The sequence below is a fragment of the Parasteatoda tepidariorum genome, chromosome 4 (genome assembly GCF_043381705.1).
Source record: "Parasteatoda tepidariorum isolate YZ-2023 chromosome 4, CAS_Ptep_4.0, whole genome shotgun sequence".
Taxonomy (NCBI): Eukaryota; Metazoa; Arthropoda; class Arachnida; order Araneae; family Theridiidae; genus Parasteatoda; species Parasteatoda tepidariorum.
The window spans coordinates 58933374-59005462 of record NC_092207.1 but is presented as its reverse complement, the minus strand read 5'-3'; the positions used below and the strand labels follow the sequence as shown (position 1 = coordinate 59005462).

Genomic DNA, 72089 nt, shown 5'->3' with positions numbered 1-72089 from the left:
TACGTAAATAGTTATAAGTACAAAATTATTACTTTTAACACTAAAACCTTAAGAACTACTAAATTATTAACCCAATCAGCTTGGGAATAGTTTTATTAGGGTCAACATTTGGCAGAGCATTTATTGGAAACAGTACTTCATTTGTCTAAATAGCAATGTTTAAGCAATATAAATAGTCTAAATAGCAAGGCTCACTTCAATAAGTGATGGCTCAGGGGATAGAGAGGTCGCCTTCCAATGAGATGAACTGGGTTCGAATCCCAGCGATAGCTGGTCGATGCGAATTTGCATCCGGCTTGCCCTGACTACAGTGCTTACGCGAAATTGTTTATTTATACCTCGTCCCGCCCTATTCAGGGCACACGAGAGTAGAACAAACATTCTACAGACAAAACATACATAAAACATAAGTAAAACACATAAAATTACAACATGAATAAATGGCTTATACAGAGAATAGAAAATGAAGCTGAAAACAACGTCGAAATTTTTAAGGTAAGAATAAAAAATTATGAAAGTAGAAAGCATTCAAACACTTAAGAAAATCAAAAGGGAAATTTGGAAAAGAAAAGAAAAATTCTAGACTATAATGGAGAATTATTATTCTCTTTTTTTCTTCTTTTTTTTCTTCTTTTTTTTTTAAAAAATAATAATAAAAAAAAATAAAATTAAAAAAAAAAAAGTTTTTTTTTCTTTTTTTTTTCTCTTTTTTTTCTTCTTTTTTTTTTAAATATAATTTTTCGAATATGAAGTTCATCAAAAGCCTAAAATTGAATACAAAACAAGAAAGTCCATTAGTTTAAAAAAAGATGGAGAGAAATATTTTACTAAGATAGAGAAATTATAATAATTATCATTTATTTATTTTTCTTTTTAATGAAGGAGTAAGAGCAAATAAGTTTTTTTTTCTTTTCAAAAAGAAGGAAGTGTCAAAAGAAAATAAAAAAATAAAAAATATAAAAAGAAAATTAAAGAAAAAGAAAGAGAAAAAGGAAATTAAATTTAAAATTATTATTATTAGTTATAGTGCTTACGCGAAATGTATTCAGTGGTAGAAGGATCATGGGTTAGAGTCTCCCAGCCGTCAAGCTAATCGTGGGAGATTTTCGTTGTTTTCCTCTTCATGTAACGTAAATGCGGGCTAGTTCCATTAAAAAGTTCTCAGCGAAAGCAAATTTCTCCCAATACTGGATTCACGAGTTCCCTTGTCTTCTGGATTGGGTTCAAAATTACAAGGCTACGGAGATGAACATTGGTAGTCGTAAACCCAAAACATTGCGTCGGATATTCAACGATGGTTATAAAATAAAGATAAACCTAACAAATTATTGAAAAGAGACGGATTTTCTTATTAGCTCACAGCTTATGTCAGATGAAGCAAACATAGAATTTGGAGTTAGATATTTAATTAAAGAATCTTGATTTCATTAAAGGTTTGTAAGACTTACAATTTAAATTATTTAAAAACACTTTATTGAAACCTTCAGGTGAGCCGAAGTTGCCTCGTGGGCTATAATCTGCCCAGCTCTGGTTTAAACTCATAGTGTTCGAAAAATCTTTAAGTTCATATTAATTGATTATGAACTGAAAAGTTTGCATGATTAGAGTTCCGAAACATACGAAATTTACTATCAAAACCAATGGTTTCTTCATTTTGAAAGAACCAGACCTGAAACTCAGCAAGTTGATAAATTTAAGCATATTTTGAGGATTATGAATAATCATTCATAGCTTTCATAAATTATTTGAATAGTAAAATAACGTTGTCTGAAATAGTTTATATTAATTTAATAACCCATATTTTACATTGGAAAGCGAAGTTCTTATCTACATGCTTGTTTAATTAAAGTATTTAATAGTATATATTTTTGATGCGATTTACATAATAACCTGTTATTTAATAGACTCTACAAATGCCTAGTAATAAAGGTAAGGAAACATGTTATTGTTATTTTTTTAAAAGTATAAATACACATTTTTATGAACCAAAAATAATTTAATCGCTTGATACAACTATAATCTGCTGCAGACAATATTAAGCTGTCATTTCTAATATAAAACTCTAATTTATATTCTAATTGTATGTATTACAGGGTCTATTCATATCATAAAAGTATGTCATCATCACCACTATACATCAATTTGAATCGATAAAATCAAATTTTCCCTCTCAAATTGATCATTCTCATTCAATGGCTAAAAATACACTCTGTAATTAACTTGCTGATATTGACGATATTCATCTTCAATGTCAGCCAGCTTTTATTGCCTGATTAAGTTTTCCATGAATTAAAAAAACGCCCTTCATTCTCTGGCAAGCTCAAAAGACAAGTTGAGTTGTTGTACACCTGCTTTTGTATTAGGCAAATCAGGTCGCTCATCTAAAGAAAATGAAATATCTCCACCTTCAAAATGCGCCTCAGAGCCAAGAAGTTCTAAATCTTTTGAAATAGATTTCCCAGCGAATCTCTTGCATAAAAATATTTAAAAAGAATTTAATCTTGATTTAAATTATAGCGTTTAGTCATTCATCTGTTACATAATAAAAACTGTTTATTTACTAACATACAGTTACAGTTATCTACAAAGGAAGCTGAACTACATTCTAAGTACAGCAAGATACAATTTATTTGGTAGATCTATATTTAAAAATTATAAGAACACGCACTAAAATTTAATCTAGAAAAAATGATACAATGTTCTCTTTTTAGTGAGTTTGCTTAAATTAATTTAATCTCGTGTTTAAGATAATTACCATAAGTTTTGTGCTAAACAAAGTATAGATGAAAATATAACCACTCAACCAAAACGCGGCCAAACGTATATGAGTTCGCCTTTTGGCAAAATATTAAACACTTTGCTTGGCGATACCATTTTAGAAATGATACGTAATTTTACATGAATACTGAATTTTTTTTAGAAAGGTAGTGCCATGTAAACTTTAAATAGGTTACAATTTTACAATGCTGTAGCTTTTGGAAACAAAAATAGATAGTTTTTTCTAACAAAGTCACCTATTTAATGAAATATTAAATAAATGATATCCCACTTTTACAGAATGACCGGAAATAAGTGTAATGAAAGCTTTAACAATTTTCAAAAGGAATTCCGGAAATGCCAGAATTTTGTAGTTGATCAAATCTCGCGTAAATAAACAAACACTCTGTATAAGCAGTAAAAGACATTGTTATTTTCTGCTCAAGTTGCACGTCATGTGATAGATGCCGTTTTAACTATGTGTTAAGTATTTTCGTTCACAGTAACAAATATCTAAAACTAGTTTTTAACATTTAAAAAAACAAATAAAAAAATCGTACAAACTGAAAATATTTCTATTTGTTATTGTCTTAAAACTGGGGAAAAACTAAATACTTATAAGCATCTCTCATCCAGTGGAATTACTCTTTTTTTTAGTTAATTGTAAAAAAAAATTATAAAACAATTTCTAAAAACTCGTATTTGTGTGCAAATTGTAACCCTTACAGCGGAAAATTATTGCATGAATTTTTATTGAGTATTATCCTTAAGTATTATCTTTCAAATATTTAAAATAAAGAAATATCTAAAACTAGTTTTTAACATTTCAAAAAAATAAATAAAATAAAAAATAAAAATTTCTTAAATTGACAAACTGAAAATATTTTTATTGGTCTTTTTCTTAAAATTGGGAAATAAACAAAAAACTAAAAGCATCTCTCATATATTGGAATTACTCTTTTTTTTCTTATAAAATAATTACAAAAAAAATTATAAAACAATTTTCGCGAAACTGTAATTTGTAAGCATATTGTCGCCTTTACAGTGGAAAATTATTACATTAGTTTTTACTTCATTTTGAATGCACATTATCGAAACTGCTGAATGCTTCGATTTCAGAAATAAATGATGATAGCACTTCCGCTTCAAGAAACGAGGAATGAATATAAAAATAACTAAATAGTTCATGGTTGACTAATACTTATGCTTTTAGTGTTATTAACCGTTTGTACTCAGATCAGAAAACAACATGTAGTGCTTTACTTATACTTCCGGATCCTGGTGTTCCACTCCCATTAGGCAAATTACGAAGACCACAAAAGATTATATTTCTGTTCTCTATCTTGAAACATAATTGTGTGAGGAACACTTAAACTAAATGATAAAACAGCGGTCCCTCAGAGTCGAGTTGAGTTGAATGTTCTTTGAAGCAGACGATTTCATAAAAAGAGATAGGGGGGAAAATAACTAGGGAAAAAAAAGAATCATGGCTAGGATTTCGAACATCTAAAAAGTAAATTGCACCTGCGTTGGACGATGTATTTTTGTGGAGGTGGAAAAGTTGCTGTGGAACATCTTTCTTTCATTTCATTATTCGTTCAAGGTGTCTGATTTTCCCCCATCTGGTCGAAAGTTCACTGACCAGGTTTTTGATGCAAATAACGACCACTTCCAGACTTTAATCGAGATGTGGGTAGTATAACTTTAAAACGATTGAACATAATGTAATAATTTTAAAATAATTATTTTTAAATTTAATTAAAAGTGCACAGGTAAAATAGTTTGATAAGAATTTAATCTTTAAATCATGATCGTGTAACAACTTAAATACAAAATATATTTTAATATTGTTTGCATATTCTAGTTGGTTGTGGTAAAATAAATTAGTAAAAATGTTATTTTGGATAAAAATGACACCAACTGAGCAATAACGAATGTGGTTGAAAAAATGAATTTAATAAAATATTAAAAAAAATTTAATTTAAAATGATTTCTTGTAATAATTCTAATATAGAAAATATAACGCTTTCACTTTGAAATTTGTTATTCAGAAGAATAGAATTTAAATGCAAAATTTTAAATTTAATTATTTAGTTTTAGATTTCTCAATAATTAAAGCTTTTGATAAAGAAGAAAAGAGTTTTAATGTAAGTAATTCTATGCAGTCAACAGTGCTCATCGTCTTCGAGACGAATAGAGCTTCGCGACGTGTTCAATTTAAATACTGGATGCTGAAATGGTCTGACCAAGAATTTCATCTATGAAATGCATGGCTTTAGCGACTAAACACGCAATAATCGCAAAAGAATTGCGTCCAGATCAGAAAACAGCATGTAGTCTACTTTATGCAGGGTCTAATTATGACATGGGCAGATGCAGCACTTTCCTATGCCTCAGTACTTAATATGTGCCCTAAATATTAACGCTTCAAATATTTCAAATTACTATTTTAATTTTACTCTATATTAGACTGTGCAATGTCAATTATACTCAAACAATTGTCTAATATTTCACCAAAAATACTATTTAAATTTGTTTTCATATGTGCCAATGCCTATTTTCATTATTATGAAAAAGTATCTAGCTAAAACGTATTTTGTTCATCAAAAAACAAACAAATTTAGGCTGCATTCCCACTAGTGTGTCAAGTGCGTTTTGCATCATATGTGTAGATGCGATGCACCAGATTCTCAATCGTTGAGAGGTTTATCTGACAAATTTAAAACTTGATGGGTGCATCATCATGTGCGTCCTGGCGATGATTTCTTTTTAATTATATAACTGGCGTTGAACAGCCGACCCGATGCTTACGATTATCAATATTTACTCCGTATGATAAAATTACGTAGCCTTGTAATTTTGACCCCAATTCTGAAGGGAAGGGAACTCTTGGATCAAGCATTGGGACAAAGAAACGTAGAAGACTTTATTTGATGGAACTAAACCACGAAAACCTCCAGCGGTTAGTCCGACGACAATTGGATTCTAACCCATGATCCGTCTACCACTGAGGGCATTTTACGTCAATACTGTGGTCGGTGTGAACCGGGAGCAGAATTTGTTTCAATTAGCTATCGCTGGGATTCAAACCTTGGTAACCTTATTAGGAGGCGAACGCTCTATCCCCTACACTACCGTGACTCACTGGTGGAGAATTTGGAAATTTTTATTAAAATTAATGAATTTTTTACTCAGGGGAAATGTTGGCTCCCTTTAAACAGTATTTTGAGTAGGGTCTCAGCTTTTCCTAATCAGGTGCAGCATTTATATAAAAATAATTGTAATAAATAATGTTGTATTAAATAATTTGTCAAGAGTTATGTATTATTTAAAGATTAATTTACAACTCTTGAATTGTGATACGATTATTACTCTCTTCCGTATAATACTTTTTTAAAAAAGAAACAATATAAAATAGTTGTTTTACGCTGTAGTTTTATTTAATTTTTCAAAACAATTTTATTTTAATTGCAAAATTTACAGGTTCACGTGATATGCTCGTTTTATACTAAAAAATAGTGTTCTCATCATTTTTTAAAAATCTAAAAAGCGGTGGGAAGAGAATTTCTACGAAGTTGTGAAGCTTATCTCACACAACTTTCTCATTTCAGTTAAAATATTCACGATTAAATCTAGATATATTTCTTTGAAATGTTAAAACATTTTAAAGTTTAAACGTATCAAAGTATGTTTTTAATGATTTCCTACCAGCTTCTTTTTTTTTCTCCTCAAAAACCGTTTGTTGAGCTTTGAAAGCTCTTAACTTCTAAAATTTTATTTCTAAAGCGAAAAAGCAGATTTTCTCTGTGTTCGAAAGAGGGCGCTATGTGTCAGAATCAAATCAAAGTAATATTGTTAACTGAATCTTCGCTTGTTTCAGTTTTTTTTTTTTCATACTCAGTGTTCTGATTTCTGAATTGTTTAGTTGAGAACCTATCGTGATTGTGGATTGCTGGAAAAGAGATACAGAACAGAAAATATGTTATCAAAATCGCAAATATTGAATTGTAGACAAATGCTGGTGGCTTTTAGTCTTGTTAAAAGTAACATGGTTCACTCTCTTTAAAGTTTCCAATTTACTATAGTATTTTTCTACTATATAATTTTTATCATTAAAAATAAGAAAAAACTATTATGATACTAATAATAAGAAATATTAAATGTTCCGAAAATAACGGGAGACGAAGTGAATAAAACATAAAAAGAAAAGCATAAACTTTATTTCTTTATTTATATTACCAAGCTTTATTTTTATATTATAGCGCTATAGCAGTCTCTTTTTCATTTCCATAAAGGTTGTTCTGATTTTTTGCTTATTTATTGTAAAAGTTTACTTTTAAGTCTGTAAAAAAATCAATTCTCATTTTATCCCTTATATCTCTAAAAAATAAAAACATAATTTGAATGAAATGGTTACGATTTACGAATTCTAAAAGATATTACTGGCTAATTTTATTCTTCTTAAATTGTTCTAATAAAAGTTTAACTAGTCTGCAGAAGAAATAAGTAATTTTTATTAATTTACTTACTGTAATGCTATTTTATTTTTATTATATTAACTTTTGTCTAAGAAAGAAAACTTTTTTTTTCTTCGGAAAGACATTAATTTTCCAAAGTAGTTATGACCGGACCTAGTTTTCAAAATGAAAGTATTAGGCTTTTATTACTACTACTAATTATTTTACAATTACTTTTATTTTACTAGTTGTTTCGCTAACTATATTATTTTATTAGTGATATTATCTTTTTCGGCAAGTTTTTTAATACTATATTTTTATTTTTAAATTAAATGAAAGCGCATAAATGATCCGTTTGGTGTAATTAAATTTGCCAAAATGATATCTGATTGGATAATATAGGAACAGAAGTCAGTTTTTATAAATCTGTCAAAACTTCTACTTACCTATACTTAATTTTCATAAATAAACTAATTATTGTTATTTTCTTTATTTGAGATGATTATTTTTGATCAATCAGCTTATGCTTAGTATTTATGAAGTAATTAGATATAATGGAAAAAAACTGTATTTGACTTACTTTTTTTTTCTTCCTATTTCCATTCGCCTAATTATATATGAAGATAATTTCTGAAGATAAAACGAAACAAAAAATTTCAATCGTAAAAAGAAAGAAAGCAAACCTTAAATCATAATGTTATTCCTAATTTGCTATCATATTAAAGAAAAAGGAAACTTTTTCAAATTATTACACGTTGAAAAAAAATTCTGGTAAAATTACCAGACAGTATGGTAATAACACTTCCGTTAATAAAAAATAAAAAAAAACAATTTTGCTTAATAAAACCAAATTATCTGGTATTTTAACCAGTCCTTTGGTAGTTTTTCAGCACATATGACAAAGGTTTATCTGGAATTCTGATTTTCAAAATTATAGTACTTATAACCACGCATTTAGTAAAACATGTAGAGCTGAAAAGTAAATTTAACTGAACAAAGGGTTTTTATGCCACACTCTAATAACCAAACTTAAATAATTAAAATTTTATCAAATTTAAAAAATTTTAAAACAGATTATAAGCCGATATTTTATCATTAGTTTTTCCAAAAATCATTATCAAAGCATTTTGATAAAAATTGCTCAGTTTTTTGATGTCCCCATAGACCCAGCAGAAGCTCGACAAATGTTACCATTTTCTGGTAGTTTTGATCACAATTTTTTTTTCTCAATGTACTTTTATGATTTTGAATAGTAAAAGTGTTTCTATTTTCTGCCTTAAAAACTTAAAACTTTTAAAAACCTAACAGAGCTCGATTCATAAATCTTTAATTTGCAGAAAGTTTCGAAGTGCATCCTATAAAATATGCACACCCGCTGTATAAGATTCAGACGAGTTGACGGTTAAGGAATCTTGTTTTGAACCTAATTATAAAAATGAACTCATTAATCTCATTATCAAAGTGTCATGTAACAGATTATAAGAAAGTAGTGCAACTTGTTCGCCAAGTTGAGTAAGAGTAAATATTCGAAAGGATGTATTCTTGTCGATGAGTTTTGAGGCATGCTTGCGAATTCAAAAACGGGTATTCTGAGCTACATTTAACTATAGTTTTAATTTCGGAACCACAGAAAATGGAATCGTATGAATACCTCATTTTCCCATTTACATAAATAAAAACAAAGATAAATAATAATCTGAGCAAATAAATGAATGATTCTGAAAGAAATTTTAATTTTTGCTTTGTAATTTTGAACCCAACACAGAAGACAAAGGAACTCTTGGATCAAGTAGTGGGACAATATAGGCTTCATGGTGAACTTTGTGATGGAACTAACGCGCATTTGTGTTAAATGGAGAGAAAAACCACGAAAATCTTCCCCGGTTAGCACCACAAGTTAGCCCGGTTAGCCAATTTTAACCCATTATCCGTCTACCACTAATGATATTTTACGTCAGCACTGTGTTTGGTGCGAGCCCGGAGTTGAATTTCTATTAACCAGTCACCGCTTTGAATCGAACCTGGGGCACCTTATTGGGAGGTGAACGCCCCTGCCCTCACCGGTCTTTTATTTATTATTTTGCATTTTATAACCATCTTTGAACAGCTGACCCAATTTTTTGGGTTTACGACTTCTAATGTTCAACTCCGCAACCTTGTAATTTTGAATTCAATCCAGAAGACAAGGGTACTCCTGAATCAAGTATTAAGAGTAATTTCCCTTCGTGATGGAGTTCTTGATGGAACTAACCCTCATTTGCGTTACATGGAGAGGAAATCCACGAAAATCTCTCACGTTTAACCTGATAACAAAGGAACTCTAACACATGATCCGTCTACCACTGAGTATATTTCACGTCAGCACTTTGATCGGTGCAAGCCGGATGCAGATTCGTATCGACGAGATATCGCTGGGATTCGAACCCGGTTCACCTCATTGGAATGCGAACGCTCTCTTTCCTGAGCCACCACGGCTCTTATATTTATTATAAGCGAAACGTGTTTTTAATATACAGGACAAAAAGTATATGTATTTGATCGAAGAAAAATAAAAACACCATGGAAATTTGTCGAATTACAAGAGAGTTCAACAGTGTAAGAACATCTGTAGGGAAAAGAGTTGTTATCGACAAAGTCAACCTTCATCTATGAAAAGGCACTCCACCATAGAATCGAGTAAACATGTCTTATATGTAAGTGAATTGGAATTATATGTTTGTAGTGGTAGATACACTACAGTACTCCCCCACCAGAATTATATCTGTGATAGAATTCGATGAAGGGTTAACACTAGTTGATTCATTGCTGTTTTGGGAGAAGCCGGGAGAGCTGTATTCAGATCACCGTACTTTTTGAGTGCTGATCAAGAGAGCTGTATTAAGTTCTCGATCATGGTTGCTCCCGTGTTGCCTTTAGCAGTCGAGTGTATACTTGCCGATTTCATGTGTGACCGAGACTGAGTAGAAACAGCTCGAGGAGGTGGATAATGTCGCCGTCACAAGTAGCAAGTCAACTATTCAATGTGGATAATCCATCGAAGAAGGGGTGTTCAAGTCGAAGTGGGAGTTTTTACCAAGGTAGGTGGGTTCATATCACGTCCAAAGGTCACCAATGTGGGGAATGAGTAATTATCGACAATGTCAACCTTCATCTATGAAAAGGTACCCCAACATAGAATCGAGTTAACATGTCATATATACTAGTGAATTGGAATTACATTTTTGTAGTGGTAGATACTCTACACATTTTGATTTCCTGCCAGTTTGATTTCCTGGTTAATTTTGGAGGTTTTTTGAGCAATCACCTTTGAATTACTCTCTTTTTTTCCAAAAAATCAACCAAGTTATAATGTTTGCAAACCCTCCCGAATTTCTGATTAGTACCTAACGTTGCACAATTCGCTTAATTATTCTTTTGTAACTCATATGCTTTTTTAGCTTCATTTTTCACAAAAAAAATGATTATTACGGAAAAATGTGTATGAATTGGGATACATTAATTGTTTTTTTTTCTTTTTTTAAATATTAAAACGTGGAAAAATTCTTCTTTCATATTTACTACGATAAATACATCAAATGTGTTTCATCCATTGCGGTAGAATTATTCAAAACAATATCTCAATGCGTCTTTTATTATTCAATATCAGGAGTTTTAAGTAAGAAAACAAATTAAAAAAGACATCGTTCGTTAAAATGTTTTTATCACAGATTAATTTTGAACACAAAGCGCATAATCGTAGTTTTGATTGCAAAAGTTTTTGAAGTCTTTTAAGCAATAATGGAAGCTCTAGAGGAAGGAGGCGTATTCCTTCTTATCGGGAAAAACAAATACTTGTTCTTCGAATTATAGTTCAGTCTCCTTAAAAAATTAATAAAACGTGAAGGGCTTGGGGTTATATAGAGGCAAGCCCCATTTATACTAAAGTGATTTTTTTTACATCAAGATGTTCTTTAGAACTTTTCAGATGCGTATTTTCCCAGCTTCTTCAGTTTCTAACATCACAATACAAAGAAATGTCTAATTATCTACAACTCTATAATTTTTTATACCATAAAAGCTCCTCTGGACAGTTTTAAAATGTGGCTTATCATTATATTGCCTTATGCCCTTCATCCAAATAAAATTTCTCTAATCCTTTTTTTGGGGGGGAACTCTTTGCTTATTACTGGAGAAAATTTGTTGATCAAATTTGTTTAAAATCAATAACGTAACACGTCATATAATTCAGAAACTTGATGCAACTCAGAAAGATTGATTGTAATTGCCATAACTTTCGTGAAAAGAAAAAGAAGTACACTCTGAAGTTTTTTTTAAAGTTTGTTCCAATTGAAAAACAGTTTTGATTTCGATAATAAAAATAATGTTTTTTGCTTTAAAGTAAAATTAAAATTGCTTATAATCTCCATTCAAAAATTATAAAATAGTATTTATTAGTTATTTTTTATTTTTAAAAATATTTTTTTAAAAAGTATTTGTTTCACATGGTTTGTCATCAACACCTGAGATATCTGTAGTGATATGTCAATATTATTTTTTTTCTCTGACAATAATTGATGAGATTTCTAGTCATATTTAATAGTCAGCATCTAAACTACTATTATATAAAATATAGAGGAATCATAAAATATAGAGATAGAATATATATAGAGAGATAGATGGAATTACAATTAAAATATAGAGAATGCATGGCACTTATTTGAAGCCCCACTTATGAAACTCTATCAAAAGATTTTAGGATCAAAGTTTGATAGTATATGTTTAAACATATATATCTGCTAAAACATATCCTGTCATGATGAAATAGTTTTGACAAATTTGTCATGAAATTTTATAAATCCGTTAAAAAAAATTGAAAGATTTTTATAGATCATTGATTTATGAGTGTTTGGTCTTCCAATTAGTATCGCTCACACACATCTCACGATAAATTTATTCCTCTTTCAATACTCTTTAAATTTTAATAAAACTTACAGTCCTTCACTCAAATAAATCATAATAATTTGTACAGATAATTGCATTTTGCAAACAATAATATCTGTGTGAAACTGGCTAAGTCAGGTTAATTCAATTTATTACAAACAATTGAACTACATTTTCTACATTCGTTTTTAATGAGTCTTATTACACCTGACCTTGGACCTTCTTCTTAAAATCTTATTCCTTTTGTTTAAAAAAAAAAAAAATCTTTCTACCAGATTTTTAAAAAGTGATTGTGACTACTCATACTTATTTGAAAGATTCTGATCTTCACCTTCTTAATTTTTTAAATAATAGCTTTTTTAAAAATATACAAGCGTTGTTGAACAGTCGACCCAATTTTGGGTTTACGACTACTAATGCTCAAGTCTGTAGCCTTGTAATTTTAAATCCAATCTAGAAGGCAAGGGAACTGCTGGATCAAGTTTCTGGGAGAAATTTGCCTTTGTGGAGGACTTTTTGATGGAATTAACTCGCATTTGCGTTGCATGGAGAGGAAAACCACGAAAACTTCCTACGGTTAGCCTGATGGTAAAGGGACTCCAACCCATGATCCGCCTACCAATGAGAATATTTAACATCAGAACTGTGGTTGGTGCGAGCCGGGTGCGGAATTCGTATCGACCAGCCATCGCTGGGATTCAAATCCTGTTCACCTTATTGGAAGGCGGATGCTCTATCCCCTGAGGCACAACGCCTCTGATTAATAGTTTGTAATGTTTAAAAAATATTTCAAAAACTAAATAAATAGAAATACTAAAAAAACTTTTACAAATGCTTTTAGTAAATTTTTTCTATTGCAAATCTTGAAAAGAAATATAGTTTGTAGAAATACAGCTTAAGCTTACACGCCCACAAATCGGAATTTTGTTGAGTTTTCCACTAAATATAACAAAATTTAATCGCTTACGCGTTAGAAACATCTAAATCAAAAATATTTTTCTGCTGTGTAAAAACTAAATTTATTTTGACGGTGAAAGCATTTAAGAAAGAACTATTAATTTCAGTTCTTTAAAAGAATCACCAAGTTTATCAGAATCGAAATGCTTTCATTAAAGATGTTGAAATTCTACACAATTTTTTTTTTTTTTTGTAAAAAAAACATTGTTTTGTACCAAAAGCCTAACATAAGCTGTTTCTCCGATTTTAACATTTTGAAGTTACACTTACATAACAGCAGTATTTAAGATGCTTAGTAACAAATTTGCACTTAAAACATACAATTGCTGTGATTTAAGGAAAATGATTATTTAAAAAAATATTTACTTAAAATGTGTGTTTTAAAAAACAAAAGTTTTTGAATATGATAAATTTCATTTGTTTTTTCCTTTCTTAATTAACACTCTATAATCCCTTTCTTAACCTATATTACGTATTTCCTTTGAAGAGAAAGTGTTCCTCCCAGCATGTTCTCAAGAAAAAAGTAATTAATCATTTTATTACCTTAATTCTTCAACAGTTCACATTTCTTTCTTAAAAGGGAAAGTCAAGAAAGAGAGAGAGACGACCGCCCGGTTTAGTAGGATGACAAGGACGTCTTATGGATGTGATATCCATAATAGGGCAATGAGGTCGCAATAACAGTGTGTATTTTGCTTGCCAATAATGAGCACTCCTACTGAATTCGTTGCACAATTCTCTACACTGGGAAACATTAAACGTTGTATCAAGCAGTTTGCACAATTTATGACTATGTAGAGAGAGAGAAAAAACTTTTTTTTTTATGCTGTCGATTTAAGAGCTTTTTCTTAAGTCTGCAAAAAGCGTGGGTTTATCATGGGTTCTAGAAACTACTAGTATTTCTCTGTAGTAAACCGTGGAAATTTATATCTTAAGCAGATTTGATTGCTTTTATATTCTCTTTATTTTTGAAAGCCCAAGACCTTTATAGTATCAAACAACTCATCAAAGCCTATTTTTAACATGCTGTTTATCTTTGATTTATCAACACCAATTTTGCTTAACACTAGAAAGACTGAAACTTAGTATATTCTTATATTGCCCAAAAGCAATCAAAATGACTGGATTGTAAAAGAATAAATAATGCGCAAAGAAATTTGTTTAAAATTAATTTTAAATATTTTTTATATTATTTACTGTTATATAGCAAATTATTAGTAAAGATCAACAATAAAAAAATTATGTGTTGTACAAAATTCTAGGAAATTGTATCATTATATACATCATTGTTCTTCTAATTAAAATTAAAAGCAGTCAAAATGACTTCCTTAGGCAATCTAGTGTTAAATCATATTTTCCTGCTTACAGTTTTTGCCAAAGTTTTTCTATTTCAAGTATAAATGCAATTCAATGTTTCAATATTAAAAACAGCAACAACAAAAAAACGAATAGAAAGAAAATTCAAGAATAAATGCAATTAATTCACTGCTTCAATACTAAAAATAAGAAAATAAATAAAAAGAAAAAAAATCGCTCCCACTGTATTGAAATCTACAAACATATGCACGGGGAAACATTAAACGTTGTATCAAGCAGTTTTCACAATTTATGGTGGTGGAGAGATATAAAAGAACGTTTTTGCTGCCAATGTAAGAGCTCTTTATTTATCTGCAAGAAGCGTGGGTTTATTATGGGTTCCATGAGCATAAAAAATCAATCTTTCCTTGTGCTTAATGTTAACTTTTGAAGATAATATTATGTGTGTTTTAGGCTGTTTTTATTATCACTTCTTTTGAAAATCTTTTTCAAGTATCTCCTATAGTATCAAACAATTTACGAAAACCTTTTTCACTTTGTGCACCGTTGTCATCTTAATTAACACTCATTTGCCTTATTACTTTTTATAAAGAAATTATCATAATTTATGGCGATGAGCACGGAAAAAAAATTTCGCTGCCAATTTAATTGTTTTTTCTTCATGTATACGAAACAATGATTTATCATGTATTCCATAAACATAAATTATCATATTTCTTGATGGTTAACAATCAATGCTTATTTATTATCAGCGTAAAGTAAAATTGAAGAAAAAATAGATATTTAAACGATAAAAATGTAATAGTTATTAATTTTTTACATTTATATTACATTTTAAATTTATGTGATTATCAACTAGTAATTAAAAATTGCACCAAAGATGCATATGGTTGATAGAATTTAAGACACTATTCATATCCTAAGTTAAAGGACACAGAAAAAAAAACTTCACAGAATTTAAAAGTGATATAGTTATTACTTTTAAATGTGGAATAAAACAATATTTTACTGTACGTAGTGTCCTCCAAGGAAAAAAAACTCAATGAACATTTAATTCAAAATTATGCGTCCTTGAATAATAGATTCCAAAGAGTTAATATTTTTAAAAGGTGCTACTTCTGCATTATCATGTTGCGATCATTTAGTCAACCACACCAATTAGTCAAAATTGAATTATATCTTCAAGCTACAAAAAAATAACAAAAAAGCAGCACATGATAAATTGAGTGCAATCTATTTTAATATGATTTATTGTTGATCATGCAAATTCAAGACGCAATCTTCAAATAAAAAAATAAGAAGATTGCCTACAACAACCAAGGTTAAAAGATTAAACACAGTTTCTTATTATGGTATCAGTATCTATGTGTTTAATCATTGTTAATACCAATAGCCGCAATAGATTCTATATCCATTATTGCGGAATGGAACAAAAGCATAACATTTACATGTTTCTCGCATGGAAATCACCAACGTTACCATCCCGCACGATGTGCAAACAGCCCCGCACGGCAATACAATCTTGTCAAGATGTTATCACGATGTACTCTCTTTCATAAGGTTAATTTTAAGATGTTTTTTTTTTTCGTTATAAACTGGTCCGGGTGGTGGCTAGAATGCGAAGAGTGTTTCCCGGGACTTGGTGGGCCATCTGCGGTGGTGCCCTACCCTCGTTCATCAAATAAATCGCACGATTTGAAAGCCACGATCGTTTTCTTTTGGAAAAGATCCAAGATTCTTTATTCTTTTCCTGGATCAGTGAATGAAGTTCTAACGCGTCTGAGATACTTTTGCTGAAGGTTAACTGTACGTTATAGTGGCTGATACATAGATTATTTTAAATCAACTATACAAAAAGTAATCATTAAACCAGATATGTTTGAAATCGAAAAAAAATATGATAATGGGTCGAAGAATTTAGATTATTTAACCTTACTTAATAGACTGTGTCTGAGATACTTAAGAATAATGTGTCTGAGATACTTTTATTAACTATAACTCACTATGAGATCTGAGTACCACTATGAGTCTGAGATACTTTTATTAACTATAACTCACTATAAGATCTGAATACCACTATGAGTCTGAGATACTTTTATTAACTATAACTCACTATGAGATCTGAATACCACTATGAGTCTTAGATACTTTTATTAACTATAACTTAACTATACGTTATAGTAGTTGATATATATGTATATAATTTTAAATCAGTAATACAAAAAAATAGTCATTAAATTGAATATTTAAAATCGAATAAAAAATGTTCCAGAGAGTCTCAATTTCTCTAATAATAAATCTAATAATCTTCTTTAATTGTCTAATAACTTTTCTCTAATGCTTTGACTAATATTGAAAAGATTAGATAAAAATTTTGTTTTCACGTGCACTTGTTGGTCCAAACTTTTTGCCTCAGCTGTATGGATTGTTTTCTTACGACTTACTTATCATTGGAAGAAAGGTATACAAATTTTATTACATATTTGAAACATACAAACCTTCACGAGCATGTCAAATTTTTTTAAAAATTTTCTGAGAAGTGTATCATAATTGTGAAGCATTCAAAACATTATGAGATTTTAAAAGCATTAATTGCACCATAGCGTTAATGTAATGGTTTACTTATAATTAAAAAATAGAATGAAATGGGGTTGAATAAAAATGCTTAAACCAATACATACCTTCATCGATGTCCAAGATCCTCGAAATTTTTCAAACGTAAGAAAAACATCCCAACAATACTGCATTGCAAACAAAAAATTGAACAAGGTCACGTTTCAAAAACATTTCTCGGTCTAAATTGTTTTTTTTTTTCTTCTTAAATCTTGTAAAATGGTGTTGCGAGATTTTGTGCGAACGCGCTAGATGTTTATAAAAATTAAATTAAAATACTTCATTGACATCTTTCAAATGCAGAAACGTTAAAATGAATGCATGTAACTTTTAAACACTTGTATTAACTGAGAAAAGCAATTTTTCTTTTTAAAATTATTCTTTGCATATCTTAATTTTGAAAAATCTATTATTTCTGAAAAAAGTTAATAGTTTATACATTCATATGCATAAGTGGTTCACAAATTGTGACATTACATGTTTTTTTGAATTTATTATTCTCAAAACGAATAATAAGTTAATAAATTACATTTAGTTATTAAGAAATATTTAAAAAATAAAGTTGAAAACGGTTGATATTATAAACAAATTAAATCAAACACTTTTTACATTATAACATGTTATTCAATTCTGTTTATCTTTATTGCATTACTTTTAAACATGATTTTTTTTATAAATTTCTTTTATGTATGATTTTTATATAAATTTTATGTTTGATATATGAAAATGCACTTACATTTTATATTGGAAAAGATTGAACAATATATATGTGTAGGTTATGTACATAAAAAAATTAATTGCGTAAAAATAATGCTTTTTTTCCTTTTTAATCTGGGTCTAACTAATTGGGTTGTAAAGTAGAACTTTCTCGATTACGTATTCATAATAAATTGAACATACATTTTAAAGAAGTGTTGTGAACTTTCTAGCTTTCCATATGCCTGAATTAGTATGTTAGAAACAATAAAATATTATATTTTCTCATGTTACATATTTTTATGCAAATATTAGGATTTAAATTACAAATATTAATGCAAATTTTAGGATCTTCTCTAAATTTTTATTTTAAAATTAAGCCAAATTATTCATGAAATTTACTAAATAAATTTTTTATAAGTTTAAAGAAATAAATATTGACTTTTTTCACTTTACAGGTCAAATATCCCTTTAAAGCATTAAAATATACACTTGAAAAAAACATGAATTTTTTGAAAAATTTATGTCGGTACTAAATTTTATGAAATCCAAGATTCCAAGAAATTTTTTAATAAGTACTGATTTTTTATTTATTTACTTTTATACTTTAGACTGACAATGTTTTTTTCGTAATTGTCAATAAGTTTAATTTAGAAAAGGTTAAACAAACGAGTCACGAATAAAGTTCAGAAATAAAAATGTAGTACGTTTAAATGATAAAAATTTGTATTTAATTAGATGTAAGGAACAGGAATTAAAACAACTAAATAATCTGGATTAATGAAGTATTTTGTAAAATTGTTTTTTATTGTTATTGATGATTTTTTCATAAACTTTACATTCTGGTTAAAAACGTAGTTAAAAATATATTCCTTAATATCTGCTTAAAATTATCTGTTAAGAATTTGAATAACTGTATCAACTAAACCAAGCATGACTTAAAGGAGACAATGTTAATTATTCAAATCAATTTTAGCGTGTTAAGTTTGCCTTAAAAAGATATAAGTGAGATTTTTATTTAATGTTATCTCTGTTTTCTGAAAAGTGAAAAAGCTTACGAACATCAATTACTTTGAAATCTGAAATAAATATATCTTTTCAAAAGAATAATAATTTCAAAGTACTAAATTAATTCATCTAAATAAAGTTAAATGTTTAAATTGCAATATTATGAGTAGTTACATTTTAAACCCTAATTTAGTAATAAAAGTGACTTTTAAAGAAATCCAATCACTTAAGAAATTCAGTCTGTTTCCTATTTTTGAAGTACAGAAAAGCGCTCCATTGTTTAATAAGAATTGTGTTGAAATAAGATTAATAGTTCCTCATATTTAAACCTAATGATGTAAGAATCGCGTCTGAATGTGTCGTTTTTCATTCAACAACAAAAATTTTAAATATATTTTTATGTATATATTTATAAAAATTTTTATTTTGTAAATTCAAGTTTTGTAAAAAAAAATATTACCATAAACTTTATAATTGAAATATATCATTTAAATGTCTTTTATTAATGCTTAGTTAAACAAATTTCATGCACCATGCTTTTGTTGCAGTAATATTTTAATCTTTTGCTCACAAATAAAAATTAGAACAAATGTTTATAAACTACATTTGAAAATAGATATTTTCGAAGGTGAAAAGAAAAGTATTCTTTAATTTTTGCCAACTTATAAGATAAAAATAACACAAACTGTTTTTTGTTTGACAAAATTTGAAATTCTAGCAATTTGGAAAAATTTTTATGTGACATATGTGTTTAAACTTATTTGTGACCAAAATTTAAAACTACTTTAACTAAATTGTAACAAACGAGATTTTTAATTTCATTTTATTATTATATCATTTATATGTAACTATTACCTACTCTTTCATAATTTTTTGTGATATTTGATACATAAGGTATCTTGTATATATACAAAGGAAAGAAGAAAAAAAATTTTTTTTTAAATAAAAGTTTAAGATGGTTAAAATCCTCTAAATTTCGAAACCGCATGTAGAAAATGCAAAACATTTATTATTTAGATTTAAATAATTTTCTTAAGGAAAACAATTGAGAAAAATTAAATACTTAACATATAATTAAAGAAGAACCATAAATTAACTACTAAATTTCAAAGATATAACAATGTTTCAAACATTTTATTAATTCTAATATGAAACATTTCGCATAAGTATACAAAAATATTTCCAAATAGGGCATCAACAGTTTCAGACGCGAGTTGATTTAGTGAACAGCTTCCAAAAGTGAAATTGGTAAACTAAGCGAATATTAATTATTGGCACAAAAATATTACATTCAAGTATCTATACATTTATATACAAAACAATTGAAACCACAGAAAATACAAACGAATCAGCTTCAATTTTTTTTAAATATTACTGTTTAAAGTTATTTTTAAAAACAAACACTCAAACAAATTTTCAGTTGCTTAAACTACAAAGCTAAGAGGAACTAAGTTATGAAATAAATGAAGCTATTGTTGAGGTTACAGAACATTAAAGGCATGAAAGTATTAAAATTGAAGATTAAAATGATTTACATTAAATTTTTATGAAATAAAATGTCAGCCGAAACTTTGGAGTAAAGATCACAGGATAGTTCAGGCAAAAATTCTTCAAGCATTTGGAGTAAAGATAGCTCTTTAAAAGAATTATTATTTAAATGGTTTAAGCTTTAGAACCCTTTAAAATGCATAAAAAATAAGTATTTTTGCATTTTTTAGAGAACTTGCTTTAAACAAAAAATCAACAAAAGAAACTGGAATTAATATTCAATATAAGATATAATTCATGCCAATATCAAGAGAAAAATGAAAAAAAGAAATAATAATAAAAGATAACACTTAAAAAACTGCATAATTCTTAAAAATTAACAAAAACAACCCATAAGCTCGTAAATGAAGATGTATTTTTAAGCAATTTTAGACAATGCTAAGAAACCATGATTTTTGTATTCTTAAGAATTCTATGTTATACCCGTACACTAGTTTTGAATTAAAAGAATGAATACATTATTTAGTTCTCTCACATGGATCACAAATATTAAAAATGGGAATTGTTAGTTTTTTTTGTTCTTTCTTTCAAAAATGTTCAAAACAAGAATAAAACTATAAACATACCTTATCACAAACAGATGCACATTCAATCATAACACTGTAAATTCGCTTTAAAGCTATCCAGTATTATCACAAGCACTTAGGGGTCAATAAACACAATTTAAAATATGAAGAAAGTGAGTTAACAAAAACTGTACAAAAGTGAACAAAATTAAGGCTCTCTGGAAGGTTTTCCTCTAATTTTCCATTTTAGCCAAGAGAATTTGGTATCTTTTGGCATAGAATGACTCCTTTTAATGTCATTATGTTTCTTGGAGTTGGATGGCACTTTTGGCGGCTTCTTTCTGCTCGTTTCTGAAGCCAATGGCATGATTTCATCTTCTTCGTAAATATCTCCATTTCGGTATAACTCAGAACGAGATCCCTTGTGGTTCTTTAAATTAACCCTTTTAATCATGCGAGGAGGACGGGTTGGGGTCATCATTGACTGACTTCTGGCAATGGAACTACTCACCCTGTCCTCCTTATCTGGTGACTTTTCGGGGTGACTCACCCCAGGAATGTACATGACCAAAGGACGCCGGTGTCTGGTGGAATCACTTTCAGAACTGGCTGCTGACATTTCAGAGGAAGCAACAATGCGTCGGACGTTAGGAGTACTGCCACTAAACCTATTACTCAGTCCTGAAACAGAACTGTTGCTACGTTTTACTGCTGCTCTTTGCCTTGCTTGGTAAGCAGCAGCTAAACCACCCCTAACAATTAATGGGTCACTTTGAACCGATGAAGGTTCTTCTCTCTTTTTTGATTTTTTGGTTGCAGATTTTTCTTTAACTTCTTTCCCATTTACAAGAATTTTCACACCAGTGGTATTTGGCACAGTCTTTTGCTTTTCTTTACTTTTTAAGTGCCTACGATCTAAAGTGTAAGCTCTAGGACTAGGAGGTGGAAGTTTTTTGTTTGTTTTCTGCTTACGATCCACCGTATAAAATCTGTCACTACCCACAGACTCACCAGCTGGATATGATACTTCACTTTGAGCCATTTCTCTGCGATAATCTTCGTCAGCATCACGATACCAAAGACCACTACTGACGTTGTTATGAGAATTGTTCTCTCCATCTGAGCGTGGAACATTTTCGTAAGAAATCTCTCTCTTCTTGTAATCCACTTCCCTCATCACGGAACCAGCACCCCCACCGTTTCTTTTGTGCTCACCATTGCTAAGACTGCTGATGTCTGATATTTCTTCTTCGGCAATCTCCTGACGGACTTCAGCTATATCTCGATGATTTTTGCCTCTTCTCTTTTGACGCTCCACAGCTTCAACATCTCCATCAACATTGTACCAGTCTTCTTCATAGTATGGACTTCTGTTTCTCCTATCATTTTCTTTTCCAACACCACCTAGCTTAAAACCAAAGCTTTTTTTGGACGTTTTAATGGTGCGTTCACCAGCGTCTTCATAATAACTACCTTCGAAATCATCTTCCCCTCGTTGAGCATTTTTAGGAGGAGGACCGATATAAAGTGGTTCAGAGCGCGACTTAAAGAGGCTTCCAATTTTACCATCTTCGGAGAATATATTTTTCTTCTTCTCCTTATCACCACTTTTCTTCTTTTTAGTTTTATCCACTTGACTGTAAATGACGCTAGGACTATCTTTGGAGTTGTAACCATTGGTTTGATGAACTGCTGTATGGTTAGATTTTGTTTTGTCTAATTTTGGCACGTTGCTGAATGTTGACACTACACCATTTCTTGGACGAATAATCTTATACTTTCCAAATCCATATAACTCTTCGGGCTCATCAGATGGAATCTTATTGCACTGAATTCCCTTATCTTTTGTCGCTGATCGAAAATGGCGAAGCCATGAATCCTTTTGCTTTTTGGACAAAGTATCCTTATTGTCTTTAGTAAAAAGTTCGTCAGTTGAAACTCCTTTGTCTAATTTATCCTCATGGTGGAATGTATCATCTGAATTTAACAAGTCACTCTGAGATTTTGCTTTCCTTCTTATGATTGTAGGAGATTTTTCTTCGTAAACAATTATACGTTTATTGTTTTGCCACAGTTGGTGTTTCTCACCAACAGTCGATTTGAATTCTCCCTTATCAGTATGAGCAGTTGCAGTATTTACATCTTCTGTATCGAAAAGTAGTCGATTACCACTGTCAAAAGTTTCAACGTGATATTTACTTTTTCTATTTCTATAATCATCGTCATCATCAAAATAATATCCATATCCATCATCCCCGTTTGCTCTACCATTTGCAATATCTAAACGACCATCCCGTTTCACGATTTGGTTGTTATATCCTAAGTCTCCAAAATGAAATTTATCCTGAGTAGGATATGGAGTTTTGACTTCTGTTTCATCGTCTTCGGGAATCGTAATTTCCGACTTATATGATCTTCTGCCATTCATGCCATGTTCCGGAGACATTCTCTTGTATCCGTTAGTGTCATTGAAATGGGATGAATGGTGTTCGTCACTCTTAGTCTCCCCATCCACATCAAATATGACTTTAACCCCATTCACAATGGGATTCTTCTTTGTTCTAGATGTTGAAAATATACCTTCTGGTGGAGGTGGAAGATTGATGGAACTGTACATTGTAGGTGGAATAGGAGGAGGAGGTGGTGGTGCTACCGGTATATGTTTAGGGGTGGAGTGAAGTCTTGGGGATCCCGGAGGTGATGTGGGAGGAGATCTAGTCCCTTCCTCGTTCGATCTCTGTCTTTGAAGCACGGCTTCCTCGTTGAATCGATTGACAATCTTTTTTACATAGTTCCGTCTTACTTCTGGTGGATCAGAGGGCATCTGACTGGAGTGGAGGGGAATGAACTCGTTTCCCAGAAGTGCAGTGCGTGACGACGGTGTATCAGTCTTCCGATTGGGTGTCTGAGTGCCACACTCTGAAGTGAAAACCGGATAATTTAGAGCAGAAGGATTGGGATGGTAGCTAATGGAGTCATCCTCATACCCACTAGCATCTCCGTCATTTCCATAATATATGACCTCATTTCTCCTTCTGTATTCGTTAGGATCCGGCAATTGGCGATGTTTGTTTTTGTAAACTTTGAACCAGAAACGCTTTCCGGAATTGCTGTCACCGTTTGTCTCATCCGCACCACCAAATTCCGGATCGCCCTTCTTTGAGCGAGGATACTTTTTAACTCTGACTGCCTTATTAAAGCTCACTTTCTTGTTGACAGTGGCAGAACTTTGAGAGGTGTTCGAAGCAGCGGAGGAGTCGGAGCGCAGTGATTCGTTGCGAGTTACCCCACGCAGAGTCGGAGTCGAAGTTAAAAGGAGGCTCGCGGGCATATTTTCTTTTCTTTTATCGTCGAAAATTATCGAAGTCTTTCTTTTTTTTGTTGTTGCTCGGAGGAATGTAAGTACGTCGTCCGCCCACTGGTATTGCCTATCTGTCGGTGGTCATTTCCGAGGCCTCACCCACCGTCTCAGCCACGTTCGGGCGTGGGACGACCTCAGGCGTCGGCTGGATCTAAGCTAACGCTACACTGTCATCGTTTTTCTGGAGACGATACCTGTAAAAAAAAAAGTAAAATTAAAAATATTTTCAATTCAGTGAGAAAGACATCCTAGATAAACATAGTTTTCTTTAATTCAATTCTGAAGACTTTTAATATTTCCATATCTTTGACGTTTTATTTTCTTTACGCAGAAAAGTAGGGTAAAAAATAATAATTTTTTATTAAAACTGTTTGCGATCGAGATTTTTTTTTTAGAAATTCTGCGCTGGTTTGAAATGACAAATAACCTGTTAAAAATAGTACCAAAATCAAAAAAAATTCTGTTATTGAACGAAAATTTGTTACTTAAAACCCATGCAAACCTATGTTGTCATGTCTCGCGAATTACGAGAATTCTCCTTATTTAAAAAAGGACTGGTTTCACATCAAGCAAATGTTTTTTATTCTTTTCAAAAATCAAATAGTAGTTAAAAGGAAGAACATATTCATTTAGTTTAGTCGGTAATTAGTGTTTGAATTTAATTTGTTTTAATTAAAGAATTAAAATAAAGCTCAAACGTGCGATTAGAAATCCGAAACAAACTAATATTTTAGAAGCTTCAAACAGATTTTTTTGATTAATTCCCTTTAAATTATCAACAGTTTCAAATTAATTCTCAAAAACGTAACAAAAGATAGTTTAGATTTATTTTAACGGGAAGTTCTAAGCTATACTGTGAAATCCATTTTTACCGGATCATGTTAAGGAACAAAAAATCTGGTGTATTGTAATTTTTATAGTAATAATTACCATTGGGGAATTACTGTAATTAAATAAATAATTACATACTCTGTACTTTATATAGTAATATATAAAGTGCATATAGTTATTAGAAACAAATACTGTGTTCTAATTAAATACCGAAAAAACTACTGTATAATATTTTACTGATGATGCACCCTTAGTACCTCTTTGCTACTTTATATAATAATTTGATCCGGCATTTTTTACAGTGTATGTTTAAGGTAAACACTTCGATTAAACTTGAAATATTTTTAACGATTAATAACGAAAAAATATGCATGACGTGCGTTTTTTTTTTATAAAAAATAACTAAAAAATAATGTTTGAAAAATTTAACCTCAGAATGAAATATTACACAAAGATAAATGATTTTGATGAAATCATTTGTCTTTGCGTAATATTTCATTCCGGACAAAGAAAAAGTTCTTAATCTAACTTCTAACGTAATGTTGAAATTTTCAAGAGATAATGATCTCAAAATGTTAATCTAAACCTCGAGTTCAATTAATTTGAAGCAGGTGTAATTTAAAGTTTTCACACTTTAGTTTTCTAGAAAGGGGAAAAAACTAACAGGAAGTAAAACCAGAGAGAATGTAATTAAATTTATTTAATAGTTATATTCCTGCATTTTAAGTGCTTATTATATACTTTTATTCTCTTATTCAAGTTCGACAGCAGAATAAAATTATTACTACTTTTTTTCAGACCACACAATNAGGGAAAAAAACTAACAGGAAGTAAAACCAGAGAGAATGTAATTAAATTTATTTAATAGTTATATTCCTGCATTTTAAGTGCTTATTATATACTTTTATTCTCTTACTCAAGTTCGACAGCAAAATAAAATTATTACTGCTTTTTTCAGACCACACAATACAATAATTGAAATGTAGCATGACAGCGTAAGTCCTCGTTCAATTACAATTTATTTTTCACTTATTCAAAGTAGAGTATTACCTATTCTATTATTTTTAGCCTATTACATTCCAATATTCCATATTTGGAAGATAAAACACAAAAAGCTAAATTAAATAGAAAAGGAAATAGCATACTAGTAAGTAAAGTTTAAGTAACACACTATAAAATATTCCTATTCTTTTTACAGACATTCTTTGTATATTTGAAGGTTTAAAGCTGTTTTATAGATAAAACGGTTTTTGCCACTTTTTATCCCAAGCATAAACAGATTAAAATCGACAGTTCAAATTCTAGTTTTTGCCATGCAGTTTTGCTTAACGTACCATAACTCCACCTTTTTTTTCAAACATATTTACGATTATTTTCCATACTTGCTCTTATTTATCAGAAATTATTTTATGATTTTGAACATCTTATAAATAAAACTGCTGTTCGATTTTATAGCCAAATTGTTACTCCACCTGATCATTATACTTCTTTAGATATAATTTTTTAGTAAGTTAAGTTACCAAACATTTTTATATGGGTGTGTTGTTATAGTTTTAAAAGTTTTTGCACTAAAATATTATTTCAATAAAAAGTTTAAAACAAAATAAGTTAAACATTTTTCTTTATACTGAGAAACTAGAGCTGCAGCAGCTCAGGGGACCGAGCACTTGCTCTCCCAGTGAGAGGACACAGGATCGAATCCCTGCCTCGACTGGTAGTACGAGTGCTGAGCTCGGCTCCCTCCGACCACAATGCAGACATAATTATTTTATAATTTTTTTTGTTAAAATAATGGAGTCAGTTTAACAAAATAATAATATCTGCTTAAAAAGCAACCGTCTGTTTTGAAATAACGCATTTTTTTGAGAAATAAGGGTTTTATACTGGCACACCAGCTGACAGTTATTTTGAATAAATTTAACAGATTGCTTTTTACAGTGCACATTCCTTTAATTATAAAACAAAGAATGCTTTATAGACAACATAATTGTAATAGTTCTTTAGTTTATACTTCAATTGTATAAAAAGGGAAAAAAATAACTTGACTTGGATTATAAAGTTGCAATCATTTAGTCATTTAGACAAAATGTTAAAGCATGATATAAATTGTTAAAATTAATTTATGTAACCAAAAAAGGTTATTAAAGTTGGTAACAGTAAAAAAAAATAATTATCATTTATTTTTTAACTGGCATATTTATAATGAATTTAACATCCTTTAGAGTAGGGAACGCGAAAATGAATGCAAAATGTTTCTAAGATTTTATTTAAAAAGTTATTTCTTTAATGAATTTCCGGAAATCAGGCATATTTATGTATATATTTCGGTTAAAGTTATAAATGTGACTATTATTATTAATAGCTATAGCGATTATTAATATTAATCGATTAATCACAGTGACCTTAACGTATATACAATGATTTCGATGAAAAGCTTATCCCCACAAGTAGATTTGAAGCAATTATCTCAGTAACTTTTAAATTTTGAACATGGCCCAAAAAGCAAGGAAACTCCTAAATCAAATAACTGGACAACCTCCATTTCGTGATGGACTTCAGATAGATGGACTTTCGTGATGGACACGGTGAATTATCATCTACAAAATCAAAAATTTTAGAGAGTGTCGAACCAGTTTTGTTCAAATTTGCTTACATTTTATTTATTTACTTTAATCACATTATCGTGCCTAACTTGATTTTGTAATATTATAGATCAGTATGAATGCAGTCATGGTTCAAGTTAGCAGCTTACCAAGAGTGCAACTATTTACATCATATCATGGTTCAACTTTTAGCCAATTTTTCTGAGAGGGTGTATTTGCGTTACATGCGAATAAAAACCACGAACGCATAACGTAGATAGCTACACGGTAATTGGACTCTATGCTTATAATCGTTCAGTCTAACTTCCTCAATAAAAATTAAGGATCAAATTACAATATTAAGTATATTTTATTACACCATTAGTAGGTGAAATTTATGATTACGTGCAAGATTTCAGCGCCAAAAATGAGTTCACATACACTGTAAAAAATTCCGGATCAAATTACTACATAAATGCCGGGCTCTGCATCATCCATAAAAACCCTTTTACGGTAAAATTCATCTTTACTGTAAATTATTATGGTGTAATTTTCGGAATATTTATTTAATTAGAGGAATTCAGTGATTTTGAGGTAACTATTACTGTGAAAATTACAGTATATCAGATTTTTTATTCCGTAACATGTTCCTGTAAAAATGGATTTCACAGTAAAAAGTACCGACAGCTTGAGTGCCGGCACCTTTTAATGTAGTTTGATCCGGAATTTTCTTCAATGTTGAGGATATTTTATACCAAGTATAAGGTTAGTAAACATCAAGGTAGCATTATAAATTTAAGTCAATTGAGTAGTGAGTGTTTAGTCCTCTAAATCAGCCTGACGATGAATAGTTGTGTTTATTTAATTTTATTTCTTCTTTGTATAAATTAAACATATTTTATAAAGTTTCATTAATCGCATCGTAGCGATAATTAATTTCGTTTCATGTCCATGCTCATCGGGCAGTTTCAAAATGGTAGTGACGACGTCAGCTGAGTATAAACAGCTCTTCTGAGAACTGTATTAAAAGCACTGTGTTATTAAGATTCAGTAAATCAGTCACTTAAAACAAATCTTTGGTTTTAAGGAAAAACGACACTGTAAAAATTCCCGATCAAATTACGATAAAAAGTACCGATACTTTTCACCGTAAAATAAGTTTGGGCCGGAACTTGTTAAGGAACGAAAAATCTGAAGTACCGTAATTTTAATACTAATAATTACCGTAAAATTACACGAACAATCTAATTAAATAAATCTTACTGTAAAAATTGCGGTATAAGTGGATTTTACGGTAAAGTGGAATTTACGGATGATGCACTCAAAGAGCTTTTATTTTATTCCGTAATTTGATTTGGAATTTTTTACAGTGTAGATAAAAAAAAGCTGGAGCAATCAAGGAAAAAGGTAAGACATGAGCTACCATTTATGACTGTTCTATGACCATATAAAAATTATTAACGCCATTTATGTGTTTTCCACAAACTGCTGTTCATAAGGCAAGTTAGGGAATTATGAAGTGTTTAAAAAAATTTCTGATCTATATAGGGTGTCACGTAACCACTAACACATATAAAAAATATGTATTGTAAATGAAGTGAACATAAAAACAGACCTTAGAAGGCTAAAATTTATATCTAAGCAAGAAAGAGACAGAAATACTATCAAAACAGGAGGGTTTAAAGCAGGATGAAAAATATAGAAAACAGTTTGATTACCTGGTGAATCTTGGAGTCATTAATCAAACAGGTTTTGATGTTTTCATGCCCGTTTCAGCAGTGAATTGTTAATTTTAAACATCGTTTTTGTTTTTTCTTCGTTTAATTATTGGTTTAAGACATCTTTAAGTGCCACTTGTAATGATTTTTAACAAGAATTTAAAACAATTTTGTTAAATATTTCATTAGGATGGACATGCAGAAGGTGAAAACCTTTTATAAAGGTGGTATACTTGTAATGTTTGAATAATTTCAATAGATTTAAAATGCTTATTTTTAAATTAAACTTTTAATGCAAAGTGACCTTTCGTGTAGTTTTTTTTCTTCTTATTTATTATCGTCGGCTACTAAGCTAGTACCATGCAAGTGCATGCATTATGAAACTAAGGGTGATGTTTAAATGCTGTTAGTAAATTCAAATCTGAAAACTCAGTTTTTCCATTAACATTAAATTGATTTTTATTTTCGTTGAAAGTTTTAAATAGTTTCGAGTTCAAAAGTCAAAGCTTTGCCTTTTATTAAACAGCGCGGCACTAAAAAATATCAAAATTTATTTCCAAAAAAATTTCAATTTTAGTTTATAAGGGATCAAAGTTCATACGAAATCCTGTTTTGCTAAATAAATTTCTATGAATAATATAGTAGTGATAGTAATTTTAATTATCTTGTCTATACATAAAAATATTCAATTTATCTAGAGAAGATTCAATTAATCAAGAATTCAATTTATCTACTTCAAAAAGCGAAAATATTTTTAATGCACAGAAAAATAATTTTTACTAATAGATATCAAGATTTTAATTGTGTAATTTCAATTAAAATTATATAAAAGCTTCACATTTTGTAATTGTTTTTCAGTTTTAATAATCATTTTTTAAATTGTTATGTAACAATGGGGAAAAATTCTTTGCTGCATTTATACAAATACTAGATCTTGCATATTTGGGTGTGAGGTTTTCAAAACTGAAATTAGTTTTGTTTCTAAAGCTATACATGTTTTTTTATAGATAGACCATAAAATGGCATTTATAGTCTATTGTTGATCGAAATGTACACGTTTAAAAACGTCATTAAATTACGCAAAAAGCCGTGCCCGGAAATAAAATCGTACTTGACTAGGGACACTTCCTCTATTATGACCTGTCCAGAAGCACATAGATAAACATTTCACAACAGGGAAGCACCTCAAGTGGCGTATGACGCTAATTTTAATCCTGATGATGCCCTAGAAATTTATCACAATATTTACGCAGCCCCTGTTATATAATAAAATAGTAGACAAATAGTTTCGACAAATAGTAGATTAAAAGTGTAATTTAAAAAAAATACTGTAGCTTGGGGAGAGAAGCGGATTGCAGATTTGAAATGAACGATACAAAAATATCTAAGATCTGTTAAAAAATCTCATGCAAAGAAAACAAATATAATTATATAATTCATGTAGAAGAAATTATTTTTATATCAATTATTTAAACACAAATTGAAAGCACAAACCTTTAATTATCAATTTCTTCATTAATTTATTTTCAAATTCAAAAATTATTTGTATGACTAAACACTTAAAGTTATTTAGAGACAGAAAAAAAAAATTTTCTCAATAACTTCGTTCAGGAGTAACAAAGACATTTTAAATTTTTTACTCAAAATATTATGTGGCATTTGTAAAGAAACGATAATTTTTAAATATAAGTAAAAATTGTGTTTTTCAAAACAAAATAAATTCAATTTTTAATTAAAAAATGTCGGTTCATGAAATATTATCAATTGATAAATTTTAACAGTTTGCAGAAATATAAGAAGTTTTTTAAAAAAAGCAATTTATTATTTCTTTTTTCTAAAAAAATAGTTTATAGAAAAATGGAAAAAAATTCCACAGTTTACAACTATACTTACAACTATTATATTAAAGTAAATATTGTTACGCATTTATTTTGCTAAATTCATAACCATGGTATTATTATGATCATAAATCATTCATTTGAATTTTGCTTGAAACGGGAGAAAAAAATTCTGAGAAAATTGCTATACTGTATGGTTAAGACATTTCTAGATAATAAAAAAAAAATAAAAAAATAAATAAATAAAAAAAAGAGAGAGAGAAAAGAAAAACATAATTCTGACATCAAAAATCAAAATGTGCGGTTCTCTCTGTTGCCAAAATTATAATTTTTATCACCACACATTCTGTAAAAAATACAAAACAGAAAAGTAAATTGAACCGAATAAATGGTTTTCATGCCATGCTCTAATTTGTCATTATAAAATTATCAAATTTTATCACAGATCATAAAACCTTATTTTATTGATCATTTTACCAAAATTCTTACCAATGCGGTTTGATAAATATTTACGATTATTATTTTTGATGTTCCCATAGAGCCAAAATTTAAAGTAAATTTTACAAAGTTCTTGTAGTATTGGCCATACTTTTTTCTTAGTGAATGTAAGGTTTAACGCAAAATTCAACTTTTTGTTGAAAAATCATAACCTTACAAAATTCAACTATTTTGTTAAAAATCAATCAATTAAACAAAAAAAATTTAATGTGATGAGAAATGCAATGTTTGTAATTTGTATTTTAAAAGTTTAAAAAAAATTAAGATGTTTTAGAATTCTGCTGTAACAAAAATAACTAAATCTCATTAAGGATTGACTTAATTTTTTTTAAAAATTAAATAGTTTATGAACAAAATGGATTTTTTTTTAAAAAATGTTTTGAAAACTCGTATTAAAAACAAACGAGCGCAAGAATTTATAATGCCTTGTACGTGGCAATTTTTGAATTATTTTACAAAATAAAGCATTAACACAATTTTAAAAAAAACTTATTTAAAAATAATAAAGTTGAAGAAATTAATAGTGTCAAGAAATTAAAAAAAGAACCATTTGTATTTGCACAGTGAAGAACTACAAAGCGTCAAAAATATATTACTGCTGCGAAAAAAAATTAAATCTACTCCTAAATTTAAAAGGTATGTTGATCATTTATAAAAAACTAAATTCAAAAGCTATTTATAAATTATTCCATTGTTTTAATTTACTGTAAATTGCTTAATGACAAATAAGTGTTAATATTAATGCTTTCTTTTAAACTTACGAATATTTTCTACTGATTTAAATACAAATATATTCCTTTAAGAAATAGACAAAATATAATATTCATATTTAACGTAACTGCTTGAGCATTATATTTGAGTTATAAAAAATAGTATTATAGCTAAAATCATTTCCTCTTTATTACTTGTTTAATGTTGAAGAAACAAGAACTCTATAATAACTCTTTGTTATAACTCCATTACAACTCTTTATTACTCGTTTAATGTAGAAGATACAAGAAATAATAAAATTTGAATTTTAGAGTAGCTTAATCTAAGTTGTCCCAGATAGTCCGTATTGAAAGAGCGTTCTTAATTTTTTTTCTGGTAAAAATTTCTGCCAAAATTACTGTACTGTTTAAGAAAGACATTTCTGGTTTTAAAAAAACATAATTCTAGTATTAAAAACTAAACTATACGGTATTCAAATCATTTATTGGGTAGTTCTTCCTAGTTTTCATAATTACAGTTCACCTATTATAAAACTATATTTTACCGTTAAGTTTACAAAAGCTTTTGCCAAAAAGCTTTCGTAAATATTACCGAGTTTTTTGATGTTCCCATGGAGCCAGACACGCGGTAAATTTTACCATATTCTGGTAGTTTCGACCATATTTTATTTCACAGTACAATAGAAGTATCTAAAATAGTTACTGCGACAATAGGCTCGTTACGGCTACTCTTATTTCGATGGAATTTCACTTGAACTTTCTGTGTAGCTCTAAATGCACTCCATGTCGCCATTTTTACTAATTATTTTAAATAAGTCTATTTTGCACATGTAAACCGGTGGTTAAACAAAAGAAGTTAAAAGAAAATAAGTTATAAAAAATATTAAGGAAGGTGGTTAAAAGTACCGGTGAATACAACACGGTACCAGGGATTTCTTAAGATTCATTAAACACTTTTAAATATTATGAAATATTAATGAACTAAATTTTCTAGTTTGACAAAGTATTTTTGAAATGCGTCTAATACTTAAATTTGTTTCTCTAAAGAATAAAGCTGTTTTCGCGCGTAGTATTTTTGTCGTAAAATGTTTCATTAACAAACGTGACGCTCTTTTTCTGGTAAAATAAAATTATAATCCATAATCCGTAAAATTATTAATCGTAATCCCTAAAATTATATAATATGTACTGTCAAAGCTATATTTATTCCCAAATTAATACGTAATATTCCTTGATAAATAATTTATCTCTGAATTAATGAGAGGGTTATTATTAAAACTTAATAACAGGGACTGAAATTATTAATGACTACATATTTTGACTGCCATGACTGGTTTATAATTATGTCTTCAAACAAGTCTTAGTCACTTGAAGCAGTAAGTGACAGTTGAAATAAGCCATTTACGAAAAATGTGTTTACATTAAATACGAGGTGGTCTTATACAAAGCATATTCAACTATTATCAACTAATATTTGAAAAAATATTTAAAAATACTTTTAATAAAATCAGAAAAAGAAATTTATACACCATAGTATGGCAGTTTTCGTCTATAATTCTGAAAGAATTATTGAAAACAAAATGTTTACAAAATAAGAGAATAAAAATCAAATACGTTAACACTTTGGATCAAAAACATTATTGCTTTTGAACAAAAACATTAATACTTTAGATCAAAAACATTAATATAACATTATTAACTTGATTAATGCCACATTAATTTATTTGATTACCAATATTATCAAATGCATTAATTAGTATTTAAATATTTATACAGATTAGAGTCTATAACTTGTTATATAAACTAGTTTTAGGTTTTAATAAAGTCAGTATCCTCATTTTGCGCCGCAATGAAACTTCTAATTCCTTAACATAGGTTTTTCACTTGCTTCAAATAGAGAAAGAAAAAGGTTGTGCCTGAGACTAATTTTAAACAAAAATATTAAAAAAAAATAGTAAACATTTGAAAAATAAACTTTTTATTTTTTAATGCCGAAAATAGTAATTTAAATAAACTGGAAAATTCGTAGGGAAAAACATTATACATTTGTAAATCAATATAATTTTTTGGACGAATTCTTTCGTACATTTCAGAGAAAAATATTTTCCATATTAATATAATGTAAGTAATTATTTACACAAAAATATTTTGAAGTCAAGAAAATTAGTCCAAGGTACAGTATGATGTACTTTGGACCATCAAATGTTGCACCTTAGACCATTGCATGTTAATCTTTGGGTAACACCCATTTTGAATTATTTTCAACTTTTTAGTTAATTAAATTTTGTTGTTAATTTAATAACTTATTTTTACTTGTTAACTGTGAAAGTTTAATAATAGATTTTATTTAAGAAACCAAAGCCATTAAAAAAAATTTTAATACTAATTTATTATTTTTAATACTATTTTATTTTTTAAAAATTTTTAATACTTTTTTCAAGCTATTTTGAGTAAAGTATATATGGCATCAATACTTTGTTTTAAAAAAAAGGTAGTTTTTAAAAAAAGGTGACTAAATATAATGGCATTCACACTAGCAAGTTTAAAGGACGTATTTTTATACAGTACGTACAGCAATCTTAACAATTTTCTTACAACAAGAATTAAAACAGAATAATTTTTTAAAAGAGTTTGCTAGCTATTTGTTGTTGGATATTTGCTATTGGAACTTCTACTGCTTTTTAACATTATTTTGGACAACACAAAATAAAATATCTTAAAATTATGTATTTAGATTTTCATGGAATTTGATACTTGATCACGATACTAAACCACGAATTTAGTTTTTTTTTAAGGAATTTTTTTCTTAGAATTTTTTGATATATGAACGTGCACTGTAAAAATATCATTCGCTAAACTTTATAAAATAAAATTTGTGTATGCTAATTTTTCAGAATTGAAACGTATAAATACATTATCTTTGGCAATTATATATTGTTTAATACATTCCAGGAAGGCTCAGATAAAAATTGACCCTAATACTCAAAAAACTAACTGTAAAACTTAGTAAACTTTTTCTATAATTGTAAAACTTTGTAGGATCTCCATTTTAAAAATATCATAACTAATGTTAACATTATTTAAGAAATAAAAATATTATTTTTTAAATTATTCTTATAATGATGTATTTTTATAACAAAATATTTTCAATTCCAAATAAAAGTGCTTTTAATGTACCAAAAGTACAAAATTTCAGAATTTTTACCTTCGGGCAAAGTTGAAGAGTTAAAGAAAGCCTATTTACCCTTTTCTTGTCTTTTATTTCTTCAATTCACTTAAAATGGATTCGAAACGGATTGTCAATTGAAAATTAATTAAATTAAAATTAATAACTCATAATTAAAATTTAAGTATTGCAGGAAACAACTCTGCATAATATTGCTTGTTTTTTTAAGTACGAAATAAAATTGAGATTGTTGAAGCAAATAACTGACAGTGATTCTTAGGAATATCAATGTTTTTCTAAACAGAAGTTACGCAAGAGTTTCATTGTCAAAATTGGCTTCAAAAATACGGAGGCACAGGGTATCGCCTTAAACCCGCAATTCAAATTCTCTTATAAAAAAGAGGTACCTTCGAATTTTTCGAAGACAAATCAAATAAATTTTCTTACATATATTGCTAATGATGTTTCAAGTTCAACCACTAATGTATAAAATATGTTATGGTATATAATGTATTTATATATGCAATAAGTGCTTCTTCAACAAAGTTTTATTTAAAATTCGAAGGACATCTACAGTTTTTTCTTTAAAATTATTAAAACTGTTAGTAAAAATAAATATTTTCTAAAATGTTTAAAAACTACATAATATTGTTAGTTAAAATAATGATATTCAAAATCAAAATAACTTTGTGCATACTTAACTTCAAAGCGGTAGCTAGAAATTGATTTTCATCAAATTTAAACGTAATTTTATCAATACGTTTTCGTTAGGTGGGTAGCATTTCTGTATGAATTAAGAAAATTATAAATGTCTGTTATAAGAACAACAAAAAATAGCATTTGATAAAGTGAAAAGAGCAGCTGTTTCAATTACCGATGAATGATTATGTTAACGGAAAATAAAAAATGATTTATTCCATGAATTCCACTCGGTCTTGACAAGTTGCGAGCAAATAAATTGCTGGACAAGCATCTAATCGAGTATTTTCGATTTTTTTTCCCTTCGCGGTCTCGTAAGACGTTGGATCAATCAAATCATTAGAATATTATTTACGATGCGCCAAAGTCTAACTATCAATCTGAACATTTCTCTAATTACTTATATAAAATTGCCTACCTCTTCAATTCCTTGAAGGTTACCCCAAAGACAAATCCACCCGGTGGACATAATGACTGGAAACACAGAACTTTTCGGTTAGTTTTCGATTTCAATCCACTCTAAACAATTCATACTCTTTCACTATTTTGAGATGAAACCATAAATTGTTTTGAGTCAGACTCCAAAAAATAATTATTTCGTAACTTTTCTCCCAGGTGTCTTGTTTACGAAGTAGGCGTGGCAAATCTTACGTTTCTTAATCACCAAAGGGCTTCCTTTTTGAAACAAACCATGTTGTAACACCTACGGGGCTTGATGATGGCAACAAATAGTTGAATGTTGGATTTGGGATTTTGCATATTACTGTCATATGACATATCCTACGCTTTGGGTTTCGGGTCCTTCCTTGGTCTCTGCCCACTGAGTTACCTCGAACCTTTGCACAGTCATTCGTAGGAGTCCTTAAATATGTGGATGGCCTCGCTAAAGAAAACAAATTGATTTATATGCCGATGTATGCATGTACCGCAAAGAATAGACTTCCTCAACAACTAGTTGACTGTGTTACGTGTCGCCGTTTAGCATAAGTTTACTTTATATTGGTGTAATACATAAAGGATATAAATATTATTGAACTTGTTTTTTTTTTCAGTTTAAAGCAAAAAGGGTAATATAAACATTAATCTAAATCATTTCAATTTGATAGGAAAAAATTTCTTAGTGTTAAGTATAGGGTTAAGTTTAGATGTAATTTAATTTTGTTACGAAGCTAGCCGATCGTTTACATTAGTGAGTGAAATTAATGACCACGTGCAAGATTCCAGCGTCAAAAATGAGCTCACACACACTGTAAAAAAATCCAGACCAAATTACGGTATAAAGTTCCGGTACTTCAGGTGCATCATAAATAAAATCCATTTTACCGTGGAAACCATTTTTATGGCAAAATACTATACCGTAATTTTCACAGTTATATTTATATAACGATAGTGATTTAGTGATTTTACGGTAATTATTACACTGTAAAAATTACAGTATATCAGATTTTTTGCTCCGTAACATGTTTCGGAAAATGGAATTTATTTCAAAAAGTACCGGCAACATGAGTGCCGGTACTTTTTGCGGGTACTAAAAAATTCCAATGATTAAACATATAATGAGAGAATGAGTATGATGTGAAGACTTACCATTTCTTTGACGATAAAACTTTTAAACGTAATACAGGTTCTTAACTGTTATTTAATGCATCTTTTCCAAGCTCTATTATTTTTCATTACTTTCAAAATTTCTTTAGCTGTTCTTAAAAATCCAACCCCTTAAAATTTAAAAACCAATCACTTTAGTCTAAGAGTAAGTACCCAATCTAGGGCTAAATTATTTCCACCAATCTCAAATATCAAAAAGGAAATCAATGACCCACCTTCCTCCGTTTAAAAACAACTGACAAAAAGACATCAGAAACCCCTTAATTGGACTTTACACACAGTCGAGAAATACGGACAAGAAATATTAAAGGGATCAATAATTCCTCCCCCTATCAGGTGTTCACCAAAAACAGGGTAAGACGGGAAATCTTTCGAATCTTACAAACCTCTATTTTTAGTATTGTAAACCCATTAAATTCCATTAGAATAATAATTCAATTAATTTAATTAAATTAGAATTTTAATCAAGCTACAATACAATAAAAGAGGATATCGTAACACGTATACAAAATTTTTCCATTAAATAGTTTAATGGCTCTATGGGGATGCATCAATTTAAATGCGCATTAACATTTCGGCTTCAGGCTTGAAAGAGCGCATATTAAAAAGCTTATTTTATAATGAAAAAGTCAAATCTATTTGAGTAAAAATTGAAGTCATGAGCAGCGCACAAATATTTTGGGCTTGAAAGAGAGAGGATTTAAATATAATGCTACATAAATATTTCGTAATGATACTGTGATAGTAAACAAATAAAGTCGTGTAAAGAAAATTATTTTGAAATAAAAATATTTTTTAATTCTGATTTAATGACATTCGTTTGGGCTATTTTAATTTAACTGTAATTCCTTTTTTCCAAATGACATCAAAGTTTAGAAAAGTTATCAAATTTATATTTTGCTCCAATTTTTTTTATAGTTCAAAAATGCAATAATCATATAAAAAGTAAATTGAGTACATTAAAAGTAATTTGTTTATATTTTAATCAACTTCGAAATTATTTGATAGTATCCTTTAAATCTTGAAAGGCTAAGTTGCGTTTATTTACGCAGGTCATAATACTTAATGTAAATACTCTTATAATACTCCGAATCAAAATGTGAAATTTTAATATCAAAATGTGCTTTTTGAACTTTCATTATGAAAGAAAAATGTTATCGAAAATCAGCTAATCTTTGTTTTAGGTCATTTCAAATATTAAATTAGGATTAAATTAACCCGATAATAATAAAATCGAACGATATACGCACTAACTTCGATTTGTCAGAATAAAAAAGAACAATAAAAAAATATTTAATTTGTTAGTAGTTAATAAATTTAAAATTTCAAAAGTTGATTTTGATTGACACAAATCTTATTTAAAAATAAACATTTATCATATATTTCCAAATTTTATTTAGCTATTTTTATCTATTATTATTTTTTCTCCAATCATTAAATACTTGTTTGCAGCCCCCAATCGAGAACATACCATAAACGGTGATAGAGTTCTATTTAAGTGATTATAAATTCACTAAGAATTTTAAAAAAAAGTATGTAGTTCCAGTAATTTTCTAAAAAATGCTTTGGTTAGTGCAAATAGTAAGAAAGACAAATAGATTAATCAGTTGATCAGTAAGCTGTTATTTGAAGACAAATTGCGGTCATTTATTCCTTCAACAATTGCAACATCAGAAGCATCAATGTAATACAAGTTTTAATCGCGCTTCTTCAATTACGTACGTGATCTCTGCAGTTCATTTTCGGATTTGTCCTGCATGAGTGAACATAACGTTATCTTTGTTGTAAGTGGTCGTAAATTAATTTTGCACGGCATTGTCGTGTGCTGTACGTAACTCTTCCTGTATATATTATTTCCGTTATTATATTAGAATAAATCTTCAACACAAAAAAAAACGTATCATTTTACTCAATAAGTTCATTAACATAAAATCAAATTCAAAGCAACATGAAGAATGTAATATGTTATTTTTAGTGCAATTTTTAATATATTTTACTGTCCACCTATACCTACACTGTAAAAAATTCCGGATCAAATTATGACGTAACATACCGGCACCGTCCGTAAAACCCATTTTACTGTGAAATCCATTTTTAGAGTAAAATATTATGTCGTTATTTTTATTATTATATTTATTTAATTAGTTCAGGAATGTTTAACTGATAAATTTAATAACTGTGCTTTTCTATATTTTTAATTGTAGTATCACATTTTGACTTTGTTAAAGGGATAACTGATGTTTTAATTATCTGAAATAACAACAAACAATCAAACATTGTAAAATCCATTTTTAACAAAACATGTAATAGAACAAAAATCTGATATACCGTAATGTTTACAGAAATATTTGTAAAATCACGTAAAAACTCTAAATAAATAAATATTAATGTAAAAATGACGCTAAAAATGGATTTCACGGTAAAATGGATTTTATGGATTATGCACCTTAAGTGCAAGTATTTTAAACCGTAATTTGAATCGGAAATTTTTTCAGAGTAGTTTTTTAATCTGCTTTTATTTTAAACTAGGATAAAAATTTTAGTTTTTAGAACTATAAATACGGAAAAAAAATCACTCAAATTCGGAAAAACATGATTTGGAAAAATTACTAAATCTGATCAAGTAAAACAAATTTTACGTCGAACTGAAGCATCATAAATTAAGATAAAAATTTTAAAAAGAAAATTTGAATTAATTCTATTAGTAATCTCCGAACTGTCTTAATCTTAGAAAAACTATTTTTTCAAAGTATAAATAGTATTTAAATCTACCAGGAAGCTTCGCCCGCTGCTCGCTTCAGTCGCAACTCGCGTTCACCTCCTACTCAGGTGACCCAGGTTTTAATCGCAGTGGTGACTGGACGATACGAATTCTGCCACTGGCTCGCACCGACCACAGTGCCGACATAAAATATTCTTAGTTGTAAACGAATCATGGATTAGAGTCCCTTTTCCCGTAGACTAACCTTGGGAGGTTTTCGCGATTTTTCTCTTCATAAAACGCGAATGCGAGTTAACTCCATCAAAAAGTCTTCCACGAAGGCAAATTTCTCCCAATACAGGATTCAGGAGTTCACTTGTCTTCTGGATAGGGATCAAAATTACAAGGTCACGCAGTTAAACGTTGGAAGTCGTTAACTCAAAAATTGGGTCGGCTGTTCAACGACGGTTATAAAATAAAAAATATAAGTTTAACATAATAAGAAAAGCAAAATAAGTCAGGTATAACTTAAGCATGAATTGAATGCAAGTTGAATCTAAGTTATATAGTTTAAGTTTAGTGAAATAGGCTAAAGTACAAGTAAAAGTAACAATTTTTAAATAGACGCCCTCCCATAAGAGAGAGTGACTCATCCATTTATGCACTAAAACAACAACAACTATTTAAAAAAAAGAAAATGAAACCAACTAAAATTAAACTCATGATGCAAAGGCCAAGTCATCGAAACCTGTTTTCCCACACCGATAGGTGTTGGATTAACCATCTCTGATGAGGAATATAAAAAAGAAATTCCGACCTGTTTCCCCTTCAACAATATGCAAGAATGATTACAGCACGACAGAGAAGGTGTAACACTGGATTTGGGTTGAAACGAAGGCGAAAAAGAGAACAAAAATATTCGAAAACGACGATACCCACACAACGATGCTAATTTAACAGCTTTCCTGATTGACGCAGCTATTGTCTTCTACTGAAATATCAACCCTTCTTCTAAGCTGTTCCTTCTGCTCTATATTTTCCAAAATAAAATGAAATGTTTAAAATTAAAATCAATTGCCGCCCACTGTTTGAGTGCAAAATTATTTTCAGAGCAAGTAACTTTTGATGAAGTATTTATTGTATTATTTATCATGAATCCAATATATTCTCAATAGGTAATTCAAGCTTAATACTCTGATAGGATCTGCAAAGTGTTGTTTTCAGTTTAAATAAACAGGTCAGGAAAAAATGAAGATAATGAGCCCGCTATTGCTTTGCTACTAAAGTCAGGAAGATATTTAAACACTAAACGTATCCTTAAATTCTTAAAGAAAATTGTTTTTATCGTTTTTGTACAAGACATCGAATGTTACAAAGGCCTCTCCCTGGTTTGCCTGATTTATGGTTCGTTTCAACGATAAAATAAATTTCATAGTTTACTGATTAGTACCAAAAGGGTTAACACTTTAATAATTATTAAGATGTAGTTTACTATGAAATTAAAAATTGAGTGTTAGAAGATTTGCTTGTAAAGTGTGTTTCAATTTGATTTTAAGATAGAAATTTTGTACTTAAATTTTCAGTTATATTTTTACTTTCGGATATTTTAATAAAAATTACTTTCGCTAATGTATAAAAGGCTTAAATGCATGAAAAGATCAATTTTCTTTATCAAAACAAAAAAAATAGCAAAGACTGTTTTTAATGAGAAGCCTCTGCAAATTTCCGTCTGGTATTTGAATTGAAAAAGTATTCATATGCACGCTAATCATCATTTTGCAATTTGTATAAAAAATAATTAATACTTATGTTTCTAGTTCTCAATTTTAAATAATTTTTTCAAGGCTAATGTAACTTTGTTTTGAAAAACATAATGTTATTCTTATAGCGTAAATAAGTTATAGAATGCAATATTGATTAACAATAAACATTTTCGTTAACATCATCGTAACATTTTGTTAAACATCAAATTTTAATTTTAATTATAAGAGGTTTTAATATATTTATTAGCAACTATAAATTTTAAATATGTAATTCATTAAATTTTTAAAAAATTACAAATAAAAACTGAAGGTCTTAAAGGATAATTATAAAAAGCCTCTTTTCTAATATTCCTTGAAAAGGTGCAAATATTTGTAACACCATCATGTGTAATAATGATAAATTAGCTTTAAAATCATCAAGTTTTAAAAAATATTTTTCAAACTTTTTGCCTAAAATTTAATTTCATTTCAAAAAACAAATAATTTTCTTTTAAGTAAATCAAATTTAAAGAATGCATCGTTGAAAAAAATCTAATTTAAAGACTAAATTTGTCACTGTGCACATAATTTTTAGACACTTTCGTCAGAACAAAAGTACGATCTAATTCTTCGATATATATAAATATTACGCTGTCACACATTGATTATTTGTAGTCTTTTAAACTTCAATTAATGTAACTATGCATTGTGGAGGTGGAATAAGATTTTTCTTAATTTCTATGGATAATGTGTGCTAGTTGGCTTTAAAAGGCGTATTGCATCAAAAGTAAAAAAATATTTTTTTATTTTTTATTATTATGCACGTTTTTAAGTTTGACTCAGTGGAACGCAAATTGAATATTCCACCGGCTTCCTCATGTTCCTTTTTTTTTCTCCCTAAAAACGTGTAACTTGTGCAACGACACGACAGGATTTGCAAATAAAATCAGATTGGAAAAGGAAGAAATATTTTCTTGAATCTTTAATTTGACACATTGTCAAAACAATATGCATTCTCAACGTGATGTGTCAAAGGAAACAAGTTTCTTCTAAATGGTGCAGAAAGAATAAGAATATCATTGTTTCGTATAACTTATTTCCATCACGTAGGAGGAGTTGTTACTCCTAAAAGGAGAACTCTCAATCTTTGCTCCGAAAAACATGTTTTATTAGGAAAATTTTTATAATAGATAAAAAACAATGTGGGGGTTTGGTGCAAACCTTTAACAACTGTATTTTCTTTTATTATAAAATAAGAAAAGTTTCGCCAGATATCAAGGAGATCTGGTACTTCTTTTTGAAACACGCAAATTATTAAATCCTGATTCATATGCACTGTAAAAAAAAATCCAGATCGAATTACGATATAAATTATCGGCACTTCGAATGCATTATCCTTAAAATCCTTCATACTGTAAAACTAATTTTTTCGTAAAATACTATGGCGTAATTTTTACAGTAATATTTATTTAATGATAGTGATTCAGTGATTTTACGGAAGTTATTACAGTAAAAATTGTGGTATATCACTGTTTTTGTTCGATAAAAATGGTAAAAATGGATTTTGCGGTAAAAAGTACCAACACTCTGAATGGCGGTACTTTTAATCGTAATTTTATCCGAAATTTTTAGCATTGTGTAAGAGGAAGTTAGTTTACAGTCAGACGGGATATCAAATTTCAGCTTAAGCAGCTGAAGTCCATTTTTTCATTTATCCCTAGATTTCAAAGTTCGTTTTTGAGTATATTTAAAAATATTGACAGACTATAATCAATTCAGAAGATGTTTTTAACACTGCATTAACCTTTTAAAAATTTTAAGCAATAATTTTAATTCTTAAAGAAAATAAATGAATTGGAAAGGATTAAAATTATTGCAATTAGACAATTGTTTTTTTGCTAACTCCTTCGATGGCTACGCGATGATTTTGCCTTCTGATGTAAACATAGTGTTATATCAAAAATATAATTTAATCAATTATAAATTTATGTATTATTATTATAATGTACTGACAAAGATTTGGTTTAACAGATTAAGTTCCTTATTTTATTGGGATAAAATTTAAGCGTAATGGACCCACATTCATGTAAAAAAAAAATCCAAAAGTGTGATGATTGCTATTGATAAATATATATTTTATAATCCTCACAATGATTGTTGTTCTTATAATTTCAAACATATACTTAAATATCCTAATCGTTTATCTAATATTATATAAAGTGGTGGAAAGGACTTAAAGTATACAGCATTTGCTTCAGCGGCAGTTAACCCAAATTGGAATCTCTAAGGTTGTTTGATTCTTATGCTGCTATTAATCAGCAGCGATCTCAAACTTGTTCTTTGGTTCAGACATAGCTTGTGTTAGACTAGAAAGCTTTCGTGGTTTTCTTGCCAGTGTATCACAAGCATGGATTAGCTTTATTTTTTGAAAAATCAATTTCGATAGTAGACTTGTTAGATTTGTTGTCTTCTTAGAGAAATTTTAAAATTTGAAAGACTTGTTTATGAGCAATGAAATCCCCTTAATGCATAGAATTTTTAGTGACGTTCATACATTTTACTTCATATTTCCTAACCAGCGATGAACAGGCTTGTAATTTTGAATTCAACTCAGAAGACAAAGAGAGCTGCTCGATCAGGCATTGAGACAAAATAACCTTCGTGGAGGACCTTTTGATGGAACTAACTCGCATTTGTGTTACATGGTGAGGAAAACCACGAAAACGTCTTGTGGTTAGCCCGACACGGGGACTCGAACATGTGATCCACCTACCACTGAAGATATTTTACGTCAGCACTGCGACCCGGGAGAAGAATTCGTACCACCCAGCAACAGCTGGGATTCGAACCTGGGGCACCTCATTAGGCAGCGAGAGCTTTATCCCCTGAGCCACCGCTGCTCACGCATTTGCAATGTAAAAATTTCTCTAATAAAAAGAATAAATTCTCAGAAATTACTGTTTGGTATTTTTTAGAATTGCTTTCTCTAAGTCTTAAATAGCTCTAAACAATATTTACTAAACTAAACTGAACTCAGTGGTGCGACAGACCAAGCAGGGCCAACGTACTTAAACAATATTCAAGGTACAAAATAAATCGACAATTCAATATTGAAAGATAAATTAAAAGGACATATTTCAATTCAAATACTTCATGTGTGTCTTTTCTCTTCCATTTACGAACGTTTCAAGCATTTAAAATGACGACAGTTCATGGTCGGCGTTTATATTTGTAACAAGTCAAATGTTAAGCGTTTAAAATTCTGACATCTTTATTTCCTGGCGTCCTTCAGTGATTCACTTTCTCTAAAAGTGTGCAATTTTCTTGCCCACGATCTATAGTTTGGACGTGAGTTAATGACAGCGAGTTTGGGATAAATGGACAAACATGTCTGTCACATTTTTATCACTGCCAGAGAGGAATTACAGTTACGAAGTTCTGTCTGGAAGTTAAAAGTACAAAACACGTTTTTGAGTGATGTACCTGGTTCCGGGTTGTCATTGTGAAAATCTGACCTTTATGAAGTAGTAGACATGTAAATTAGTTTTTCCACTTTTGTTAGAAATAACTCCTACACCTATTGTTTGATTATTAAAGTCTACTTTTTTTTTCTTAACTATTAGTCAAGATATAACTTCCTTGGAATTGTTTACAGATTAAACTAAATGCAATGATCATGGTTGAGCTCACAAGGTTTTGTAGAACAAGTTCCCAAACCGTTTTTATCTTTTCTGAAGTTAATCAAGAAAAAAAAACCTTCAAATATTTTAATCAATAATCTTAATAATTGAATAATGTCAAGAAATTTGGTTTACAATCAAATCTGTATTTTATTCGGTTTCTTTTAGAGAGTGGGTAGAGCGAGTAAAAAAAATTATACATTGTTAGAAATTTTATTCTGAAATAGCGGTAAAGTAACCAGCCGCAGTCTTTCCATCTGATTAAACATTAAGTTTATGGTTAGAAACATTTCTTACCGTTACGATTTTGAAATGATGGGGTTTAAAAGCCATGAATGCAAAACTATACTTTTTAGTAACCATTTACAACCAGCATAGTTTCTAAACCATAAAAATAAAACTTAAAAGGAGCTCTGTGGGTGCCGCGTCATTTATGCTCAAATGATAATTTCGTACTCTACTAGTCCAGGATCACCGGTTGAAGAGTGTAGACACTGGAAACTCTTCGCGTATTGAAGGAATGGGAGAAATATTGTGGTATCAACGATAGGATTCAAACCCCTGTTCCACCGGTAATGAGATTGACCGATTAGCTCTCTCAACTACAATATGTACCCAACTGCATGGAACAAAATGGCTTCATAAGGTGAGCCTAGTTGACGCGGATATCAGGTTGTTAAACTGTTTTAGGTAAAAACAATCAATAAACGATTCTTCTAACACTTAACAGTTTGTATATAATCTTATAATCTTTTTTTATGGTTATTCAACTGTTTTAGTAGAATATGGTAAAATAACAATTAAATAAAGTGCAATTTAAGTGCAATTATTAATAAGTGCATTAGGGAAAAACAATCAATAAACGATTCTTCTAACACTTAACAGTTTGTAAATAATCTTTTTTTATGTTTATTCGACTATTTTGGTAGAATAACAATTAAATAAAGTGCAATTTAACCATTTTTATCATAAAAAAATTCTAACAGTGTAGGTTTTTTTTGTACAAATTGGTACAGCATAAAAATTGGTTACAACAAGTATAATAAACTATCGATAGATTCAATACAACCGGTATAGTACAAAATAAAAATATTCCCTCTTCACATTAATATTATAGCACTTTCAGTTTTATGCGTTTTCAGGAAAGTTATTTTTTGAATACTTCCTTCTTATACAAGTTTAGTAGAACTAATATTTTACTGGCGGCGCTGATTTGCCAATCTATATCGGATTTGCAGTTATCACTGATCAACTCAATAACCTTTTAATTGTGGACCAACACAGAAAGCAAAATGACTCCAATTTTCAAGGAATTTCTATCTTGTTGAAAGAATTAATGCACATTTATGTCACATTTATAGGAAAAATATGAAAGCCTCTTATGGCTAGATTAACGGAAAAATTTATTGAAGCGCATTAAATTTCTTTATTAAACATTGGAAACAATAAAGTAGTTTTCAATACCGAATATAAAGATTTTTCCCTGCAATTCTATATATTTCACACGGTTCTTTCCTGAAAAGAAGTAGATACTGATGAATACTTTGAAGAAGAGGATAGATTTACTCCTCCCGAAAACTGAAATAATTTTACTGCAGTAGAATGATTGAATTTCAAAGTTGTCGAATGTATTGATTAAATTTAAACTGTCCAAATATTCCAGCAACGTAAAAAAATATATATTGTAACAAACAATTACAGTGTATATAACAGTTTCAAAAGACCCCAGTCACGTTTTAAGTGCTCCTTATAAAATGCAGCAATATTCGTTTTCTGTAAACATAAATCAAACTTTTCATTAATGGTTCTGAAACATTCCAGTAATATTACAAAAACATCTGTTAATAGGTTGAAAAACTATGACTTAAAGCTGTCTTTGTCTACGTTTGTAAAGGGCAAGTAATAATAATAATAATACATCATGTTAGAAAATGATGAGTTCAATTAAACAAAATTCATCGTTTCTTTAATTTCTCACGAGAAATTATCTTTACTCTCCTTATGCTATTTTATGCTTTCACAATCATTTGAACTCCATACATTTTAATGTTATTGCGACATTTCAAAATCGCAGCACAGAATGAAACACAAAAACGAAATTTTCAACATTTATTATTGAAATTCTCCTGCAACAACGTTTGACTTTTATGTTTATCAAATTATTCGAGACACAACTAAAATATCTGTATTTTATTCGGTTTCTTTTAGANAACTCATTTGAAATAATTTTATAATGCTTTTATTTTTACAGTAACGAGAAAATTAATTTAATAAACGAAGAATTTTTGTATTTCTCAACTTTAAGAAAAAAGATTTTTGGGTAACAATATAGGGATATATTTTCGTGTAACAATATAGGGCCACTCCTTGCTGAAAGAGCAATAAACAACGACTAGTACAAGAAAATAATGAGAGAAAAAATAAAGGATTAGGGTTAAACAATAGCTGCCGTCTACAAGTGGAATTTTTTTTATCAAGACTTGGCTCGTTGCCCTAATTTTAAAAAACAAAAAATAATAAAAATCAAATAAAAGGTTGCTGCTTAAGCCTGGCAGGGAGACTCTCCGGATCTTAATCCCATACAGAATCTATGGATATCATCAGAAAAACTTTCTATAAATAGATTGCAAAATGAAAAATAGTCTCATTTATTCATTGATTCAAGTTTGGTTTAGGAAGGAAAAGAATTGTAAAAGCTTGGTGAGATTTATGCCGCGAGTGAAATTCGTTCTAAAATCGGAAACTAGGTATATTAGGTTTTTATGAAAAACAAAAAGCATTACAATTCTTAATAAACATTTATTTTAAAAATTTGTATTTGATTCAACTCACTACTGTACATCATTTTGATTCTGTAAAAATCTTTTTGAATTTTAAGGTTTAAAAGTTTTTTTTTTTTTGTTTCGAACATTATCCTTCTATTTGTATTTGTTAGCATAAGTGTTGCTGAAGAAAAGATAAAACACGTGAGTATTTTGTTATTGGCCAAAGAAGAAGCATACTGCAAACTATTGTTTAAATCAGAAACGACATTTCCGTTTTTTTCGTTTTTTTTCGTGATTTATTTAATAATCATAGTTGAGAACGCAAAATAATTTACGAATCGTGCTTGACGATCATAAATAATCTTTCGTCCTCTTGAATTTGAAAAATGATAAAAAATTCCTACTATTGAAACGTCAGGTAAAGTAATTGAAAATGACCTTGCCTGTTGAAGTATAGATCCGTGTGTCCTATAAAAGTTCGTAAAACTTGAGAATTATTGCGAATTTTTCTGCTTAAAAAATACAACAACCGAAATAAATTATGAAATATTTTAATCATAATTTGAATGTAAAAAATCTGTGATTATTTTAAACTTACTGCTTTTGAAAACTACCTTAGTCACCCTCACGAACTAGTCACTTCGCAGTTGCATATTACGAGTTATGGTATGGCATTTTGATAATACGACTATTTCATAATACGTAACAAAAAATGCACATACATAATTGGCGGATTCTTAACTCTAACGAATGAATTGAACTAACCCTCAAGAATTGAGAATAGTTAATATATGAGATTAAATAGGGCTGAGATCAGGGCTGAAAGCCTATACACCGAAGAGCCATTACATTATGACCACCCTCCATCTATAACAATGGGCTCGCCCAGGTTTTCATGGTTTTTCGCCCAGGAACAATGCTTTCAAGGGGCACATTAGAACCCATAATCCTCATTGAACAATCCCTGACACCTGTAAGCTACTTGAACATAGTTGCAGACCAGGTTCACCCATTCATGGCAACAGTTTTTTTCTGCGGGGGATGGTGTTTACCAACAGGATAATGCACCATGTCATAAGGGTCGAATCGTCGAGGAACATTCCGGTGACTTTTAAGTCATGTCTTCGCACCAAATTTACCTGACCTTAATCCAATAGAGCATTTGTGGTCCTACTTGGAAAACCAAATTCATGCTGCCACTCTACACCTCGCAATGTGAGGGAATTGCAGGACCAGTTGGTGAGCGCTTGGTACCAGATACTACCTCAGACTACCTATCAGCACCTTGTGAAATCAATGCCACGGCGGGTGCTAGCAGTTTTGAGGGATAAAGGTGGTTCTACATGTCATTAGCAGGGTGGTCATAATGTAATGGCTCTTCGGTGTATATATACCATGACGGAAAAGAGCAAAAACTGGTACGAAAAGCATTTCCTTCTAGTATTTTTTTGAGAAACATAAATTTCTGCAACTGCCGAGATTTTTTTAACAAATATATATATATANGTCATATAAAACTAGATTCTTTAAGTGCGGTAAACATTTGTATTCCTTAAAATTCCAAATTTTTTCCACTACAAGTAAAATAAAAAACTCTATAATACATAATTATTAAAAAAATATTTTTTTGAATTATGTTTAAACAAATGAATTTGATCTTTTTGTGAAATTTTTTTTAAAATTAGCTTAAAAAGTCCCCTGATAAGACGAAATACGCAAATAATAAAATTTCCATTCATGTGACCAAATATTCGACCACTCTCCCGCCTAAACTATCGGAATCCTATTTTCCAGATTTGCGATATTTTGAGGACAGGAATTCGAAACCGTGAAATATACGGTACATTTATTCAGAAAAAGTACATTTTTGTGTCTGATTTTGTACCTTAAAATATCGTTTGCATTTATTAAGGAGAATGTTTAAGGTCTTGACCACAAAAAAATAAGATTGAGTCTGAGTATGATTATTTGATCAAAAGTAATTCTGGATTTTACTTTTTGCTCACAAATGGAATAATTTTGAAATATGTAGAATGTCCCTATTAAAATGAATATACCAACATACTCCAGAACATATGCCTTGTAGACAGATAATCCCCCTGTATCCCAAATATTTAACGTCACTTTTCTTCCTCCAACAATAACTCTCTTCTGAAAAGAGTTCAGGACCACAGTTCGGTCAACATTTTCTACAACAAATAAAATGTATCATCATTAAGTATCACATATAAAAATTAAGTTATATATATATATATATATATAAAACTGCTTCTTTCCTGGTAAAAAGTAAATACTGATGAATTGTTTGAAGAAGAGGATAGATTTACCCCTACCGAAAACTGAAATAATTTAAATACCAGCTTTTCCCCTTTTCCCTCTTTCTTTCACCCATGGCTGGGATAGCCTGGTTGATAGGGCGTTAGATCCATGTTCAAGTTATTGAAGAGTTCGACCCCCGACGATCGACGACTCCCCATGTAATAAATGGTGATTGGTGCATGTTAAATCTGTCAAGTCACTACGTCCTCCATGTTCCCATAACAAATCAATATCTCTGGAAGGGTTGAATTGGAGATTGATAAATCTCTGGTTCAGGTCAAAATTACGATCTGTGGATGAATGAATGGATGTAAGAATGAGTCCGCCCCATAAACGGGCTGTAAAGTGTGTGTGACTGAAGTCGTATTGTTGGCCATAGATGACGCAATTGAAAAACAAGAAACACGCCCTCAGCCTTAAATTCACTTTGCTTGACCAAGCAGGCTTGCTGGTTGGCAAGTAGCATTAGAAAAAACAACAACAAGAGGTTAAACTTCATTTCAAAAACACACGTGAATCAAATGCACATTCAAAAGATTAAAACAATGAATCTTACCAGATGCCAAACATATTTAAATTCTGAATTAAGTAAAACAAATCTAGTTATTTGACTCCTTTTGAAAGAATCAATACAAAAATTATAATAATGGCATTCTTTAAATGCCGATACCGAGACAAAATATATAAATATATAATCTCTTATAATATTAAGAAACATTCTTCAAGAATATGTTAAATCATCTCTTGCAGAATTTTTTTTTTTAAAAAAATATAAATTTTTGAGACATTTTTTTAAAATTTCGGAATCCTGTAGGACTTAGCTATCAGCAATGTGAACCGTCTTCTACAAAGGCACCTAAAGATGGAATCGAGATAGAATTAAGATAGGAATAACAAAGTACCAGCTTTTCTTATGATTTTGTTATAAAATATAACCCCTACGCTAAATTTAACTGTTATCTCTGTTATACAAATAATACATTTAATTCTGCTTATACCTTTCTTTGCAAATATTATTTAGGGATTTCTCAAATTTATTGATGTTGCCCCCAAGTACAAAAGATTGAAGATCCTAATCCAAAACTAACAAACTTTGAATACTTAACTAATAACTTCTTGTCCTATAGCAGACTTTGGATTGCCCATCTTTACCTGAAGTTCATCAGCGAAGAGTCAATAATTTGTCAATTATAGGACAAGCTTTGCACAGAGAAAAAAATTCTGGTAAAATTAAAGTATGGTAATGACGTTTCTGGTATTAAAAAAATCATAATTCCGGTAATACAAACCATTATATACGGAATTTAAACCATTCTTTTGGTAATTTTTGAGTTCATATGATAAAGGTTTACCGGAAGTTCTGATTTTCAAAATTAAAGCTCCTATTACTACACATTTAGTGAAAAATACGAAACTGAAAAGTGAATTTAACCTAATAAATGATTTTTATGCCATGCTCTAAGGTATTAAATCTTACCAATCTTATGAAATTTTATCACATACTATAAAACCATACTTTATTGTTAATTTTACCAAATCACGATTTTTTCATTTTTTATAGAGTCAGAAACACAGTAAATTTTACACCACATTATGGTTGTTTTGACCATATGTTTTTCCTGGGCATAAAATTAAAGTTTTGAATAAGTTAATTTCACAAAACATATCTATTATTTAAAATTATTCATATTAATACATTCAAAATTCGATACAATGAATATTAGCTTTTAACCCTTTGTAAGCTTTGTGATACGTAGCTTCAAACAGAAGTCCCTAAATAATTTATTCATTACATTTTAAGCAATCCATTTAACTAACTGTTACAGAAGTCAATACGCACCCTAGTTATTTATTGTTATCATTTTTAACAAATATAATTAATCGCATTTTAGAGCTAACGTAAAAAGTTCAAGTTTCTTAAATTTATTCTATTAGTGATAATGAAGTCGAATGTAAGAAGTAAAATTGCATCAATGCAGCATAATAACTTTATTTATTACTAAAGTTCGAAGCTATCGTTAGTGGCAGATCTTTGTTTTTACTCACGTCTTAATTTTCCTGCTTGTTATTATTCGCCAAATTGGCATATCATTCATATAAATTCAACAATGCAGTGTGATGAAGTACAGAGAGATTGCGTGACATTTGGCTGAAAAATACACGCCACCTACATGTAATGTGAATAATAAATTGTTGCCTGCCATGACTGCTATTGCACCTTTTAGATTAAACACAACAAAAACCAGACTGTGGCGTAGGGGTTGGCCTGCATTCAGCTCCTTACCGTGATTTGTGACTCAACAAATAGAATAAATTTAATAAAAAAAATAAAATTGAATTAGTAGCCAACATGATTCATATTTATATTTTTAACTACTCAAGTTAGAGTAATTCGAAAACTTTTTGTGTGAGCCTTTATAAAATCACGTGTTGTATTGAACGGGGGGGGCAAGAATTATTGTTTTTCATAATTGGCTTGCACATATGAAAAAACAAATATATTTTTAACAAGAAGCACATGATTCGATGGAAAGAAATGAAATTAATTAAAAACAATGTTTTAAAAAATTATTAGCTTTTTTACTAACTCAATTGAGTAATAATATGAAATTTAGCCAGCATGATGTTTCACTAGTTCTCCAATATTAACCGATGTACGAACTTGGAATATATACCTTTGACAATCCTCTAAGTCAATTAATTTAAAACATGAAATTTAGTTTGCATGATGTTTATACTAATTATCAATTAATAACTTTACACTTAAAATGCAAAATATATGCTTGACAATGTGGAGGAAAGCATACTGGCTTCCTTAAAACTTTCTCAGATGATTCTGAAATTTCTAGGTAAAATATTAAAACTGGCTAGTTTCAATGGAAAAATTATTATAACACATGTGTGTATTAAAATGTAATTATGTAATTTAATTAACAGTAGACGCTTTTGAGACAACAAGCAGCACGTTTTACAACATGTTTTGTGTTGTACTATTTCGGTTATTTTATACCTGTACTAATATCATAAGCTAAGATTCAAATCGAACTTCTGTTTTCTGTTATTGTTTATTATACACCATCTCCATAAAAGCAAAAATCTTAAAAAAGTCCAAAAATAAAATAGGATTCCTTAAAATTTCGAGAATAAGGTTTTAGCATTTAAGAGTATGGAGGGAAGCTGATCTGTCTTGCACCAATGAGTCTCATCTCAGATCTCAAAAACGAGTCTCTATCCCGGTTGAAAGGTAATTGACTTAATGTGTAAACTTAAAAAGTGTTTGCTGTTTCCTAGGAATATTGAGTTAGTGACACACCAACATGATCTATTTCCAAAGTACCATGAATAAGCTGGGGGGATCACGGGTGTATGATCTATTTTTATCGATTTTCTTATTTAATTGAAAAATCTTTTAATAAAGGAGCAATAATACATATTTAAATGTACAAAATATGTGAATATGACCTGGATTGCAAACTCGATGTTTCATTATATTTTATAACTGGAATTAAACACCCGATGCGATTCTGAGCTTACGATTATTAATTTTCAACTGCACGGCCTTGGAATTTTGAATGTAACACAGAAGAAACTGCAGGATCAAGCACTAAGACAAACAAGCTTTCGTGGAGGACTTTTTGATGGAACTAACTCACATTTGCGTTACACGAGAGGAAAACCAAGAAAGCATTCAAGGTTAGCCTAATGGCAAAGAGATTCTAACCCATGATTCGTCTACCACTGAGGATATTTTACGTCAGCACTGTGGTCGGTGCGAGTCGGGATCAGAATTCGTACCAACTAGCCATCGCTGCGATTCAAAGTCACCCAAGTAGGAGGCAAACCCTCTACCCCCTGAGCCACGAAAAATATCCTCAGTGGTAGACGGATCATGGATTAGAGTCCCTTTGCCGTCAGGTTAACCTTGGGAGGTGTCCGCGGTTTTCCTCTCCCTATAAAGCAAATGCTGGTTAGTTCCATCAAAAAGTCCTTCACGAAGACAAATTTCTCCCAATACTTGATCCAGGAGCTTCCTTGTCTTCTGGATTGAGTTCAAAATTACAAAGCTAAGGCGTTGAACATTAGTAGTCATAAAAGCAGAAATTGGGTCGTTTGTTCAACGACGGTTATAAAAAAAAGTATATAAAAAATAAAATTAATGTGGATTTGTCATTACCCAAATCAGAGATCTCTAAAACAATACCTTATTACCAATTACTTATTGGACAAATGACGTCACTTCCAGTATCTTAAAATACATTTCTAAATATACACATACTAGTGGGCTGCGCCCCTGCTCGCTAATGCTCGCCAACCCCCGAAAATTGCTAAGCAATCTTGTATGGTTTGCTTCGCAAACCAAGCTCGCTTCGCTCTTTACTAACTTAGGTACATTGCAAATGCACAAAATTCTCAGAATTCAAAACAATCATTCAAATCCATATAAAAACTTTTTTTTAAAAAAAATTACATCTTTTAAGTAAATACTAAGTCATTAGAATAAATTTGAATTCAAATAAATGACATGTAATTCGTTAAACCTATTAGAAATGTGCTATAGTATAATTCGTGATATAAATCAAAAATCGTCAAATAAATTCGTAATATTTAAATTCGTGAAAAAAGCGCTTTAGACAAAATACTAAAATAGAGATCTATCGACAAAGACTACTCACTTCTGCCTAGCTTAATAGTATGAGATTGCCACAGCTGATGCTCTCTGGTTATTTCAGTTTCCGTTTTCAAAAGTGCTATATGTTGAGCCACCTCAGCAAGATTTGGCATGTGACATTTCTAGCGACAATCATTGGTCGATTCGCCGTGTAAGAGAAATAGTAACGTAAACAAAACAAGGCAAAAGCTGCCACTGGCGGAAAAGAAATACAGCCAAATTTTGGGAGCCACGTAAGAGAATTATATATATATTAGATTAAACATTTATTACTAAAATAAAATAATTTTTCTTTACTTTGTTTCGTTAAAATTTCTTTTTACCATTAGCATACAAAACGTATTTGCAAATATACGCATATTGAACATTTATTGCAAATGTAAAATCAAAGATGTTTTACTTTTTTACATACAAATTGTTTCTAACCATTAGCATGCTGCTTTTAACCATAACCATAACCATTAGTAAGTTGGTTTCGTATAAATTCGCTAACTCTTAGTACGGGATATCAAATTATATTTCCAAGACAGCATCACTGAACAGTTTTTGAGAACATACAGAAACTAAGTAACGTTTTAAAAGTTATAAAATGTATCTAAAACAGAAATGTAATATTTGTATGTGCGTGATTCTGTATAATTTTACTGAAAATCTGCCATTTATAGGGGATAACTCTATCCTGTACTACATTAAAAGAACGTAGTAAAAAGTTAATTAACTTTATTCATAAATCTCAAAACTAGTTTCGAAACAGTTGATTAGCAATTAGAGAAAACGGGGAGTTTGCCAGACTAAAAACAAAAATCCATTCACATCTTTCGAAAAACTAAAAAAAGGGAGACATGAATTCAAGGTGAGAAATTGTTTTTTGAAATCACGACTGCGAACTCTATTGCATGGACACACAGCTGTTGGCGCAATTCGGGTGACTTATTTGTTTCGCTCACCTAAGCCATAAAACTTGAATTAAAATTTCTGACAAAAGAGAGAATAAATTTATTTTTAGTTTTAGTAAAAGCACTTTACGAACAGTGAACAAAGAAAGCGTTATCATAAATCACAGTGGCGACGCCATAAATATTCAAATTTCTAAAATATACTAGAATGGATGTGGCTACACGACCTACCCATCTTCGCACTAAAAGGACATCGCCCATGGCAGTAAAATTCCATTAAGTTTGAAAAATAAATTTTAGTCTTTTGAGGTAAGGTGTAATTTTAACGAGATATAAATTTAGATATGGAAACAATGCAATACGGGATTTTCCCTAATCATGATTCTTAGTATATATTTTTAGAATACTTATAAATAAACTAAGCAAAAAAAGTATGCACATAAGAAGTCTCATATTAATATTCAAGCAAATGAAAAATGCTATATAAATGATCCTAATCACCAGTGAGGAAGGCAACATGTAAAACAAAAAAAACATGATTGCCTGGAGAAACTTGGATAGGTTTCTAAAAATCACTCCTCAACTCTTCTTTGTTTCTTTGGATTGTCAAACCGGTTTTAGTAATTCCTAAACATACGTAAGATAAACAGCGTGAGATTTATATTGGAATAAAAAGAAATTTAAATGACTGTGTAGAGCTTTCACTACTTAAAATATGTAAAACACATCTTCTTAATCATACTAACTATATCGTGTTATTGCTATTTTTAATTTTGAATCAATAAATTAGGCAATGTGAACAAGCATATTTCACAACAGAATAATGCAATTTCGCAATAAAAGTGTAATTAAACTTTAGTAACTATGCAATTTGCAATTAATTTTTTTGTAATTAGGCTATCTGAATAGCGTTATTAAAACTTAGTAATTACGCTATTAACATTGTGTAATTAATGTTACGCAAAAACGTCATCTAAAAAAGTAATGTCGTAATTACTATTGTAACTTTGCAGGAATAATACATTAATAAAAGTGTAATAAGTAATATAAGAGTAATAAAAAAACACGAGTAAGACAGGCATATATAGTAAAATTATATAAAGCGTATCTTAGATAAGCAAAGCATAAGGAGTTTTGTTTTTGTTTAATCTGGATAAAATTTCGTTGCAGAAACTTCATGCAATTTTAAGAACTAATTTTCGTCATTTAAATGTTTAAAACAGAGTTAAATAATAATGTGCGTCATCAAAACTAACTAAATCTTCAAGAAAAATATTACTTTTTTATTATTAACCAATTGATTACTTTTTTATTATTAACCAATTAAGTTGCAATTCACTTCTTGATCTGTAACTTACAGTGTGGAAAATAAATAAACGGACCACTCTGAATAACTTTTAATCTAATGATCGAATCATTACGATCTAGGACTTAATTACAATGGTTCAAAGAGATGACCTCAAATATGCAAATTAATTACTGCAAACGATATTTTAAGTTACGAAATAAGGCACAAAAACGTATTTTCTCTGACTAAACATACCTTTATTACGCCGTTTTCCGACTTTTGATCGCCAAAATACAGGGGCTAGTCACAATGGGAAATGTGATCCCAACATTTTTTTTAAATTTTATATCCGTCGTTGAACAGCCGACCCAATTTTTGGGTTTACGACTACTAATGTTCAACTACGTAGCCTGGTAATTTTGAACCAATCCAGAAGACAAGGAAACTCCTGGATCAGTACCCACAGAGGTATTGATTTGTTATGGGAACATGGAGGACTTTGCGACTCGTCAGATTTACGTGCATCAGTCGCCATCAGTCGTCTTCGGCCGGCGGGGATCGAACCCACGAACTCTTGGACACGGGCCCAGCGTCCTACCGACCAGGCTATCATCCCTATAGTTTGGACAGATCAGCGGTTCAAAATTTGAACCCCTTAATGTTAACTTTACTTTTTGCGTATTTCCCCATATCTGAAGAATTTTTTAAGCGAATTGAAAAAGTTTTGAAAAGTTTATTATTTCATTTAATAATAGTCGTAAAAATGTCAGATTGTAAGGTATACAATTTTTACATCATTTTAAAGAATGCAATTAAATCTTAAAATACAAAATTTAAGTACAATCGATTAACTAGTTCCTGAAAAATCAAATTTAAAAACTCTGGCTTTTATAAAATTCGATTTCTCAGGATTTATTTGACAAAACAAAATACGTAAAATCCGGCTTGTTTTGAAGAAAATTCTAGCTCTGGCATGACTTTAACTAGTCATAAAAATTCAAGTTGTGCATCCTTAACTCTTCCTATTAAGTTCTAACCAATTACTGAATGACAAGTTAACATGCTAGTTTATAAGAGTTAACGCAAGCAATCAATGTTGAAATGTTAATTTGTTAAAAATTTACAAACCACTTAACCTCACATACATATGCTACACAGCAGGTATCTGACACCTGAAATTCAGTTGAATTTAAAAACTGTTGTATAAAGTGTTGATAGCTACAAGGCCGCAACATAAAGGAAGAGCATAAAAGTGTTTTTGTAAGAAAAGCTGCGGGCTATTTTAAAATAGCATTTTCGCAATTTTAAATCCCAAAAACAGTGAGATTATACAGATTTAAGTGCCATCCAGATGAACATAAAAGACATTTAAAGTAGGCTGAGAACTAATTATGCATCATTCGTAGAACATAAACCGGTTTTGAATCATCTCTTCTAAATTGGTTCTTTTTTCTTTCTTTCTTTTTTTATTAAAAAGCACTCTCCGAGTCATTATGGTAATTTCGCCGTTCCATCAAAAAAAATGCATTATCTAACAAATATTATTTTATTATTTAATAAATATTAATGTATAAAAATAAACGTTTATTGTAAATGGTTTTTGAAACTCCATAAAAGTTGCAAACAATAAATCAATTGTTGTGCCTGAGAAATAAATGTAGAACTAGCTTCCACTTTAGTTCAGTTTGAGTTGCATTTTATATTTTTATTTGGGTCATTAGCTATTATTGAAATAATTTTTTGATAAAAATTACATTTTAGTTTTTTAAGTTATTTACTTTTCAATTTATAGATTAAGCAAAATTATTTCTCTAAAACGTAAACGCCAAACTACATGTGTTTTGTTAATCAGCATCAAACTGAAGAATAAAATAAGAATGAATAAAATAAAAATAAATACGCCATTTAATAGTATAATAGGTCGGGATAGCCTGGTTGGCAGGGCGCCGGACTCACGCGAGAACGGGAGTTCGAATCCAGCCGGCCGGAGACCCCTCGTGTATTAAATGGTGACTGGTGCATATTAAATCTTCGGGTCACAAAGTCCTCCATGTTCCCATAACAGATTAATACCTCTGGGGATACTGAATTCGAGATTGATCTTTCTTTGTTTCAGGTCAAAATTACGATCTGTGGATGAATGAATGGATGAATGAATGGATGTATGAATGGGTACACCATATAAACGGGTATGACGTATGGGTATGGCAGAAGTTGAACTCTTGGCCATAGATGGCACCACTGGAAAACAGGAACAATCGCCCCCCCCCCTCTGCCCTAATGGCCGACGACCACAACAACAATAGTATAATAATGAAGAATTGGCATTGTTTTTCGAAAACTTTAACTATTCTAACCATTTTCAAAAATTAATATAGTTATTTATAATATTTTGAAAGATATGTATAAGAATCTAACACTGCGGTTAGATTGGTTAAAAACGTAATCGCATTTTTCTTAATAAATAAACATTTAACAAAAAAAAAAGCACATGGGGTAAATATAACGAAATAAACTTATTTTGAAATTCTTTTTCAATTTGAGTAAGTTTTTATTTGTTAGAAAATATCAATTCAGTAACGCAATAAAATATATATTATTTTTGTAAAATCAATATAATATGATGAATTCAGCTTGGATAAACATGAAACATTATCGTGTTGTAAAACAAATCTGCTTACTTCTGTTTTAAAGGTTTCACATTTTTCAACAATAAAAAAAAATTAAGAAAGCTCTAACTGTTTTTTTATTGATACTTCGTTTTTATTATTTACTATAACAACAGCAGAAGCTACTGCATGATGAACAGATTTATTCGATCATAGATGGAAAACTGAATTCACTTTTGTAAATCACAAACGTTATTTTCGAATCATATACAGAAATCTACAGACCAATTCAAGCAATTTTAACAGAAACGCTAGGAAAGATGTTATGGAATAAACAGGCAATTTTATAAAATAGAATGCCTTAGAGGGGAATCTAAATTTAAAATTTCTTATTATTTCCATATCAAATGAGCAGATTCTTTGGATTTCTTTTTCTTCAATTGCTTCTTTTTACATGTTTTGACTGGGAAATTGATTTTCAAAGCTAAACTCATATGTTTCTGTTTTTAAAGGAGGTAAATCGTAAAGAAGCATTTCGATATTCTCACAAACAAATAAATGTTTATTTTGTGACAATATCTAAGAACTATTAAAATTCGTATATTTATTTACGATACACGCAATTTTCTTTGTTAATATGGCTTGTTCGTGATTATTGTCACAAGTTGCAGTTACATAATCCATGTTTTCTTAAAAACAAACTTGATTAATTAAAATACAACACACAGCTGTGAGCAATATATACTACTCTAAACTTTGTCTCAGACAGGAAAACATGTTGCGCAATATTAAAAATTGGCGTAAAAGCCTGGAAGCTAGATTTAGAGGGAAATTTTGGAATGAAAGGGAAATGGTTGAAAGCGACGTGCGACTCATACCAAACGATATTATCTATCACTCATCAGGCACACCACTCAACTCGAAAACAAAGACCTCACAAATCGTCTGCCTTTTAGTTTAGTGCAAATAACTATATCAGTTGCTCTGGAAAAAAAAGCACTCCTTTCCTTGAGCCTTTTGGCCTGAAATAGTTCCTTGCTTTGAACCACTATAAATCAATGAATGATAGCAAAGTGTTAGATGATGAATTGAATGTGCAAACGCATTGATTCCTTTTATACAGAGTTTAGCACGTTTTCCACATTAGAGATAATTAGTTGAGGTTGTTAACCTTCTATAAGTTGAGAAAGAATGATTTTTTTTTTGGTGATGTAATATTTCATTCAAATTTCATGATGTTCGATTAATTAGTGGTAAATACAAATAACGTATGGAGAATATTCATACGTTTCAGTAACTGTCAAAGTTATATCATGAAATATCGTAGTTATTACATATTTGCCCATGGTCAAGGCCAGCTTAGATTTTGTTTTTGTGTTTGTTTAAGTTGTTTTTATTTGCTTAGATGTAGCTTGTAATCTTTTTCAGAATTAACACAGAGTAATAAAATGTTTTAACTAAGTTATAACGATGATGCGTCTCAATTCTAAAGGACACTACTAAAAGGTAGATTTTGCAAAACTAAGCTAAATTGAAAAAACTTGAGTTTGACCAAATTTTAATTATTACATTAAGCAAAAAATGGGTCATCAACAAGCAATATAATAACTAACTAATGTAAGGATACAATAGTAATAGTCGAAAAATAAAATATCCATAAGAAGCAGAATTATAGCTTGTTACGAAAGCATTGCTATTCAATAATCGTTCTTAAATCAGGGAAAGGTGGGGGAACTAATATTCGAAGGCTTGTTGGAATTAAACTGTTCGACCTGAAAACTGTCAGATTTAATAAAAAATATCTACTGTTTAGTTGTGTATAATACACCACTCCTAAATAATAATAGATGCTTCTGGAAAAAGCTAAATCATCCTCAGTAGTGAGGTAAGACCGGTTGCGTATGTTGCAATATTTAGAAGTAATATAGTTTCAATTAAAAAGGAGCAAACATTTTTAATTTAAATGACTATATGAGAACATTATGCATGTAATTTATAAATTATATAGTTATTCACTGCACGGCAGCTTTTGGGGGCCCTACATAGAAGACGCACATCAAGACACACAGATCGAGCAAGACCCGATCCGAGGGCATAGGTTATTGATACGAAACAAAACAGAGCTAATATTATACTAAATCCTTATTGTTTGTTAGAGTGTGAATATTTAATAAACGCTTAACACTTTCATCGCGGCAATGACGTGCCTTTGTCCCAGCTTCTGCTCTTAGAATTCCCCCGGTGCACTAAAATTGAAATAGAAAGCAAATTCCTTTAAAACTTAATTATTTTACTATTTATTTAACTATTTTTAAGAAAATACAAATCAGTTGCAATCACTAATCATATTTACTAACACAGAAATAGAGCACAGCGAGTATTACTAGAAGTTATGTCGCCCATCGCGTTGAAGGAGTTAATAAGCTAAAAGTATGTATAACTACATACTTTTGAGCATCAATGTTCAGAAATGAACTGTAAATAAATATTTTTCATGCCATTTATTTTTTTAATAAACATTTAGTAGCAATAAAATATTTTTTTACAGCTTAAATAATGCAACATACAAATTCGTAATTATAATGAGAAATAGGCATTGCAAGAGAAAAAACACGTTTTAAATTGCGATTAAAATTCTGAAAGACCCATTGCATGCATTTTAGTAGTGCATTGTTAAGGAAAATGTGCATGTCTCTGAAAATACTACTTTTTATTACAGATTAATTAAAGTATAAAACAATAACACAAAATAATATGTTCGATCATTACAATTTTATCAATTAACTTAAGACATGAATGTAAAGACATAACAGTCCAAAAACATAAGTATAAACTAATTTGATCTTAAAATTATTAAATTTTCAAAGAAAGTAAGTATAGTTACATTTACTAGGGTAAACATTGTTTATCAAGTGCCATCATAAATAATAGCTGGTTTGTCGTTTTTTGTTTTCTTTTTTACACCGAGAAAAAAATACGGTCAAAACTACCAGATTATGGTAAAATTTATCATGCTTCTGGCTCTATGGGAATACCAAAATGCTCAGTATTTTTTACCAATTTCGCTTTAGTAAAGGTTTTGGTAANACTTTCATCGTGGCAATGACGTGCCTTTTTCCCAGCTTCAGTGCTTAGAGTTCCCCCGCAGCACTAAAATTAATAGAAAGCAACTTCCTTTAAAACTTAATTATTTTACTATTTATTTAACTATTTTTAAAAAAATACAAATCTGCTGCAATCACTAAACATAATTACTAACACAGAAATAGAGCACAGCGAGTATTCCTGGAAGTTGTGTCGCCCGTCGCGTTGAAGGAGTTAATAAGCTAAAAGTATGTATAACTACATACTTTTCAGCATCAATGTTCAGAAATGAACTGTAAATAAATATTTATCATGCCATTTATTTTTTTAATAAGCATTTAGTAGCAATAAAATATTTTTTTACAGCTTAAATAATGCAACATACAAATTCGTAATTGTAATGAGAAATGGGCATTGCACGAGAAAAAACACGCTTGAAATTACGATTAAAATTCTGGAAGACCCATTGCATGCATTTTAGTAGCACACTGTTAAGGAAAATGTGCATGTCTCTTAAATACTACTTTTTATTATAGACTAATTAAAGTATAAAACAACAATACAAAATAATATGTTCGATAATTACAATTCTATCTATTAACTTAAGACATAAGTGTAAAGACATAAAAGTCTAAAGACGTAAGTATAAACTAATTTGATCTTAAAATGATTGAAATTTCTATTAACACATTATTTATCAAAAGCTATGTCATAAATAATAATTGGTTTTTCGTTTTTTTGTTTGTTTGTTTTTTTACACTTAAAAAAAAATACGGTCAAAACTACAATAATATGGTCAAATTTATCATGTTTTTGGCTCTATGGGAATACCAAAAGCTTTTACCAATGCGCTTTAATAAAGGTTTTGGTACAATTAATAAAATTAGTATGCCATAAAATTTGGCAAATGTGATAAAATTCGGTAGTTTTATCATGATGCCTTAAAGCATGGGGAAAAAAACATCTTTTCAATTAAATGTATTTTTTAGTTTTGTATTTTTTACTAAATGTGTAGAAAGAATAATTTTGATTATCTTATAATTTATTAATATTTAAGTGTTACAAATTAGGGTTGCAACTAGACACATTTGCTTACTTTTTTAGAAGAATGAATGTGAAATTCAAAATAAAAGCGTTCTGTATTTAAAACATACTATTTAGGTATAATTTTATTGGATTTTAAGTAATTTTTGAACTTTCAGGACGTTGACTACGTTAAAATATTTGTAAATTTTACCAGCACAGAAAACTGAATCATTTATAAAAGAAAGTTGAATATATCATGATAAAATATATTGTAATCTTAATTTACTATATTTCAGATCACATAATACACGTGGAATCAATTTTTTTTATTAAAAAGAGGGGGGAATATTTTTTTCCTCTAATTTTCAATAATAATAAGTACGCAAAAGAATATTAATTATAATTCATTCAAATTTAAGAGTCCAATTTTTCAGATTTCCGAAACGTGGATTTTAATAATATTTATACATTTATGTTCAAATATACATTCAGGCTAAAAATGATACCTGCTGCGTTACTTGTTTATAATAATGTTAGTTGAAAGCATATATTCAGAAAATAATTAACAAATTCACAAATTAACTCCTTAATTCACAAATTTAAAAAATATTATTACATAATTTTTTATTTATGATGATGAGTTTGAATCATAATTGTATTAAAATTCGCATTATTTAATAGATTCCAAAAATTTAATTAGTTATAATTAAGAACGATTTTCTTAATTGTAAAAAATACACGGAGATAAGAACTTTGGAAAAATTACCGAACTGTATGGTTAAAACATTTCTCGTAAAAAAAATGTAATTCTGGTTAATAAAACCAATATATGTGGCATTTAAACCATTCCTTTGAACTTAATTCGTTGACTTAAATAAAGTTGACATAATTCGTAAAAAAATAATAAAATCATTTTAATAAACAATTTATTTTGATAAAAACAAACCGTCTGAACAATTCTAAGTAAGAAAATTAAGAACATTACAGGCATAGCTTCATTTTTTGTCGATATAGTTATATTTATAAAAATTATTTCAACCATAAGATTATTAGAAGAAAAATTTTTTAATTTTTTTTGCGCATGGGCAGTAAAGAGAACTATTGTAAATGCTCATATCTAGCGCATTTTTTAAACGACTATTTTTCAAATTTAAAAACAATAATTTTGTAATTATTTTTCAATTGCTCAACACATTTTGCTTAATTGTATTGAATATTTTTAAAGTTATAGCAGAAAACGTAAGATAAAAAAAATTAAGTTTTTATAAAAATGTCCATATCTCTATAAATATTCAAGCTAGGTTTATGAAATTTTATGCACTTAATCAAAATAACAACGAAATTAATCGGCATAAGTTGCAAGAGTAGTGCTTGATTTTCTGGCATAGAGTATTTGAAAATACTTGTTTTATTTAGTAATTTATTGTCGATCCCTGAAACCTCTCAAAATTTTAAACCTTATTGCTAAGCATAAGAAATCGCATGAAATAATTACATCTGAAGTAATAAAATAATCCTCTTTTAAGTATTTCTTGAGAAATTCAAAAAAATTTCAAAAGCTGAAAGTGTCTCCTATAGTAGAGTAGTGTATGTACATTTGTGTCATAAAATTTCTAAAATACAAATGAAAATTATTAAAATTTAGATAAATTTTGCATTCCATATAATGGTAAGGATTTTTCAGTAAATGATTTAGTTAAAAAAAATATATAACTGTTAAATTTGAAAATAGTATATTTGTCCCAAAGTTTTTCTGAATTCGAATATGAATTTAACTCTATAAATCTAAGTGACCTCAGTACATGTTTCAGAACATCTATAAGTTTAAAAGATTCATAACGAAATTAAATTTTTATTTTTAATATACATACTTAAAAGTATATTTATTCAAAATATACTTTGAATAAATATATGTTTTAAAATATTTTTTATAAATGCACACGTTTATTAAAATTATTCAATCATAAATAAAACATTATTAATAAAAATATTATTCAAAACAAAAAGAAATTAAAGAGAGGTTCTTTAAAATGTGCGTTAAAGAAATGCTTTTAATTGAAAAAGTTATTATTTTAGCATAAATTATATTTTCCAGGAAAATAATCTGTGCAAAAGTTTATGTTATTGTTCTTCTTGAAATTAAATTTGCATTCTAACATTGAAATCAAACTAAATTGGTTTTTCTATCACTTAGGCAAAATTTTTCAGTTAAAAATAGAAGTTAAATATTTAAAACAATTGATCTACCAAATGTTTATACTTAAGAGTATTTTTTTTGTGTGTATTTAATTTCGGTAAAAAAAAACTCTATCATAAACTTCCAAATACTAAAACATAACATAATAATAAGTGTGAAAAATAATAATATTAATGCATAAATAAATTAAGAGAACACTTACAAGTTTAGGATCTCACATTTTCTTATCCGTAAAGCCAAATATTTCCATAATTAGGTGATTTCAAAACAGAAACTAATTGAAACACATTGCAAAAAGATACGCTTTAGAGAAACAGTTTGTGACAGTGAGCACCAGATTTCAAACTTGAAAGTTTTTCTCCGTTCAATTCCTAAAGATCTTAGTTACCTGTTGAATCTGTGAAGTTATTCAAGATAGCCAATGGACAGGTAGAAACTTCCCGTCATGCGCCACAAAAACTTAGGGCGCATGCGTCGTTTCTTTTGCCGACACTTTAAAATAGTAGAAGATGCCATATACGGATCTTGGCCCCATTTTTTACTTTTTTATAAATCGAAGAGAAAAAGATGATAGTTTTATTCCGCTTTTATTTATTTATTGAATTAGAAATAAGCTGAGAATTTCTCCGCGGTAATGGCACACTAACCTTCAAACTCGACTTCGTGAAAATGTAATTTCATTTCATTTTTTTCCCCTTTCCCTTTTGTTCTTCTCTAGTTTCAGATCAGCGCAGACGATTTTCTAAGTAGTGTCAAACGATTAAAAATGTGTGTCACCGAAAGAATTATTGTCTGTGTACCGTAACATTAAATGCTAAACAAATAATATAATTTTAACTTTTCGCATTTTCAGAAATATCTGTGTTAAAACTAGCTTTAAAATCAACATAATTAACACATTATTACCTTATGATAATTTTATTCCAAAATGAAAATCAAAGTTGAAAATTAAAAAAAAAGAAATTTGAAAATGAACCTGTAACGAAATTATAAGTTCGAAAACATCTTATTAGTTTTATTAGCTATTTAGTTTTTAAAACTATTTCACATTGAAATGAAATTTTAGTTCGTACAGTAAACGTTTTGAATGAATCACAAACAATAAAATGTTCTAGAAAATTCTCAACGGATAAGTCATGCCCGCGAAGTTTTATTTTTATTTAACACTGTCATTCTAAATACAGAAAAAAAGGGGGGAACTACGTAGGTTAGACGGAAAATCGATGTTTTTTTTTTCGTAAAATACTACTCAATTGAATACTTTATATACTTTACTCAATTTATTCAAATTATTTAAATACTTTACTCAATTGAAAATATCTATTTTAGATTTTCTATAATTTTAGAGATATAAATTTCTTAATATAAATAATATCAATAACGATGAAACATCATAGACATTTCTATAAAAGCAAAGAGTCGAAATTGTTTTAAATATTGAAACAAAAAAATATTAAAATTAATTGAAACTGAAATATTTATTTGCATCATTGTAAACTATCCAAGTTTGCAAAATCAGTTCGAGCTGTAAAGGTATGAAATGGATTCAAAAAAATAATATTCTAATGACTGAAATTTTAATTAGTTAACATAAAAAAGTTGAATAAATAATATGCAAACATATACATTTTACACTGTAATTCGGAATCTCAAAATTTTAATTTACTTTATCTTGGTTTTATAATTAATTTTTTTTCTCTATATTCAATATTCTTTTGGTTGTAAAAGTTTGCCTACTTAATTAATACCTTTTATAAATTAAATAAATTTAGTTTCTTATTACAAGGTGCAAAATCAAACGCGTAGAATTATTTTTTTTTTTTTGCTGAAGTCTTAAAATAATATAAAATCTAATTTAATGGAACAAATACTTCGGTAACTATAAATAATTATTCGGCAATTTTTGATTCAAATGCATTTTTTCTTTATTATAATCACATTATATAAAAAAAGCAAAATTTTAATTTGTCTATATAATATAAAAGTTTCCAATTAGCTGTTTAAATATCACTTGACCAAATGCATCACTTGTCATAGTTTCTGAAAGTTAAGAAAGTAAAATTTTAGAGTAAAACAAATAAGTTTTCAACAGTCTTTGAAAGGAAAAAATTCTATATGAGAAACCAAAAATCGAATAAAACTACTTAAATCACAGACATTGTATTTATTTAAAAATAACACTTTGTTAACAACTTCATTTTTAAGCATGGATTCTAGATTTCATTTTTTAAACTCACAAGAATATCAATTAATATGATACAGGCATTTTTTTTTTAAATTTTAAACAGCATTTTGGTTAGCGTGGTAATGATGATGTTAGTACGTTTAAATTTATAAAANGGTTTTTTTTCTAAGTTAATGAAAATAAAAGATAAACTTTAATTTTCTTGTACCTTTAATGATGTTCCTCATCAAAAGTATGTTAAAAATACGAAAAACAACTTCTAACCAGTGAGGGAACAGGGCATGTTCCTTTTACTGGGCATAGATTTCCCAGTGAATGAACGGTATGTGTTAATATGTCGACACTTTAATTTTCAATTCATGAAAAAAGTTAACATTTTCCAAGTATTTATATGTTGCAATTTCAAGAATAGGCTTGTTTTTAAATATTTGTATGGCTTATAAATTCATAAAGAGCATTAAAAAATAACCAAAATTGAGTGTTCCTTTACTGGGTGTTCATTCACTGGTAAGAGCTGTTCCTTCACTTGGTCTTCTTACTACTTGTTATTTGAACCTCCAAAACTTTAAAACAATATTATGCAAGTTTTCTACAATTTTTTTACATAATTTGCAATTAGTAACAAATATGTTGACACTGACATTTAACTAAAATTACGAATTTTGAAACTAATATGATTTTTTAAATGGCAAGTGAAGCTTAAGTGTTCCTTCACTGATTAGTTTACCCTACAGACATTTTTTTTTAAATTTTAAACAGCATTTTGGTTAGCGTGGTAATGATGATGCTAGTACGTTTAAATTTATAAAATACATTGAAACACGAAAATACTTTTTTTAAAAATATTGTTATAACAATTTCCTTAACCTTTAAAGTCTTAGACAGTGATTTATAATAAGCACAATTTATTGAAGAATTGCTGCGCTGCTTTATTTAAAGAACTGCAGTTTTGAGGAGTTATTGTTCCGCACTAAGTATATCATTATGTTAATAGTTTTTCAAAGATTTCCTCGAATTACAATTAACTTTTTTTTAATATTTTATTCTACTCAATTTTAAAATAGCATTATGTATTTAATTTTATATATTACGTGACTATATAAATATGCTGATTATGTTTGCAGCCTTATAGCTAGAAAATTACTTGATCAAAAAAGCAAACTAGCTTTATAGTTATGTTCTTTTTTTTTGTAATTTTATTATTGGTTTCAGAATGAATGAAGGTTTAAATTCATAAAATTTTTTTCATACGAAAATTATGCTTCCATAAATAAAGCAATAGTATTTTTCCATTTCATTGTTCTCCCCTCCTTCATGCATGAAAATGTTACCTGGTAGTTTTTTTAATTAATAAAATTATTCATTGTAATTAATAAATTAATTAATAAAATTATTTAATTAATGAAATTATTTAATTAATAAAATTTTTAATTAATAACATTTTTTAATTAATAAAATTATTGAATTAATAAAATTATTCATTGTTTAAATTTGTTATTTAAAAATGTTGATTTTTTTTAGTATCAACACTACACGGGGATGCTAAATATTAAAAAAGCAATAATGAATTCTTTTATTTTTGAAAGTTGTGTGATGAACTCCTAAAATACCTATTGGCTTTGCGAAGCGGTCGAAAAAGATATGCTCTTTTCTTAACTCACTTGTCGTTCAACAAAAAAACGATGGGCACAGTAAACCTTTTTTAGTTACAGATCGAAAGAAAAATTAACAGGATGATTGATATAATAGAATTAAAAGATAATTATATTGAATGAACTAGATGGCTAATGTTACGTGGATGGATCATCAGCTTGTCTAAGGGTTATACTTCCGAAAAAGAGGAAATTCTCCTTATGGAGGCAACTATTTCTTGCTTATTCTATGGTTTTATGGCTTTAAGACAGTTGAAAACGTATTGTTTGCGCATTTTATACGGTTTTGTGCAAACAAATCCATGAGGGCCAAAACATTATGCGAGCGAACTGAAATGCAACAACGCAGTTAAAATTTAAACTGCAGAAAAATCTTTTTTTTTTTTAACATAACTCAACTTTTTTTTTCAAAATTTTTCGAAATTGTTCAAAATTGTTTCAATTTGTTCAAAAGTTATTAGAATTTTAAATGCTTTTTTTTCCCCTGAAATTTTTTCTCTGGTTTTTTTTTCATGATTTTTTGCTCATTGTTGAAGAAAAACTTATTGTTCTTTTCTTCGATACCTTTATTTTATAAGTTCGCGCTTAAGTTGATGTCAAAAGTAAAAACAAAAAGAGAGAGACGGATTAGACGCTACTAGTAAGAAATATTGACATTTATAAAAGAAAACTTTTAAAAAAAAAAGTATTAGAAGAGAGATAAAAAAAAAACTGTTAGGCTCGTTAACGAGCAAAATTATTTCTCATTTATTTCTTCTTATTGAGTCCCACATATTAACTTTTAATTTTATATATATTAATAATTAATTTTAATTATTAGTAATTAATTTTTAATTGGTTATTTTTTTTCCAGTGCAGATGACTATTTTTCAAATTCAATATAATCGTTCATTTTGTTATGAATGATAATAATATTTACAAAATGTTCTTTTGAAAAACTGCATTAGTTATATATTTTATTAACAAAATCCGAACAGGGGGTGAAGCCTTCTAGTATCACGAAAAAATGCTGGTTATCTCTTTTCGAAATGTAAATACACGACACTAAAAATATTTAAAGACATTCAATTCAGATAAAAGAAAAATAAAGAATTTTAATTTGATTGGATTAAGAAACTTTCGATTTAGATTTTCGAATGCAGTTGCTTCTTTAGTATTAAAAAAATTATTTAAAACTGCTGGTACTTTAAAATCCCTATAAAATTAATTTTATTTTTTAAATTTATAATAAAATTATTGGTTTAATTCCGCTTTAAGTAGTCCGCATCTCACGCATATCAGAAACTGAAAGTAATCAGACGATCTTCGTTCTATCATATTGCTGCGCCAATCTGTTAATGGATTTCTCTCCTTGATTAAACCAGTCACAACAATAAGATAGCAATGGCTATTTTAAGTCAAATTGGAATCTAGTTCTCAGTCATTTCAAACATTAATTTCGACTTACTTTTATTTTAAAATGAACGCACCAACTATTAGTTATCATTAA

At 29.2% G+C, this 72089-nt stretch overlaps 1 protein-coding gene across 2 annotated transcripts; it reads right to left on the bottom strand.

Moving 5' to 3' along the window:
- Nucleotides 1-19829: 19829 nt before the first annotated feature.
- LOC107441334 (uncharacterized) lies at nucleotides 19830-67183 on the bottom strand. 2 transcript variants are annotated; one of them, XM_021146121.3, is made up of 2 exons: nucleotides 66966-67183; nucleotides 19830-24334 (listed from the first exon to the last, which is right to left on the bottom strand). In XM_021146121.3, the coding sequence occupies exon 2, from the start codon at nucleotides 24108-24110 to the stop codon at nucleotides 20988-20990; it is 3123 nt and encodes a 1040-aa protein (XP_021001780.2). In that variant the 5' UTR covers nucleotides 24111-24334; nucleotides 66966-67183; the 3' UTR covers nucleotides 19830-20987. The 2 variants fall into 2 exon arrangements, with proteins under 2 accessions (XP_021001780.2, XP_015910042.2); XM_016054556.3 differs by lacking the exon at nucleotides 66966-67183 and adding an exon at nucleotides 36601-36781.
- Nucleotides 67184-72089: the final 4906 nt, after the last annotated feature.

What these genes read in the sequence shown, in the direction of transcription:
- LOC107441334 (XM_021146121.3), bottom strand. Translation starts at nt 24,110, where the DNA reads ATGCCCGCGAGCCTCCTTTTAACTTCGACTCCGACTCTGCGTGGGGTA.